The 72,089-nt window shown below is 42.1% G+C and overlaps 1 protein-coding gene across 1 annotated transcript; it reads right to left on the bottom strand.

Annotated features, from left to right (window-relative positions):
- Window positions 1-16,340: 16,340 nt before the first annotated feature.
- ADM2 (adrenomedullin 2) lies at window positions 16,341-56,880 on the bottom strand. Its single transcript, XM_040414433.1, has 4 exons — window positions 56,621-56,880; window positions 52,605-52,752; window positions 51,870-52,018; window positions 16,341-17,479 (listed from the first exon to the last, which is right to left on the bottom strand). The coding sequence occupies exons 1-4, from the start codon at window positions 56,878-56,880 to the stop codon at window positions 17,203-17,205; spliced, it is 834 nt and encodes a 277-aa protein (XP_040270367.1). The 3' UTR covers window positions 16,341-17,202.
- Window positions 56,881-72,089: the final 15,209 nt, after the last annotated feature.

The following is a 72,089-nucleotide window of genomic DNA, read 5'->3' as shown; positions in this document are numbered from 1 at the left end:
AAAAATCGCAAGCATCCGCAAGCAAGTGCGGGTGCGGAGCGATCTTTACACATGGTTGCTAGGAGATGATGTAAGTAAATTGATAACAGTCAATTTGCTGTATTATTTTCCCTTATAACATGGTTATAAAGGAAAATAATAACATTCTTAATACAGAATGCTTACTAAAATGTAGTTAACAAATAAATAAAAAATTAACTCACCTCATCCTGTTGTTCGCGCCGCCAGCATCATCTTCTTTCTTCTTTTTTCAGGACCTGCAAAAGGACCTTTGAAGACGTAATCGCGCTCACCACGTGGTGAGCGCGATGACGTCACCGAAGGTCCTTTTCCAGCCAGGTCCTGCAAGAAGAAGTGAGTTACAATTTATTTAATTTTTAACCCCACAATGGACCTTTTATTTAGCATTCTGAATTAAAGAATGCTATTATTTTCCATTATAACCATGTTATAATGGAAAATAATAAAATATACAGAACACCTAACCCAAACCCGAACTTCAGTGAAGAATTCCGGGTTCGGGTCTGGGTACCACAGTCAGTTTTTTATCACGCGCATGCAAAATGCATTGCACCCGCGCAATAAAAAGCGAACATCGGAACTCAATCGCAGTCAAAACTGACTGCAATTGCGTACCTACTTGCACGATTTTCCCTGATCGCAGACGCAACGTTGACCTGTAGGCATTATTGATGAGTGCAATACAGCTCCTTTGCACCAGTGAGACAGAATTCAGTCTGAGAGTGACCTGTTGGCATTTTTGTTCGGCGCAATCCTACTTTTTTGGTTAAAAAACCTTTACTTGCCACCGTCACAGGGAAATATAATAGTAAATCAGCCGGTAAATTGGGTCGGTGAGACCTACCTATTTTTTGGGTGAAAAAACCTTTACTTGCCACTGTCACAGGGAGCCCTGCGACAAGTATATTGTCCAAACGTGCTTTTAGCACGGCAGGTGCAGCAGGTGGACAAGCTCACGTTCATTAAAATGAACCAGGCATGGATCCACAGGACTTGTCTGTACCTTGGACAGAGTAGAGAGGTATACTGGCTGCACCCAGCCATTGTTATACTCCAGCACAGTATATGCATTCTCTTTGCTATTTTTTCAATGTTTTGGGGCTTCCGCAAACAAACAAAAAACTAAAAAAATATAAGAAAAATTTAAAACAAAACAGAGTGTTGACTTCTTCCTCTACCTCTTCCACCTACATCGCCACGTCCACAGCCTCCTCAACTTCCTACTCCACTTCTACCTCTTGGTTCAAGATTGTTATTTTTAATTTTTATGTATTTTATGTTATTTTAAGTCATTTCCTTATCCACATTTTTTTGCAAGGCAATTGTATTGCTCTTACGCCCACTTTGGAGCCTTTTGCAGCCCTCTAGCCCTTTGACTTTTTTACTCCCAAAGTTCGGAAACCCTATTGACTTCAATGGGGTTCATTGTTCGGGGTCAAGTTAGGAACCCAAACCGAACTTTGAAACGAAGTTCGGCGGAACCCCTCGAACCCAGACATCCAGCGGTCCGCTCATCCCTACTCACAGGAATATCACCTGTTAGGTACAGTAGTGATATTACAATTTCCTTTTGAAAATTGAGGAAAGAACCCTGATTTTCAGATTCTTTGTATACCACATAGGAATTGTATACTGCTAACTGCAGCAGATACAGAGAAACCTTTTTGTACCAGTGATTGGATTTTCGTAGTGCCAGGTATGGTTTCATCATTTGGTTATTGAAATCTACTGCCCCCCATGTACTTATCATATTCAACCATGCAGAGGTTCAGTATGTGCGTGTCTTCGACTAAGAGATGTACTGGGACTATGGAATTGTCATAAATTGTGCATAGTAAGAAAACATTTCTCTTATCTCTGTATTTTACAGCCAGCAATTCTGAGCTGGACAGAGACGCTGATTCTCCACTCTCTAGATTTTTATTGAGTAATGACTCTGGAAAGCCCCTCTTGTTTTTTCTAATTGACCGACAGGGCATTGTACCCCTCTCATACATAGTCTGAAGAGTGAAATATTTGTATAGTAGTTGTCCACATACAGATGATAGCCTTGTCTTAGTAGTGGATTTATTAGATCTAAGAAAATTTTCCTGTTCATGCCAGTATGCGATGGGAAAACAGGGGGATCCAACTGGTTGTCCTTTCCTTCATACACCCTAAATGTATAAATGTAGCCAGTACCACTTTAAATTAACTTATACATCATGACACCACATCTACTGTAGAATACTTACTTGGGTTTTACTGTTTGAGCTACGGTCAGCCAGTAAAGTGAATCGGGTATTCATTGACTGCACCGTTTTTCTTGGGGGTATACATTTTCCATCAAGTTATGAGATAAGGAGCCTCAGTATATAAAGTCTGTCTTGCTCAGTTGGATTGTCTCTGCTACAAAAAATCTCAACTAAGCTGACCTGGCCATTGCAGATGTAAAAATTGGTACATGATGTATGGGATGTGTAGACCAGTAGAATGTCAGCTCAGATTTTTTGGTCAATCCCATGCTGATTTCTGCCATATAAGTTGGCTTCAAAAATATTACCAGGCATATAAATTTGTTTGACACACAATTTTCTGTAAATGTTCCTCACTAATAATAAAACGTTTTTTTTTAAATCAAGTAGGGAAAATTTTTCAGTTTGCACAACAAAATGGTAATTGGTAGAACGTTTGGTTTGGTACTGCATTTGAGGAGGCTCATACTATATTTAAAAATGTGGGGGATTGAGTCAGCACAACCTGTATGTAGGTGCACATCACTATGACGAAATACATATACAAACGGAAAATACAAATGTGATAGCACTCTATATCCAGCATTCTGCCCTGCCTCCATGCCTGATGAGGCATTGGTGTACATTTTGGCCAAAGCGTAATAAGCCACTCACCACGTCAAGGTCGCCTCTAATGAGTGGTCCCTAACACTAGTTCCTACCTGTTCATGGGCCATGACAGCCACACAAAATCCAGGGAATGCAGGTCAGCATACACGCCAAGCACACTCTGCTTTTAACCCCGTCCGGTGCCATTACAGCTTTCATCGGATCCAGGGATGCAGGTACCAACATGCATGCTGAGCCCACCATATACTTCTCTTATATAGAACCTATACTACCATATAGGTTCTATATAAGCAGACTCAGTTTTATACTGACTTTAAAACCAGCCTCCAGGACAGATTGACTGGTCAGGTGTGCATGACTCCACATTTTTTCTTTGTAGTATATATTGGAGGCGTGGCGATCTCCTTGGAGTCATGCACACCTGACCAGTCAATCTGTCCTGGAGGCTGGTTTTAAAGTCAGTATAAAACTGAGCCTGCTTATATAGAACCTACCAGTAGCCATTTGGCTCCAGGAGAAGTATATGGTGGGCTCAGCATGCATGTTGGTACTTGCATCCCTGGATCCGATGAAAGCTGTAATGGCACCGGACGGGGTTAAAAGCAGAGTGTGCTTGGCGTGTATGCTGACCTGCATTCCCTGGATTTTGTGTGGCTGTCATGGCCCATGAACAGGTAGGAACTAGTGTTAGGGACCACTCATTAGAGGCGACCTTGACGTGGTGAGTGGCTTATTACGCTTTGGCCAAAATGTACACCAATGCCTCATCCAGCATGGAGGCAGGGCAGAATGCTGGATTTAGGCTACTTTCACACTAGCGTTTGGGGCTCCGCTTGTGAGTTCCGTTTGAAGGCTCTCACAAGCGGCCCCGAACGGATCCGTCCAGTCCTAATGCATTCTGAGTGGAGGCGGATCCGCTCAGAATGCATCAGTCTGGCACCGTTTTTCCTCCGCTCCGCTCAGCAGACGGACACCTGAACGCTGCTTGCAGCGTTCGGGTGTCCGCCTGGCCGTGCGGAGGCAAACGGATCCGTCCAGACTTACAATGTAAGTCAATGGGGACGGATCCGTTTGAAGTTGACACAGTATGGCTCAATTTTCAAACGGATCCGTCCCCCATTGACTTTCAATGTAAAGTCAAAACGGATCCGTTTGCATTATCATAAAAAAAAAAAAAAAAAAAAATTTTTTTATTTTTTTTGTTCATGGTAATGCAAACGGATCCGTTCTGAACGGATCTAAGCGTTTTCATTATAGGAGCGGATCCGTCTGTGCAGATACCAGACGGACCCGCTCTGAACGCAAGTAGTGCTATCACATTCATACTATATTTAATATGTCAGATGAGGGGCATTGTGTTTGATGCTGACTATGTAACTCAGCACTGGTAGCTCCATGCCCAGGTTCACCACTTTCAGGGGCGTAGCTATAGGGGAAGCAGGGGAAGCGGCTGCTTTGGGGCCCTGACCCAGAAGGGGCCCATTCAGGAGGAGGAGGACTAAAAGATTTTGTCAGGGTCCCCTCAACAGTATTACACAATGAAATTATATACAGTGACAGTATAGACAGTGTAGCAAACGGATGGAACAGCTGCCCTGGTCTGAGAGAGCGATCTTTACTAGCCACAGAAATAGGGGCGGCATGAAAGGAAGAGGTTGCAAAAAAATTACTGGGTGAGGGGGGCCCCATTCAAAAATTTGCTGTGGGGCCCAGTCATTTCTAGCTACGCCACTGACCACTTTGCTTGCCACTGCTATGACTTGCTCTTTGTGCCACATGGCTTGTAGATGGCCTTGGCATTTCACTGCCTGTACTCGCCAAGCATTCCTCATCACTGGTAACTAAACTGCCTTCTCTGGATTTTTTGTGGCATGTTGTTGTCACAATCAGAGCCACCAGAGCTTGCAGTTATTGTGTTGCTGTCTTCACTGGGTTTATACTTAGGACCTGAAGTCTTACACACAACTTTTATTCACTGGAGGAAGAAAGAAGGCATATGCCTCTTCAGCGATAAAACATCTGCGCACCATTTTATTTTATACGAATGACCAAATATATATATATTCACACATATTCAAATAAAGATGTGTTCAGATATACTGTGTCTGTGGTTATATATATAAGTTTCTGTACCTATGTACTTTTATTATGAAAAAGAACACCTATGTGTACATGAAATACCGAGGGTCATTCACATTTGGCTCTGATCTGAGGTCGGCTTGGGGGGTCATTCACATTGGGGGTCTGATTTGAGGTTTGCTTGGGGGTCATATTCACATGGGGCTCTGATCTGAGGTCTGCTTGTGGGTCATTTACATTGGGGGGTCTGATCTGAGGTCTTATTCTGGGTCTTATGAACATTGGAGGTCTGAGCTGAGGTCTAAATGAGGTCTTATTAACATTGGGGATCTGAGCTGAGGTCTGATTGTGGCTCTGAGCTGAGGTCTGATTAACATTGTGGGTCTGATTGGATCTCTAAGCTGAGGTCTGATTAACATTGGGGGTCTGATTTGAGCTCTAAGCTGAGGTCTGATTAACATTGGGGGTCTGATTCTGACTCTGAGCTGACGTCTGATTTACACTGGGGGTCTGATTGGAGCTCTAAGCTGAGGTCTGATTAACATTGGGGGTCTTATTGGGGCTCTAAGCTGAGGTGTGATTAACACTGGGGGTCTGATTGGAGCTCTAAGCTGAGGTCTGATTAACATTGGGGGTCTGATTCTGACTCTGAGCTGATGTCTGATTTACACTGTGGGTCTGATTGGAGCTCTAAGCTGAGGTCTGATTAACATTGGGGGTCTGATTGGGGCTCTATGCTGAGGTGTGATTAACACTGGGGGTCTGATTGGGGCTCTAATCTGAGGTGTGATTAACAATGGGGGTCTTATTGGGGGTCTAAACTGAGGTGTGATTAACACTGGGGGTCTGATTGGGGCTCTAAGCTGAGGTGTAATTAACATTGGGGGTCTGATTGAGGCTCTGATCTGAGATTTGCTGAAAAATATTTTTTCTTATTTTCTTCCTCTAAACCTAGATGCATCTTATGGGCAGATGTATCTTATAGGGCGAAAAATACGGTATACAAATGTCCATTTTTCTATTAGTAAAAGTAAGAATACCTTTGTTTGTTTTTGTTTTTTTTACCATAGAAATATGTGCAGATAAAATATGCTTTGAAAAGATTTCTGCAAATACTTTTTTAGGAAAAAAGTAAAGAAAATATATACAGTACAGACCAAAAGTTTGGACACACCTTCTCATTCAAAGAGTTTTCTTTATTTTCATGACTATGAAAATCGTAGATTCACACTGAAGGCATCAAAACTATGAATTAACACATGTGGAATTATATACATAACAAACAAGTGTGAAACAACTGAAAATATGTCATATTCTAGGTTCTTCAAAGTAGCCACCTTTTGCTTTGATTACTGCTTTGCACACTCTTGGCATTCTCTTGAGGAGCTTCAAGAGGTAGTCCCCTGAAATGGTTTTCACTTCACAGGTGTGCCCTGTCAGGTTTAATAAGTGGGATTTCTTGCCTTATAAATGGGGTTGGGACCATCAGTTGCATTGAGGAGAAGTCAGGTGGATACACAGCTGATAGTCCTACTGAATAGACTGTTAGAATTTGTATTATGGCAAGAAAAAAGCAGCTAAGTAAAGAAAAACGAGTGGCCATCATTACTTTAAGAAATGAAGGTCAGTCAGTCAGCCGAAAAATTGGGAAAACTTTGAAAGTAAGGGCTATTTGACCATGAAGGAGAGTGATGGGGTGCTGCGCCAGATGACCTGGCCTCCACAGTCACCGGACCTGAACCCAATCGAGATGGTTTGGGGTGAGCTGGACCGCAGAGTGAAGGCAAAAGGGCCAACAAGGGCTAAGCATCTCTGGGAACTCCTTCAAGACTGTTGGAAGACCATTTCCGGGGACTACCTCTTGAAGCTCATCAAGAGAATGCCAAGAGTGTGCAAAGCAGTAATCAAAGCAAAAGGTGGCTACTTTGAAGAACCTAGAATATGACATATTTACAGTTCTTTCACACTTGTTTGTTATGTATATAATTCCACATGTGTTAATTCATAGTTTTGATGCCTTCATAGTCATGAAAATAAAGAAAACTCTTTGAATGAGAAGGTGTGTCCAAACTTTTGGTCTGTACTGTATGTGTATACACACAGAAAAGATGTATAGATGGTTATATAGTGTACGCAAATGACCCCTATAGACTAACGATACTATAGAAACAATACTAAGAAAATGCAAAACACTTAAAGATGACCTTTCATCGGTCCAAGCATTGTAAGATAATTATCGGGCTACATAGAGAGGCGCCCAGGGATCCCACTGCACTTACTATTATCCCTGGGCGCAGCTCCGTTCGCCCGCTGTGTCCTCCGGTATCGTCACTGAATTGGTTCTACTAGGCGGAGTCTTCCCTGTTTCACCCTGAGCGTTCCTTCTCCCAGGCTGTAGCGCTGTCTAGTAGAACCAATTCAGTGAAGATACCAGAGGACACAGCGGGCGAACGGAGCGGCGCCCAGGGATAATAGTAAGTGCAGTGAGATCCTGGGGCGCCGCTCTATGTAGCCTGATAATTATCTTACAATGTTTGGACCGATGAAAGGTCATCTTTAAGGACTTATACTAACTACAGCTAAAACTAACAACTATAACTACTTTTATTTTTTTATATATGAGAAATAATGTGCGTGCATTATTATATTTTACTCACACAAAAGGACACCAACACTAACTAATAACTTTTTTTTATTTTTTTACATTTTCAATGTTTTTAGATTTTGTATATATATTTTTTTATTCTATTTTTTTGGAAAAGAAAAAACAGGGGATGGGTATTTATTTTATAGTCAGGGCACGAGGGGGTTAAATGACTGTTACAGCAGGAATCTATGTGTGAAAATGATGTCTCATGCTCCCTGAGCCACTCTTTCACAATTTGAGCTCAATGAATCCTGGCATTGTCATCTTGGAATATGCCCGTGCCATCAGGGAAGAAAACATCCATTGATGGAATAACCTGGTCATTCAGTATGTTCAGGTAGTCAGCTGACCTCATTCTTAGAGCACATACTGTTGCTGAACCTAGACCTGACCAATTGCAGCAACCCCAGATCATAGCACTGCCCCCACAGGCTTGTACAGTAGACACTAGGCATGATGGGTGCATCACTTCATCTGCCTCTCTTCTTACCCTGATGTGCCCATCACTCTGGAACAGGGTAAATCTGCACTCATCAGACCACATGACCTTCTTCCATTGCTCCAGAGTCCAATCTTTTTGCTCCCTAGCAAATTGAAGCCTTTATTTCTGGTTTGCCTCACTGATTAGTGGTTTTCTTACGGCTACACAGCTGTTCAGTCCCAATCCCTTGAGTTCCCTTCGCATTGTGCGTGTGGAAATGCTCTTACTTTCACTATTAAACATAGCCCTGAGTTCTACTGTTGTTTTTCTTCGATTTGATATCACCAAACATTTAAGTGATCACCGATCACGATCATTCAGGATTTTTTTCCGGCCACATTTCTTCCTCGAATACGATGGGTCCCCACTATCCTTCCAGTTTTTAATAATGCGTTGGACAGTTCTTAACCCAATTTTAGTAGTTTCTGCATTCTCCTTAGATGTTTTCTCTGCTTGATGCATGCCAATGATTTGACCCTTCTCAAACAGACTAACATCTTTTCCACGACCACGAGATGTGTCTTTTGACATGGTTGTTTAAGAAATGAGAAGCAGCTCATTGCACCAGTTGGGGTTAAATAACTTGTTGCCAGCTGAAAGATAATCGCCCATGCAGTAATTATCCAATAGGAGGCTCATACCTATTTGCTTAGTTAAATCAAGGTGGCGACTTTTGTTTGGGACAGGCAGTGTATATGTCAGGTAACATTTAATAGCCTATCGCCACAACGTATATAATCATACAGCGGAAGGCAAGGGGTAAAAAAAGAACATATGATCACATAATGCAGTGTAGTCTGCAGGCAGCAAGTTATAGAGCAGAAAGAGCTGAGCAGAATGATATAAAGTTTTGTGGGAAAAGATTCAGTATAACTTGTAGTTTTATACATTTAAAGCTCTGCTATTTCTGAGCTCAAGACTAGGCTTGAGCGAATCGAGCTTCGGATCATAGATCTGAAGTCGATTTGTTTTTTAAAACTTTGGGGGTCATTTATTATCCTAAAATATGCCTACATTAGACGTATTTCAGGCGAAGATTGCAGCACAACTTTTCCCCACTCACGCCAGGTCCAAAAAAGTGGGCGTGGGCAGGCCCATCTCATTCATGATTTTCTACGCCTGTTTTAGACGTAGAAAATGGTCTAAATTTAAGACAGCTAGGAAGCTGGCTTACATTTCCACTGGTGCTGGATGCATGGAAGTTATGTAGAGGCCTGCGAGTCTTCATAATCTCTGCGGATCCACTGCCAGATATAGGGATTATTAAGACCAGTGTCTAAAACGCTGGTCTTAATAAATGACCCCCTTTGTTGTCAATGCTGTATTTGTACAGCATTAAAATGTATTAGCTCCATGTGGCCAAACTTCGTCTCGCCCGAAGTTGCACGAGACTTCGGTGAAATACTATGGTATTCCTATCTGCGTATTTAAAAACAATTTAAAATAGGAATCTGAAGTGGGCTTTGGTACCAAAGAGCCAATGAATCAACTTTAGATATATGATCTGAAGCTCAGTTCGCTCAAGCCTACTCAAGACATTTGGCTGTGATGAGTGATTGATGGTATTCACTGTGTAAGTGTGTATACAGAGATATCTGTTAGTCATTGATAACACCTCCCATTGATAACACTTCCCCTGTGAACAATTGAATTCAGAAAGAGCAGAGACCTAAAGCATACCTGAGTTTTAAGAAAAAGTTTGCATAATGGCTGTGCTATATTGTGGAATCATAACAGGTTTTCTTTTGGGCTTCCTTAAAGGGGTTGGCCACCCTAAGTATCAAAAATCCAAAGTGCCCCAGACAATAGCCAAAACTATGAAGTATTAATCTCTAAAGCTAAAAGTACTGGCTATATATAGGAGGAGCTCCTCAGACCGGACGTGCCCCAGTCTCAGCAGTAAGCTGTACAGACATAGTAATAGAAGGAATGCCCCAGTCCCAGCAGTAAGCTGTACAGACATAGTAATAAAAGGAACGCCCCAATCCCAGCAGTAAGCTGTACAGACATAGCAGTAGAAAGAACACCCCAGTCCCAGCAGTAAGCTGTACAGACACAGTAATAGAAGGAACGCCCCAGTCCCAGCAGTAAGCTGTACAGACATAGCAATAGAAAGAATGCCCCAGTCCCAGCAGTAATCTGTACAGACATAGTAATAGATAGTAATAGAAAGAACGCCCCAGTCCCAGCAGTAAAGAGAGTTTACTACCTGTTCCACACATATGTTTCGGGGAGGGGGGGAATTAAGCCATGAACAGAATGAATAGAGAGGGAGATTTATAATTTCCCTTGTTTCTGAAAAGTGGCGTTAAAAACTTGCAAACTATGTGCTTGCGACTTTTTAACTGCGCCTTTAAAAATAAAAAAAGGGCTGGACAATGGAAGGGAGGGGGCGTGACCAGTCTCCCCAACAAATTTATGTTAATTTCGCCAGTTTTCTGACTCAAATGAAGCCAGAAATCTATGGCGGTTCTGAGCTGTCATAGATTTCTGTTTAGGTGCACGGACTGCCGGAGGAGGGGGGCTGTTGAGTGGGGGGACAGATCTGTTGCACAAGAACTCGGATGAATACATTTGTACAAATCGATCTTCTCACATAGAAAGGAGCCTCCTGTCTATCATCACACGACTTACTCCCAGTTGACAGCCAAGAAATCATCTATGAAAATATGACTGCCCTTCACCTGGGGAAAAAGGGGGAACGAGTGTAGTCAGACATCTGTATATACAGTGTACAGGGGGTCACGGATCTCTATATGTAGTGGTGGGGGTCATATATCACCATATACAGAGTGCAGGAAGGAGAGGGCACACATCAGTATATACAGTGTACAGTGTGGGGGGGTCACACATCAGTATATACAGTGTACAGTGGGGGGGGTCACATATCCCTATATACAGAGTGCAGGAAGGAGAGGGCACACATCAGTATATACAGTGTACAGTGTGGGGGGGTCACACATCAGTATATACAGTGTACAGTGGGGGGGGGTCACATATCCCTATATACAGAGTGCAGGAAGGAGAGGGCACACATTTATAGATGGTGAGACCAGTGACTGCTGCTATCCCTGACCTCAGCCATACTGACAGCTCACAAGGGGTTAAAGCTCCTGAACTGTTGGTCTGGCTGTAATAAACATGTCTGTGATAAGAACACAGTGCAGAGGGGCCATAAACTGGACAGACACTGGGATTGCTCACAGTTTGTGGTCCACAGCACCATTTTGGCTCTGCTACATCCTCAGATACAGCAGGATCCTCTCAGTACAGGAGAGACAGAGGGGGCAGAGTCTGCAGACAGTGAGCTCTGCATCTGCCATCACAGCTTCTCCTCAGTCTCCCTTCCTCCTGCAAAAGTTTCTTTATTTCAGCTTTTAACAAGTGTCCCTGCTAAGCCCCGCCAGCCCTGCACAGCCAGGAGTGTCGGTCACAGTAGGAAAGCACCTCTGATACAAGCAGGGTGCTTTAGGACCCAGACAACAGCACTCCTTCAGGCATGGATGAGGTAGCTCCTCCATGGCAGCAGGGATGAAGGAGACAGGCAGCAGTGAGAGCAGAGGGGGGGGCGTGGTGAGAGCAGGACAGGAGGGGGCGTGGTGAGAGCAGGATGGGGGGGCGTGGTGAGAGCAGGACAGGAGGGGGCGTGGTGAGAGCAGGACAGGAGGGGGCGTGGTGAGAACAGGACAGGGGGGGCGTGGTGAGAGCAGGACAGGAGGGGGCGTGGTGAGAGCAGGACGGGGGGGCGTGGTGAGAGCAGGACAGGAGGGGGCGTGGTGAGAGCAGGACAGGAGGGGGCGTGGTGAGAGCAGGACAGGGGGGGCGTGGTGAGAGCAGGACAGGAGGGGGCGTTGTGAGAGCAGGACAGGAGGGGACGTGGTGAGAGCAGGACAGGAGGGGCGTGGTGAGAGCAGGACAGGAGGGGGCGTGGTGAGAGCAGGACAGGAGGGGGTGTGGTGAGAGCAGGACAGGGGGGCGTGGCGAGAGCAGGACAGGAGGGGGCGTGGTGAGAGCAGGACAGGAGGGGGCGTGGTAAGAGCAGGACAGGAGGGGGCGTGGTGAGAGCAGGACAGGAGGGAGCGTGGTGAGAGCAGGACAGGAGGGGGCGTGGTGAGAGCAGGACAGGAGGGGGCGTAGTGAGAGCAGGAGAGGAGGGGGCTGGCCAGGAAAACCAGGCAGATCTTCTTAAGAATAAGTAAGTGTAATATCTCCCTACTTTCTTTCCCGTTTTAATAAGTGCTAACAGAGTGGCCAACCCCTTTAAAGTCCTCCTCATCCATATTATTCCCTATTTCAGCTGCACAGCTCTTCGTGCTCTATAACATCCTGCTTGCAGATTAAACTGTATTTTCATGATGACAGGTTCCCTTTAAATGTATAAATAACAAGTTTTGCTAAAGCTCTCACAAAACTATATGTGTATTAATCTTCTCAGCTTCTTCGGTTCCATAAAATGTTGTCTGCAAATTGCATTGCATTTCATAATGACCGGTCCTCTTTAATACTTTCCCGACTTGCACAGTACATGTATGGCACAAGTCTGGCCTTTATTCACAAAGCATGCACCCGGGGCTAATGTCTGCAATAGTCAATAATGCCGATCGCAGACATTAAACCCATCAGAATCCATGGTCAATTAAACCTTAGGTGGCTTTCCCAGAGAGCACTGTGCTCCCGGGGCTCAAACAGTTTCCCCCGTGCAGAGCTCAGGGACACCATTCTTTGGTTGTAATAGTCTGGAGCCTGTATAAGGCTACCAGGCCTATCATAGGTATATTCCAATGTAGGCCTGCAGGTGGCACAGCACCTTCTGCTCCATAACATGCTGCCTGCAGACTGTATTGCATTTCACGGTGACAGGTCCTCTTTGATTGCTTCCCAATGTAGTCCTACAGGTGGCAGCACTGCATTTGAATATACTGAATTACATACAGTATATACAATTGTATTAATTCACAGTAGTTTATGTATGAAGCAATCTAATGATTGAGTGTTTATGTCCTCTGGGGGGGGGCTAAAAAAAGTTTTTTTAAATATTAAACTAATAAAAAATATAGAAAATCAAATCCCTCACCCCTTGCCTGCCCCATGATAAAAGTAAAAATAAAGAATAAAAAAATACACTGCTGTGTCCCCAAATGCCAGAGCTATTAAAGTATAAATATATTTATCCCATACAGTGAATGCCATAATGGAAAAAAGACAAAATGGCCAATCGGGTGTTTTTTTTTTATCACTTTACTTCCCAAAAAAAAAGGAATAAAAAAGTGACCAAAAAGCCATACACACTTTAAAATGGTAACAATAAAAGCTACAGATCATCCTGCAAAAAAATGAGCCCTCATAAAGCATCGTAGATGGAAATATTTTAAAAAAGTTACGTCGGTAATAATATTTAGATGAAAAAAATATAATTTTTCTCTGTCTTAGAACACAAGAAAAACTATATAAATGTGGTATCGCTGTAATTGTACTGACCGGATCTGAGAATGAAGGGAACAGGCTCTGGGAAGGCAGTGAGGCAGGGAATAAACAAAAACACAAAAAATTGCTGTGTCAGGAAAGGGTTAAATCAATTTCAGACATTATACTGTCTGAATTACAGTATTAAGGCAGAGGCATAGCTTGAAGATGTTGGCCCATGGTAGGAAAAATGGTAGGAAAAATAAACCTTAGATCACACTATGTACTGTATGTTCTAAGAGTGAAGTATTATATATAAAATGTAAATTTAGATAGCGCTGTCTTGGTGTGTATCTTATGGCACCTATGAATTTTATTTCTTTTTAGGTGCAGGGGAACCTCCTGCCTCTCCTCTACCAGCTACCCCTACCTTGGCAACTTCACTGTCCTCAGTTTGTTATGCCAACAAGTTACAGATTCCCTGGCAAAGTCTACTTAGAAGGGAATAAAGGAGGTGCTGTTTAAAAAATTACCTCAAAATCTCCTTAAGGTCATACTGAATTTATTATTAGATATAACAAATACATTAATGGAAAAAAAATATTAAACAACATTAACAGCAGCAATAATAATAAATAAACAAGTAATAAATAGAAAATAATTAGGGTGCTTAACAATGTCACTCTTCTCTACGAAAAGACTATTGTATTATACAATATGGGTACAAGTGAAATATGGATATCCAGAGACTTTGCCTTGCCCAGCTAGCCTTTCATTTCTAGGTTATGGTCAACGAGAATCAGAATTGACCATTTTAACAAAAATCTGTGTATATTTTTCATGGTATATATATTGTGTGTGTGTGGACACTATTAATGAAGAGACAATGTGGAGCATATGCATATACTCTTCCCCCCGGTAGCCATGCCAATTCATAACCACCATGTTAAATAAAACGTTTTAAGAAAAGACTGATTTATGGCAAGAAAATGCCATTTCTATATCTCAGAGTTCGCGGCAGCTCCTAAACATGCCCTCCTATGCTGCACTGTGAAAAAGACGGCTCAAAGTGAGTCACATTGCCACGGCCATGGAAAAAGGGAGATTTGATAGTAGCCCTTTCTATAAATCTATCTCAACTAACATGGAGCCAGCAGTACTTGAATTTGGGGTCAGCAACCTTTAGCACTCAGCTGTTCTGAAACTACAACTCCAGGAATCCTCTTTTCACTTCTATGAGAGTTATACGAATAGCATAATACTTGTGCATGATGGGAGTGGTAGTTTTACAGCAGCTGGAGTGCCAACGGTTGCTGAACCTTGTGCTAGAGTTTGTTCCCCAAATGCTGTTTTTGGCACAGCTCTGTCCATTGTGCAGCGGATGGAGCTTATAACCCATGGACAGTGGAAAATGGACGGAGTTGTGTAGTTCTGGCACCATAGCTACTCTGAAACAGATGATCAGCAGAGTGTAGGGAGTCGGAGATATTGATGGTCAGGATAGGCCATCAATAGTAAAGGGGTGGACAACCCCTTAAGCCTGCTAAAACGTTTGACTCATCCATGATCTGGAGGATAACCACCATTTTATACTTTCACATATGCTTACACTATTAATTGCTGATCCTCAGAATGAATAGCAAAATTCAGTGCAAGTTTTTTTTATATAGAGGTCACACTGGTAAGTGCTGAAGACTACAAAATATGGTAGGAGTATTTAGGGTACTTTTACACAAGCATTTTTCTTTTCCGGTATTGAGTTCCGTCCTAGGGGCTCTATACCGGTAAAGAACTGATCAGTTTTATCCTAATGCATTCTGAATGGAGAGTAATCCGTTCAGGATGCATCAGGATGTCTTCAGTTCAGTCGTTTTGACTGATCAGGACGGAGATAATACCGCAGAATGCTACGGCTTTATCTCCGGCCAAAAAAACTGAACACTTGCCTGAATGCCGGCAATGCTGATCCGGGATTTTTTTCCATAGGAATGTATTAGTACCAGATCCGGCATTCAAATTGCCGCATTGACGGGTCCGGTATTCCGGTCTGCGGTATGCTGGATCCGTTTTGCCTGATGACACTGGAAAAACGGATCCGGTATTGCAATGCATTTTTCTGACTGATCAGGCATTTTTCAGACTGATCAGGATCCCGATCAGTCTGAAAAAATGACATGCGTTTTGCATACAGTTTGCTTGATCAGGCAGGCAGTTCAGGCAACAGAACTGCCTGCCGGAATCAAACAACGCAAGTGTGAAAGTACCATTCGGTGTATCCTACAGGATAGAAACTTTCTATATGTTCACATGAGTGGTTGCAGAAATGTATATGACTGAAAACCCATTCTGTGCATGAATGGGGCTGTTTCTGCAGTATTTACATAGTGCAAGCCCTATCAAGATGAATGGGACAGTTGCAGAAGTTTATTAAACAAATATGCTGCGTGTGAACATAGCTTAATACATCTTTACCAAGTAAAAAAAAAAAATAACACATGGCTCTTGCCCTTAGGCTGCATTCACACGTCCGTGGAACACGGACCGTGAGATACCGGACTGGCATCCTGCTTACTGCAGGAGCGCACGGTGTCATTGGTTGCTATGATATAGATCATACGAGTGCATAACTGTACAGCGGCGGCAGCAGGATACCAGTCCTGTATCTCATGGTCCGTGTTCCACGGACGTGTGAATACAGCCTTAAACAGTAAACAGTAGTGCCCACCATCACCTTTAGGGTCCATTCACGCATCCGTATGTGTTTTGCGGATCCACAGATCCGCGGATCCGCAAAACACGGACAGCGGCAAGGTGCGTTCCGCATTTTGCGGACCGCACATTGCCGGCACTAAGAGAATATGCAATAGCGGACAAGAATAGAAATGTATGGGTCCGCAATTCCGTTCCGCAAAATGCGGAACGGAATTGCGGATGTGTGAATGGAGCCTTAAATGAAGATAGCAGTGCTTCCTACTTTCTATTAGACTGCTAATGCTTCATATGACTCATAATTACTGGTGGATTGTGATCCACCATAGAAAGTGGCACTTTCATGGTGGATCTGCTAGAGAGCTAAGACAATGATGCTCTATGACACAGAGGTCTTCTGCTTTCTATGTCTGTCCTTGGTTAATTTGCATTGACTGAAGGCAGAAAGGTGATTATGGCTAAATGGTGCAGCCCTGAGAAGCATGCCAAAATATTTCAGCTCGTTTAGGTATAATTTATAGAATATTAAAGGTGAACACAGTTAAAATTATTGCCATGGTTTACAATGATTCAGAGTAATATGACCTGCAATGGGTAAGCATTTGTGCTCTGTGTGAGGCAGCAGGTTCCCATAATGTATATAATGTATGGTATAATGCAATAAGAATATATGAACAATGACTATGTCCTAAGTAAATTGCCGTAAGCTATATATGATTATGACCTCCTATTTTATATTACTGTTTGATTTCCACACTGAATATGCAGTTTCTGCAGTATGTATGTGACTATGCTGCCTCAGGCCCACATGACAGATATGCTTCAACTTGCTTAGGATAGTTTTCAAGTTTTTTCATGGTAGAAAGTCTTTACTGGTTGAAGGCTACAAATGCTGAGATCACAGTATAAATGACCCAGACACACTATGAGTCAGAAGCGGTCTATTTACTAAGCAGCAGAAGAGACACTGTTTGGTAAGCTGATAAGCATGGCTTTTGTGGATTTGTGGCCTACAAAAATCAACCAAAGCTATGAGGGTTGCTCAACTGGATTGGTGAGTCCTCTTTCCCCATTTGTCCCATCAGTTGAAATAGTCGATGGTTCAGATTCTGCACTTGGCATGTGCCCAGAGAACAGCCAACACGCATTAGACGGGGTGGATGCAACCGCCGAGCACGTCTTCGTTTCCTCCGCAGGGTTCGAAGATGTAGCATCAAGTCCATCGTTGGTGTGGATAATAAAGGCAGTCTTACGGTGGTCAGCTCCTTCAAATGTTCTTCCCCATCAGGAGATTCCCTGAAAGAGACATTAAATACTGTTGTTAAGCCTGCAGATGGATAAGGGAACACATCATAACCTGGTAAATAGGCCTTGGGTATACACATCTGTACACACCTCTCCTGTATAGTTTTCTGGCCTATCTCCCACCCAATGGATGGAGCTTGTAACTGCATCATGGATCCTATTCAGTTCAGCGTGAGCAGTACTGCAGTAACTGGACAATACCAGTTATAATAGGCCGTGCAAAGTTGAGCTGCACCTTATGATGTTGAAAGGGCTAGCTGATAATCTAATGTGTATGAGGATGGGGGTGGTCCAACTTTCCACTGATGGCATATGTCATGGGAAAAAAGGACTGGGCTGACAACAATCTGTCTTAGCTTCCCCCATGCACATACATGCTCAGGTTGTCTAAGCATGTATTTGTTTTAAATGGGAAGAGAGGAGAAAGACGAGAAAAAAACTCATGTGGGCCAATGAAACCATCAAGCACTATTTATATGATACAAGTTAAAGAAGGTGAATCACTTGCAGGAAATCACACCATTTTCCTACCCATAACCACATCAATATTTGCTATCAGGTTTACCAGAAACCTATTTCTACATCACTGGAATTAGCAGGAACATACTCAGAACTTCATTACATTGTTTTGGAACATAACTGAGTGAGAACATGTTTGTGACTTTGAGAGCACATCAGGACATTTATTCATGCATGACTGTGGGTCCAATGTCCAGTTCTCATTTTAGGCAGTCAGCAGCACATAGCTGATCAACCATGATGTAAGCGAAAATATAGTTGTGCTACAGAGGGTAAACATTTATATGCTCACACTAATAATTACCATGCAAGATATTGCTATGTAGAAAACTAGAACTCAATTTTTCAAAGGAACTAACAAGAACGCATAAGTACTCTACTACCAATCGGATGCCTTCTCAGTCTGAAGTATCAGGTAAGGGTTCAATCACTGTGAAGCCTCATCTCTCAGCATAAAGTAACTGCTGGAGGTGAGCAAATCGATTCAAAAATTCTGAAACTTGACCTGAATTATCCAAAAAGTTCTGTTGTTGATAACTAACCCAAATTTTGTATGATTTGAGAGAGAGAAGAGGGTTTTCAAGGCAATTGGGGCACTTTCAGCTGGGGTTGAATTTATTTGAACCCATATGGAATCAATTGCCCAATTTAACCGAATCAGACCCAAGTTGAATTTTAATAAATTCTCTCGTATTTGTCTCGTATTTGCCAGTCTGCAGATGACATATTGTCATCTATACAACTCTAATAGTGCTGATATTTCTAGTGCCGCCACAGGTGAGCCAAAGGGTGCTTTCTTTTCACATTTTCTTGACTCGGTGACGGGCAGATTGTTTGACTGGTAAATGTATCATCACTTTCATTCCCATTTCATCAACCCCATATTTATGCCTGTGGTTTCAAACCAAACATGACACTCATTTTTAGCCTGTGACATATATTGGTAGTAACCTTATAAATATTAGGGGATAATTATTAAAACCAGTGTACGCCCCCGTGCTGTATCTTGTCAGGTCTATGTGCCAGAACTGAAATCTATGGAAGCTAGGAGTTAGTTTAGATTTCTGGTATAAATTATAATAAATGTGCTAGGCTGACTAGGTCTAGCTCTGTGCCAACCACTTTTTTCAAAAGTGTTGAGCATGGCACAAACACCCTAAAAAGTTATAAATTTTAGAACAAGTGATGGCTTACACAGATATTTGCAACTTTTTGAGATCAGAAGACAGGGATTTACACATGTGCCCCAATGACTCGATGACGTGACAAGCAGATGAAACCTCCTCTTATACATACTTAAATCAATTTAAACCTGTTGTCATATAGTGCTGGTCCAAAGGAAAGCAAAAACAAAACTCTATCTTAGGTTGTCCTTCCTGATATCAAAATATTCTATTCTATAAATCAGATAAATAGAATCTTTTTCTCAGTGTGGTAATGTCCATAGACAGTTTACTGTCCTGCCAGCAATACAAATGTCTTTCTTAGGGCTCATGCACACGAACGTATTTTCTTTCCGTGTCGTTCCGTTTTTTTGGCGGACCATATATGGAACCATTCATTTCAATGAGTCCGCACAAAAAAACTGAAGTTACTCCATGTGCATTGCGTTTCCGTATTTCCGTTCCGCAAAAAAATAGAACATGTCCTATTATTGTCCGCATTACGGACAAGGATAGGACTGTCCTATTAGGGGCCAGCTGTTCCGTTCCGCAAAATACGGAATGCACACGGATGTCATCCATATTTTTTGCAGACCGCAAAATACACTACGGTCGTGTGCATGAGCCCTAATCTGTAGCGTAGGTCTTCTATTCTGCCTGGTGGGCCAAATCACAGACTCCCAAGTGTTAAATTCCCATAATCTGGCAGCCAAGAAATTCTGTCCCTTCTGCACTGACATTGACAGCAATAGAGTTTAATGCAAATCAGAACGCACCAAGCAACACTTGTTTTGGACAGTGATGTGAAGAAATATTTGCTGATTGCTTCGGCTTTGCATCCACCACACAGCACTTCACTTTCATAAACCACAAGAGGAAACAGAAAATCTTACATCTGCCCTCCTATACTATTAAGAACTTGGTTGCATTTGTTGTACTGATATCAATGGAATGATATAATGAAAAACAGTGTCTGCATCTATCCTCTTGTATTACAGCTTTAGTATTTCTGGATTGCCAGATAGAATATGTCTGGTTTGCAGGAACATTCGGGATATTATTGTCCTTTGTAAATATAAAGAAGTTGGGCAACAGCTATGCTGCATATCTGAGTGCCCATTCACTTTAGAAAGCTTCTGGCTGAACAGTCATTTTGAGGACAGCTATTCTTTCCATTTTGGACCTCTGGCAATGTCCTATATTCCTATGGAAGAAAGGATCAAGTATTTCTGCTGTTAGAGAAGAGCTGGGAGACCCCCATACACATTAGATGATCTGCTGATGATGCTGAAATCAGGGGATTAGGCCAATGTTTATCTATTTTGCATAATCAATTTAAAGAGGTTGTCCAGTTTTTAGACACTTTTCACTGTGGGCAGCAGCATGTTATACCAGTTGAAAAATCATAATCCCCTGTTCCCGGCGCTCTGTTCTAGCTCCCTCTATCAGACTTCCAGCCCCTGGCATGTAAACTTCCAGAACGACAGGATGACAGGTGTCACTGCAGCCAATGACTGGTCTCACTGTCATCAGTGGAGAAAGCTAAGGGACCTGTGATGATGTCATCACTAGTGATGAGCGGCAGGGGCAATATTCGAATTCGCGATATTTCGCAAATATTTGTGCGAATATTCGCCATATATTTGAAAATTCGCGAATTCATGATCTCCAGGCATTATTCTCTTGACTGCGAAAATTCGCATAAAATTCGCATAACATTTTCGCATAAAAATTCGCATGAACTGGTATTCTTAAAAAAATCAAATATTCGCGATTACGAATATATTTAGCGATATTCTAAATATTCGCGAATTCTCGAAGTGCCGATATTCGCGATTAAAATTTGCAATTCGAATATTCGTGATCAACACTAGTCATCACAGGTCCTGTACATCTAGTAAAATAACTTCACAAAGAATGGTGTAGTTCCCAAGTTAGATAGGAGCATCTGCCAGGATCTGTGATGATATCATCTTCAGCATCACAGGTCCTGTACATCTGGTAAAGGAAATGCACAGAGCATCATCACAGGTTCTTTAACCCCCAACAACATGGAGAAGAACTGCAGGATGAGCTCTCCGGAGAGATAAGAATGGAGTCGTAAGAGGAGGTCCTCCTCCTTTCTCTTCATTTGCACCCCATTCCCTATTTTTATTCATATTTCATATATATAGTACTGCCGACAGTTACAACCACTATTACCTCATGTACCTTACACAATAACCATAATATATAACTGACTACATATATCTGTTTACAATATATATACAGTATAATAGAAGCAGTGTGTTAAGATATATAGTATATACAGCAGTGTACTGATATGTGAGGTACGGGGTATAATAGATGAAGTGTGTATAGGTATATAGTATATACAGCAGTGTACTGATATGTGAGGTACGAGGTATAATAAATGCAGTGTGTACAGATATATAGTATATACAGCAGTGTACTGATATGTGAGGTACAAGGTATAATAAATGCAGTGTGTACAGATATATAGTCTATACAGCAGTGCACTGATATGTGAGGTACAAGGTATAATAAATGCAGTGTGTACAGATATATAGTATAAACAGCAGTGTACTGATATGTGAGGTATGATGTATAATAAATGCAGTGTGTACAGATATATAGTATATACAGCAGTGTACTGATATGTGAGGTATGATGTATAATAAATGCAGTGTGTACAGATATATAGTATAAACAGCAGTGTACTGATATGTGAGGTATGATGTATAATAAATGCAGTGTGTACAGATATATAGTATATACAGCAGTGTACTGATATGTGAGGTACGAGGTATAATACATACAGTGTGTACAGGTATATAGTAGATACAGCAGTGGGCTGATATGTGGGGTATGAGGTATAAATTACACCTCGCATCTCACATGAGTACACTGCAATATATACTAGCCAGGAATGGGTAGTGGGAGGGGCTATAAATGGGGCATGAGGGCCCTATTTAGATTCTTGCTATGGGGCCCAGTGATTTTTATGTATGCCCCTGAGCATAGGCAAAAACTTGACAGAGAATTGAAAGTGCTCATCCTCCCATTATGGATGATATGGTGTACTTACTACTACTGTGTAGTAAAAAAGACTAACTTACAGCCCAGAAATAGCTGTGGAAGACAGGTAGTGTGTGCACAGAGAGACATTATGTTTGTGTATAGACTGGATGTCTCATTTTCTAACTGAGATCTGTTATAGTCTTCAGGACATGAGAGAGTGCAAGTCGACACGTTCCCACTCTAACAGCCAAATCCTCCACCACAGGGATTTCATCCAATACATACTCTCATGCCATACACTCATATACTTGTCTTTTTAGAAATCCGCTTCTCCTTATCCTAGTAGTGCAAGCAATGATGCTTTACTCAATAAAAATTATTGATAAATCAATACTGATACTGAATTTTCTACTTTTAATTTTTTGCAATAGCAGGCCTCCGTTTTTTGTATATTACAGTATATTTTATGGTCAATAACATAGTACCAAGACAGGTTGTTTCCTTCTCCACATTGTTATAGCGGATAAACTACTTTGTCATACTTGTATTTTCCTATTTTATTCCTGATTTTGAGGGTTACAGTGTCACACCAAGTGGGCCCTGAGTTGTACCTGGACTGTTTACTCTGTTCTGTAGTTTTTGCATTTGTGTGTGTTGTTTCTTTTACCTCCTATTTTTAAAAATCAAAACCATTACTTAATAAAAAGGTTTTTGAAAATCAATAAATATTGACTAAAATATTGAATATTTACATTTAGAATTTTTTTTTTTATAAAGTAATGTATACAATGACAATTAGTGGTTGGAGACAACTGACAAGAAAAGTCAAAGCTCTTCAAATCATTAAAGGGTTGTCTCACAAGAACAACCCCTCTGTATATCCTTGCTTGAGATCCCCCAAGGATATACAGAGAGTAGCTTCGGCATTGGTTGACCCAGCACATCCATGCATTACGTGGTCATTAATTCATTTGAATCAACATCATTTAGTATTGCATTTCCTCTTGAATCTATCAATCTATTAAAAGGGTTATCCGAGAATCAATATTGATGACCCATCCACAAGTTAGATCATCGATATCAAATTGTCAGGGGTACAAGTCCCCGCACCCCTGCTGTTCAGCTGTTTCGGGAACCTAGGGTGCTCACTGGAGCTCTGGTGAATGCAGCGGCCTCCTCGGCACTAACAAAGTACGGCACTGTACGTCATATAGCGGCAGTACTTCGTATTGTAGTTCAGCCCCATTGACTTGAATGGGGCTGAGCTACAACTAGGCCATGTGACTGATAGGAAAAGGCCGCAACTCTCATGGAGCACCCCGCCTCTTCTAACAGCTGATTAGCAGGGGGTCCCAGGTGTTGTATATATTAATTACCGGAAAACCCCTTTAATAAAGTTAATCGTGATTCAAGTCATCATTAACAGTGTATCTGTAAATGGTGCCTAACATCACATTATGCAGCACACACACTAATATGCGGCTTCATAAGATCTAAGCACACAGTTTTCTCATTTACATGAGTCCTACACTTTCTTTTCCCATTTACATGATATGAACATAATTTTCAGAACATGCTTTGTTTCTTCTAGAACCACAATACACTGTAACCAAAGCAAGCCCTATGTTCTAAAGTGTCACATGCCCTATACATAATAATACAATATACCCCGGAGTTAAACAACCACATTTAAGAAATTTTAGCTTTTCTGTAAAAGTACCCAGAAACTCAGCTTGAATAGGTTTTCTATTGAGACACTTTACTTATCTACACCTGTTCGCTTAACTCTCGCCTTTTCTTATTATGTGCCACAGAACACTGCACTTTCTCATACCTCAAGAGGAAACTGAAAATGTTGCATCCGGTCCTTGTGACTGTCAGGAAAGTTCATATGACTGTCAGGAAAGTGTATGTTGTAAGATGAAATCAAGCGAGACAGTAAATACATGCAGTGAGGTCAGAACATGGAAATATACATTTCCCAGCCAGATTATTTCAGCCTAATACGGTCTGGAATAGGACAAAATCAGTATCTTACTTTTGTTTAAATCTATATACATTATCACCTTCTTTGATTGTCTTCCTTGTTCCTTGCCCCATGTTAGCAATCTCTTGAATTCAATGAAAAGTTGGCTTTGTGCACATTGGCAGTTGTAGGAATTATCCACACAGTGGCGCTATGATGGCTATGAATGTTATGTTGATTAATTATTACACCATGCAGAACTGAGTCCAATGCGAGTCTGCTCACGGAGCTTTATTAGTTTTTCTTACAGAGCATTAAAACTACTAAATGACATATTAAATATTATGGGATTGTTACATTATTATTGTGTCTTAATGACTCTGCTGCAGGGCAAGAAGACTGTCGTCATGGGCTAGTTACAGGGACAGGGTTGCTCTAGAGGCAAAGTGAGAACTACGCAAATTTTTTGGCAAAAAAGTCACACACGCTGTGTTTGCGCCTTTTTTAACACAACTGCAACAAAATTTAGTGGCATGTGTACGCTGCCTTCGTGGCTTTCTGAAAAGGGGTTGGGGAAGGGTGAGCCCACCACATTTATCTTCCTTTACACCAGTTTTCTGACGTAAATGAAGACTGAAATCTATGACAGCTATGGGCTGCCTTAGATTTCTGTTTAGGCACAAGGACTACCGGAGGATGCGCCTAATTTAGGTGCATCCTCCAGCAGCACAGGGGATATAAAGACCAATGTCCCAATACATTTCCCCCTATGTCTCATACTGCAATGCTCCTTAACTGCAGTCTACTTTGAAATGGAATCAGATGCTGCCAGTGAATACATTAGAAGTACTGTATTGAACTCTCTGGTTCACAGCAAATGTATATTTCAGTAATTTGATGCTGTGGAGCACCGAACACTTCATTTCCAGGGGTGACTGACTATTTGACCATCAGGGTAATGTCCGAAAGCCCAGTGCCAGAAGGACTCCCTGAGGCATTTGCCTTAAGATGTAAGTGCAGGGTTTGTAAAAAGAAAAAATGTTTCCCCTATAACAGCAGGTGGCAAAGCAATATTTTTAATGTGGTTTGACTAAGTTCCTGCCTGAATGCTACAAATCTGTCCCATAAATTAATCTACATATAAGAAAGAAGGAAACGGAAGCATATTATTCAATATGTTGAAATATGACCACTGGCAATGTTGTGGTTTTCTTTACCTAAAAATGTCATTGCCTTTGCCAGTAAAGTTAATAAACTGTTATTTTCACCCCCCTGTTTTCCCATATACAGGGGCATAGCTGAAGGTTCATGGGACCTGGTGCAAGAGTTTAGCTTGGGGACCCCCCCCCCCCCCCTTACCTCAGTCCTTTGTGGCCAGAGGCAGAGAAGCACATAGCCTTCTTGCTGCCTGAGGCAAAAATTCGAACGGCACCCTGCCATGCCAAGTTCTTGACCTAACCCCTTCCCTCCAGCCAGAGGTGTAGCTTGACCAGCATACACTTTCTATAATACCGGTGTTTTCTTATGTGGAACAGGGGTCTTTGGGCTCCCTCAGGCATCTGGGCCCAGTAGCGACATCTATCTTTGCACCCCTGCCCATATAATATATACTCTACATACTCAATTTTGAGATGTTATCATCAAAAAAGGAAAAATATGAATAATTAATGCATAGATGAGCTGGGTCTGCAAAGGGGTCTGTAACAGCAGTTCTGTGCTCAGGCTAATAAGAAGGTGGAGATCGGAGAACTGCCCTGTATAATGTTCATATGCTCTTACAACAGGCAACCCCTTTAAAATATGAGCAAGTCATACACATTGATAAGTCCAAATATCATCTTAAAAATTCTGTATAATCTGCAGGCAGCAGGTTATAGAGCATGAAGAGTTGAGTAGATTGATGTATAGCTTTATGGGAAAAGGTTCCGTAAACATATGACTTATACATTTATAGTTTTGCATTTTCTGACTTTACTTGTACACGGGGAAGGTGTTGTCAGTGATTGATAGCATTCTCTGTGTAAGTGTATATACATAGATAGCTGTCAGTCACTGATAGCTGTACACAGGGGAGGTGTTATCCGTGATTGATGACATTCTCTGTGTTAGTGTGTATACATAGCTGTCAGTCACTGATAGATTTTCACGGGAGAGATGTTATCAGTAATTGATAGCACTGTGTAAGTGTGTATACAGAGATAGATGTCAGTCACTGATAACTGTACAGAGGGGGAGGTATTATCAGTGATTGATTGCATTCTCTGTGTAAGTGTGTATACATAGACAACGGTCAGTCACTGATAGCTGTACACGTGGGAGGTGTTAGTGATTGATAGCATTCTCTGTGTAGGTGTGTATATAGAGATAACTGTCAGTCAGTAATAACTGTACAGAGGGGGAGATGTTATCAGTGATTGATAGCATTCTCTGTGTAAGTGTGTAGATAGAGATAGCTGTCAGTCACTGATAGTTGTACACAGGGTAAGCGTTATCAGTGATTGATAGCATTCTCTGTGTAGGTGTGTATACAGAGATAGCTGTCAGTCACTAATAGTTGTACACAGGTTAGGTGTTATCAGTGATTGATAGCACTCTCTATGTAAGTGTGTATACAGAGATAGCTGTCAGTCACTGATAGCTGTACACGGGGGAGGTGTTATCAGTGATATGCCCGCCTCCTTGACTAAAAAGGCCAAAATGAGCAGGAATTGAGATTAATGAAATAAAAGGTTTTATTGAATCTATTTCCTAAAAACGGTATACCAATCTACTCTGTCCATCCAGCTCCAAAACCTGCTGCCTGCAAATTATACTGCATTTTCATTGTGACAGGTTCCCTTTAAGTTCAGAAAGAGCAGAAGTTTAAATGTATAAATTGCAATTTTTGCTGAATCTTTACCCAGAAAACTATATATCAATCTACTCAGCTTCTCTTGCCTTATAACATGCTGCCTGCATATTAGACTGCATTTCATGATGACAGGTTCTCTTTAAAGGAAATGTGTCACCAAAAATGTTATCTGCCAGTTATAACCTGATAGCAACACATTTTTTTTTTCTTTTTGTTTTTCTTTTCTGATTGCAGATTTATTTTTCCTGAACATGATTATGGGGGCGGCCATCTTGCTTGAGCTGTTCGTAACATATTTTGAAATCATTAAGAACATTTTTTACATGGGCCATAGACACAATTGTCTCATTGATTTCTATGAGATATTGACCTGTGCAGAGGTCATTGTACAAAGAAGGGATAGATAAGCTTTTACAGTTACCTACTGCTAATGGTGGATCCGGTCTTATCTATAAACAGAGGTGAAATCATTACAGGCAGGATTAAAATTACAGATAAGAAGGTAACAGCAGTAAAGTGATATGTACAGCTCAAGAAGTGGCGCTTATTATTTTACCTTGTGGCCGGTGCTAAAACTATAGGATTTTATGGTTTTTGTTTAAATATAAATATTGACATGGAAAATTAAATATAACATCTCCAAAACTTCATTAAAAATATGTTAAACATAAAAAGGCAATTTAAACAATAGGTCATTTATGATGACACAATCCCCTTAAGGATCGCATATACGTAGTTTAAGAATAATATAAATAACCAGTCCATATATCTATATACACTGCTCAAAAAAAAAAAGGGAACACACAAATAAGGCCTCTTTCACACTTGCGTTGTCCGGATCCGGCATGTACTCCACTTGCCGGAATTACACTCCGGATCCGGAAAAACGCAAGTGTACTGAAAGCATTTGAAGACGGAACCGTCTTCCAAATGCGTTCAGTGTTACTATGGCACCCAGGACGCTATTAAAGTCCTGGTTGCCATAGTAGTAGTGGGGAGCGGGGGAGCAGTATACTTACAGTCCGTGCGGCTCCCGGGGCGCTCCAGAGTGACGTCAGAGCGCCCCATGCGCATGGATGACGTGATCCATGTGATCACGTGATCCATGCGCTTGGGGCGCCCTGACGTCACTCTGGAGCGCCCGGGAGCCGCACGGACGGTAAGTACACTGCTCCCCGCTCCCCACTACACTTTACCATGGCTGCCAGGACTTTAGCGTCCCGGCAGCCATGGTAACCACTCTGAAAAAGCTAAATGTCGGATGCGGCAATGCGCCGAAACGACGTTTAGCTTAAGGCCGGATCCGGATTGATGCCTTTCAATGGGCATTAATTCCGGATCCGGCCTTGCGGCAAGTGTTCCGGATTTTTGGCCGGAGCAAAAAGCGCAGCATGCTGCGGTATTTTCTCCGGCCAAAAAACGTTCCGTTCCGGAACTGAAGACATCCTGATGCATCCTGAACGGATTTCTCTCCATTCAGAATGCATTAGGATAACCCTGATCAGGATTCTTCCGGCATAGAGCCCCGACGACGGAACTCTATGCCGGAAGACAACAACGCAGGTGTGAAAGAGCCCTAACACATCCTAGATCTGAATAAATTAAAAATTCTTCTGAAATACTTTGTTCTTTACATAGTTAAATGTGCTGACAACAAAATCACACAAAAAAAAAATATGGAAATCAAATTTTTTAACCCATGGAGGTCTGGATTTGGAGTCACCCTCAAAATTAAAGTGGAAAAACACACTACAGGCTGATCCAACTTTGATGTAATGTCCTTAAAACAAGTCAAAATGAGGCTCAGTAGTGTGTGTGGCCTCCACGTGCCTGTATGACCTCCCTTCCTTCCCTGTGCATGCTCCTGATGAGGTGGTGGACGGTCTCCTGAGGGATCTCCTCCCAGACCTGGACTAAAGCATCTGCCAACTCCTGGACAGTCTGTGGTGCAACGTGACGCTGGTGGATAGAGCGAGACGTGATGTCCCAGATGTGCTCAATTGGATTCAGGTCTGGGGAACGGGCGGGCCAGTCCATAGCATCAATGCCTTCGTCTTGCAGGAACTGCTGACACACTCCAGCCACATGAGGTCTAGCATTGTCTTGCATTAGGAGGAACCCAGGGCCAACCGCACCAGCATATGGTCTCACAAGGGGTCTGAGGATCTCATCTCGGTACCTAATGGCAGTCAGGTTACCTCTGGCGAGCACATGGAGGGCGGTGCGGCCCTCCAAAGAAATGCCACCCCACACCATTACTGACCCAATGCCAAACCGGTCATGCTGGAGGATGTTGCAGGCAGCAGAACGTTCTCCACTGCGTCTCCAGACTCTGTCACGTCTGTCACATGTGCTCAGTGTGAACCTGCTTTCATCTGTAAAGAGCACAGGGCGCCAGTGGCAAATTTGCCAATCTTGGTGTTTTCTGGCAAATGCCAAACGTCCTGCACGGTGTTGGGCTGTAAGCACAACTCCCACCTGTGGACGTCGGGCCCTCATATCACCCTCATGGAGTCTGTTTCTGACCGTTTGAGCAGACACATGCACATTTGTGGCCTGCTGGAGGTCATTTTGCAGGGCTCTGGCAGTGCTCCTCCTGTTCCTCCTTGCACAAAGGCAGAGGTAGCAGTCCTGCTGCTGGGTTGTTGCCCTCCTACGGCCTCCTCCACATCTCCTGATGTACTGGCCTGTCTCCTGGTAGCGCCTCCATGCTCTGGACACTACGCTGACAGACACAGCAAACCTTCTTGCCACAGCTCGCATTGATGTGCCATCCTGGATAAGCTGCACTACCTGAGCCACTTGTGTGGGTTGTAGACTCCGTCTCATGCTACCACTAGAGTGAAAGCACCGCCAGCATTCAAAAGTGACCAAAACATCAGCCAGGAAGCATAGGAACTGAGAAGTGGTCAGGTCCCCACCTGCAGAACCACTCCTTTATTGGGGGTGTCTTGCTAATTGCCTATAATTTCCACCTGTTGTCTATCCCATTTGCACAACAGCATGTGAAATTGATTGTCACTCAGTGTTGCTTCCTAAGTGGACAGTTTGATTTCACAGAAGTGTGATTGACTTGGAGTTACATTGTGTTGTTAAAGTGTTCCCTTTATTTTTTTGAGCAGTGTATATATAGACTGTATATGGCTATCAGTTCTCCAAGTTCACTGTCTATTGAACCTATTTGTTGAAGAGTATATGAATGCCGTACAGGTGAGTCCGACGAACAAGGGACCCTCTGTGAGCCAGATCGGAGACTTGCCCTTACAGGGTTCCTGGCAAACTAAGCCCATTCATGTGTCCATTCATTTAAGCTGATCACTGGAGTTAGAGTAGCTCTCCACATCAGCTTTTATTTAAAAAGTAGCCACTTTAAATTTCCTTGTGTTTAACCTGTAGTCTTTCTCCACTTATCTAATCAAAACCTTCGAAAAATGTGCCCTAAACTTGGCCTAATTTTATAGTAAACCTATAGATTAGGTATAGATAGAGGGTGAAGGAAAGAACACAGTCAGGTAGATCTTGTGATTCCCAAACTAATTGCAATAGAGAAACCCCTACTTCCATTTCTACTGTAATGAAGATTGGCGAAGGAGCAGTTAATGCATCCTCAAATTTTTTATAAAAGCAGTTTACCATCACTCTAAAAGTAAGGGGTCTTGCTGCTGATATAACCCCAAACTGGGATTAAGGGGACCATGGCATGAAAATACTGGTTTAGGTGGTTTTGTGTGGTTAACTCGAGACTGAGGTAAAGTAACTGGAACTGCTATAGCTGTTTAGGGAAAACTGTCCATACAAGAAAAGCACTTCCATGGTGTATAAACAAAAAATAGCTGAACCTTTTCCTTGGGACTGTTACTTTTCTCTTTGTCTTGGACTTTTTACAAAAGTAATAAATGTCAATTGTATAAGTAAGTCTTGCAGTCCAGTTTCTAAATTTGTAATACTATACATTTTGATTTGGGGACCATTTATGTGGCTATCCTTTTTTCTCTGCTACTATACGGGTGCAAACAACGTTATTTAGAAACTGACAAAATACAAATGTGCAAGTCTAACAATCTGACTGTGAGGAAAAGAAAAGAAAATACAAGGTCACTGTGACCAGGACCATTGTCACTGCAGTCCTCTGATTTATGTAAGACACTACTGTGCTGCAAAATAACTAAAAGAAAATGTATTACTGACCCCTATGATAATGCAGAAAACTCAAATTACATTAAGAGGAGAAATCAAAGAAGGGGAAAGGTGAAAGGGGGAGGGAAAGAGGAGAATGAAGAGATGTGGAGGAGGGGAGAGGGAAAGATGACTGCCTGCAGTTTCACACGTACTCCTTGTGCTGGGGTAGTGATTCATGTCTATGTGTACAGGAGAGTGCGTTAGTACATATACTCAGATACTCAGCTTTTTCTGTGTCTGAATATTTAAATACATGTGTGTATTTGGAAATTGTTTATTTCACTCAATTTATTCATTTCTTCCCCATGTAAGGGGACTTTTAAACCAAATAAATATTTATGAAAGATAAATTGCATGTAAGTTGTGGGGTAATTAAAAATGATGCATCGAAGCCCAGGGACTTCAAATTACACCTCTACTAACAGTATTCAGTAGATTGGCTATATTCAAAAGGGACACTTCTATATAAAAAATATTATTCCATATTAACAGCCTATAGGTGAATATTCTATGTAATTTTTAAAATAAAAACGGGTGAATGTTTACTGGATATATCAATTTAAGTCACTCAATGTATTCTACTTCCTTTCCTGGCTCTTTAACTCCCTTTTGTTTTGTGCTTTACTTTTTCAGTGAAAATCAGTAACAGTAACAGACTCAGAAGAGCTTAAAGGAGTTGGCCACTTCTTTTATATTGATGGCCTATCCTCAGAATATGCTATCAATAACTGATCAGCAGAGTTATGACACCCTACACCCCAGCTGATCAGTGCAGCAGTAACCAGCTTCCTTCAATACGTATATGGTTTTTTTAACGGACTGTATTCTTTTTTTTTCTAACGTATAGTTCAAACGGAGGCATAAAACGTGATGTGAACTCACCCTAAGCACTTTATCACATACAAACAATCCCTTCTCAATTTCAAGTTTGTACTTGCTCCGTCAAAACAGGTCTACTTTACATCTCTTATAGCTTTCCTGTCTCACAACCCTAAAGAACTATTCAACACTTTTAACTCTCTTCTCTGTCAAGCAGTACCCCCTTCCTCAACTATCATACTCAGCTGAGGACTTTGTCACATACTTCAAACAAAGTATTGACAACATCAGAGAAAGTTTCAGTCTGCAGTCCTCAGAGTTGATCTCCACTACTTTTTATTCCTCTTCCCTCAAAAACCTGCTTCTCCACCATTACAGAAGAAAAACTTTCCACACTATTCTCCAGATCACATCTCACCACCTGTGCACTTGACCTAATCCCATCCCACTTCATCCCTGTCTCATCCCCTCTCTGTTAGTGTCCCTCAAGGCTCTGACCTAGGACATCTGCTCTTCTCAATCTACACCTTCAGCCTGGGATAGCTCATAGACTTCCATGACTTTTAGTATCACTTCTACGCTGATGACACACAAATTTACCTGTCTGGTTCAGATGTCACCTTCTTACTATCCAGAATGTATATCTGCTACATATTTCTTCTTCTCCTCTCCTTTCTAAAACTTAATATGGAGAAAACAGAATTTATCATCTTTCCCCCATCTCACTCAGCCTCCCCAACAGACCAATCTATCACAGTCAATGGCTGCACACTCTCCCCGGTCCCACAAGTCCACTGCCTTGGGTTAACCTTTGATTCTACTCTGTCCTTAAAACTGCAAATCCAATTCTTTTCCACTTCCTGCCGCCTCCAAATAAAAAATATCTCTCAGATCCACACATTCCGCAACCGGGAGTCTGCAAAAATATTTGCACATGTCCTCATCCTCTCCCACCTGGACTACTGCAACATTCTCCTCTGTGGCTTCACATCTGGCACGCTCACTCTCCTCCAATCTATACTCAACTATGCTGCCAGACTAATCCACTACTCCCTCTGTTACTCATCTGCCCCCCCCCCCCCTCTGCCAATCCCCTCACTTGCTCCCAACTGCCCAGAGAATCCAGTACAAAACACAAGCTATGACATACAAGGCCATATACAACCTGTTCCCTGCATACATCTGTGACTTGATCTCCCGTTACCTTCTCATATGCATCTAACAAGACTACAGATACAGCAAACAATCATAACATATAGGACATGTATTACCTCCCAGTGATTTTGATGATTTTGTTGTTTAATACCCTTAGAAAGTATTATCATAGCATAAGCTTTGTACATACTGTGGGGTTTCGCTCTGGTAGATAGGGTAAACGGGCGCAGTACAGAGGCAAAATACAAGTTCTTAACTCAAAACGTCAGTGTTTATTCACACTTAAGGCAATTGCAAAAAACAGCACGTAACTTTGCAGTCTTGGTGTTAATTCACACACAATGGAAAGTTCATATAACATAAGTCACCTTGCTGGCAGTTCTGCCTCCAGTAGTCCACAGCAGGCTTTAGGGGGCCTGTTTCCCCAGCGTGCGACTCTTAGCTCTCCAGCATGGCACAAAGCCTCAGATCCCCAAAAACAGAGACATCTCTGCTGAGCCCAGCTGCCTATTTAAGGACAGCCAGGTGCTGCCAAAACCCGGAACGGCAATTAAACTTCGGTCCGGTATTTGACCTCACCTGGCTGGAAACCAACCCATCCGCACATGCTGGGAGGAAAATACCTGCCTTGCCAGACACAACCCCTCACTGTGTCACATACCCCCCTTTGTTCAACCCTGAGGGGGTGGACACACGTCAGACAATTTACCCAGGACAGGGCATCCATGTTTCCCTGCAACCGGCCTGCTCTGTGTTCTACGAAGAACTTAAAACTCTGCAGAGACAAAAACCATCCGGTGTCCCGGGCATTCCTGTCTTTGGCCTGGCTCATCCACTTGAGAGGGGAGTGGTCAGTCACCAGGCAGAACTTTCTCCCTAACAAATGATAGCAGAGAGACTCGAGTGCCCACTTGATAGCCAGGCACTCTTTCTCCACTATACTGTACCTGATTTCGGCTGGGGTGAGCTTGCGGCTTAGGAAGACAATGGGATGCTCCTCCCCGTTGACTTCCTCAGACAGGAAAGCACCGAGGCTTACTTCGGAGGCATCCGTTTGTACCACGAACTACCTCTTGAAGTCAGGTGTCACCAAAACCTGTGACCCACACAGGGCCGACTTCAAAGCGGCAAAAGCCTCTTCCGCCTGATCATCCCAGCGAACCATCACTGATTTTTGTCCCTTCAAGAGCCCTGTCAAGGGCGCGGCTAGAGTAGCAAAGTGGAGAACAAACCTCATGTAATAGCCCACCATTCCCAGGAATGGCTTTATTTGCCTAGTGGTGACAGGTCAGGCCAATTCTGTATCACCTCTATTTTATTCACCTGGGGTTTGATGACTCCGCACCCAATGACATACCTCAGGTACTTAGTCTCTTCTAACCCTATCGCACATTTTTTTGGGTTAGCGGTTAGGCCAGTTTTCCGAAGAGAGTCCACTACAGCCTGCACTTTGGGTAGGTGACTTTCCCAGTCGGTACTATGGATGACAATATCGTCCAGGTAAGCCGAAGCGTACCGACAATGTGGACGAAGCACAATGTCCATTAGTCGCTGAAAAGTTGCAGGGGCGCCATGCAGACCAAAGGGTAAGACCTTATATTGATACAGCCCCTCAGGCGTGATGAAGGCAGTTTTCTCTTTGGCAGCCTCCATTAAGGGAACCTGCCAGTTCCTTTTCATGAGGTCCCAAAAAAAAAATTTGGAAACCTCGTTAAGTTTTCGAAAGTCGTTACAAAACCGCAACGTCCCGTCCGGCTTGGGTATTGTTGTAGAAATATTAAAAGTAGAAATCCGCTCTCATCAGACTTTGATTAAGGACAGGCAAATCTCTCAACCGCAGTCAGACAAAGTTCATGTTCAGTTCTGCTGAGCAACTGCCCTGCTCCGCCCAGTCTGTACACTTTTATTGTTTACTCACAAAAGGTGTAACAATAGAAAAGGGGCTGGCCCATCACCCGACCACTTACTTCATGTAACAAGGATGCAGGAAGTGATGACATACAGGAAGTGATGACATAGGAAGACAAGACACCATCATTTAGAATAACAGCCAGATAACAAACACATGTATCCTATAACCACTGGAGTTAACTTTATCCAGCCTTGCTCAGTGATCAATGCCAGATAAAGTTACTATGATCCTCATGCATGTTTATTTACAGGACAACGTCATTATCTCCAGCGGCTGATCAGGCGCACTAAAGACAACAAACGCACATTCCTTTCATATATTGTTCTCTTAACAAATGCATCCACGCCAAGCCAATAAATCCACATCATGCGCGGGGGCCCTAGCCGGCGTCCATAAATCAGCCAACAAAACACTGCTCTGCTGAACACATCAGTCTCCCCTGGCCCACATCCCAGTGCATAGCACATGGACCATTCGCCGAAGGAAACTTCTGCGCCCTACATCTCGAATTTTCTTGAGTACCTCGTAGGGGCCCGGCCACCTAGCTAGGTACTTACTGTCCACGGTCGGCACCAGAACCAAAACCCGATCACCCAGGTTAAATATCCGGACCCGAGCCTGCCGATTATAGATCCGACTCTGGGCTCGCAGCGCTGCCTCCATATGCTCCCTAACAAGAGGCAACACTGTCTCTATCCGATCTTGCATCTTAGTAACGTACTCAATGACACTTTTATGTGGAGAGGGTTGTTGTTCCCACGCCTCTTTGGCCACGTCGAAGAGACCATGAGGGTGTCTGCCATATAGCAGTTCGAAGGACGAGAACCCAGTAGGGGCCTGGGGTACTTCTCGCACGGCAAACATGAGATAGGGCAGAAGGAGGTCCCAGTCCTTCCCATCTTTAGACACTACCTTTTTCAACATATTTTTTAATGTTTGGTTAAACCGTTCTACCAGATCGTCTGTTTGCGGATGGTAAACGGACGTCTGTACTTGTTTTATGTGCAGCAATTTACAGAGTTCTCTCATCACCTTGGACACAAAAGGGGTCCTTTGGTCGGTCAGAACCTCTTTAGGTAGTCCTACTCAGGAAAACATCTCCATTAACTCCTTAGCTATGAGTTTGGCCGAGGTATGTCATAGTGGCACCGCCTCCGGGTACCGAGTGGCGTAGTCTAGAATGACTAAGATTTGTTGATACCCTCTGGCGGACTTCGGTACTGGGCCTATGAGGTCCATAGCTATTTGGTAAAATAGGACTTCGATAATCGGGAAAGGTACTAGGGGACTATGGAAATGTGTCTGGGGGCTTAAACTTTGGTCCGGTATTTGACCTTACCTGGATGGAAGCCAACCCAGCCGCACATGCTGGGAGAAGAATACTTGCCTTGCCAGACACAACCCCTCAGTGTGTCACAATAACTTTAGGAGTAAAGGCGGGTTTACACTGCACAATGTAACAGCTGATTGTTGGGAAGAAAACGTTCCTTCTGGATGGTCGGCTGCTCATTCAGGGAACGAGACTGCTGCATTTACATGCAGCAATCTCCTTCATAGTATGAGGATGAAGGATCGCTATCGCTCATCCCCATACAGAATCATTGTTTCTGGGCAGCAGATCGCTGTTCAGACAGCACGAACGACAGGATCACCCAATGAATGAGTGTTTCGATCGGCGGCACACTTCAATGGGCAGATTGTTGGGAATCAGCGTTCCCAATAATCTGCTAAATTATCAGGCAGTGTAAATCCGCCTTAAGTGAACTGGGAGACAGAAACTGATTTGCAGTGCTCATCTGCTATGGGAATCAATATCACATGGTCCATCAAAACTTCATTCATGTAGATTCATTCCATAAAATAATAAACTGCTCAAGTTCCGTATTTGCGAAATAATTTACTTATTGAGGAAATTGCTTTGCAAATTCCTTTATCTCTTAAAAAGTTAATTTCTCACATTGACAACCAGAATGCCTGGACTTTAGTAAGCTAGAACTACCTGACTATTTATTACTGAGACAACCCCAGGGTGCAACAAGATATGAAAATCAGTGTTTGCACTTCATTATCTATTTGAGTAAACAAGGTGAGAAGAATGCTTCAGACAGTATCTGGAAGGGCATAAATATATCCTTATAATTAACAGGAAAGAAATTGCTAAAAACCCAATGATGCAGTCTATAATTATTATTCACAGTACAAAAAGGAACAATAGCTCTAAATTTGTATACAGCAACATAACAGTTTATCTACATCTACAGCTGTGACACTGGGTTAGCACTTTTTTTTTTTTCTTGTTCAGATTTTTAGTTGAAAGGAAAAGTAACAGGAAAGACAAGATGAAAAAAAGTCTGTCTGAATGTCTTCTTTAACTTTCTTCTGTGAGTAGTAAGCAAAGAACTATAGCTCAGCTCCATTTAAGAAAAGCTGCACTTACCTGAACAGCTCTTAAAGGGCTGTCTCAGAATGACAACTTATCACGTATCCATAGGACAGGTGATAAGTGTCTGATTGGTATAGTCTTACTGCTGCAACCCCCACTTATTATGAGAATGGGGTTTCTGTGTACCTGTCTGAATAGGATGGCAGTTAAGGATGCACACTGCCGATCTATTTAAACTATCTTTGTTCGTCTCACTAGAAGTGAATGGGGTTATAATACACATTTACTTATGTTCCATTTAAATGGGGAATGTGGGACCCCTGTTGTCATAGCAGTAATAGTGGACAACACAGTGGCTTAGCGGTGGGGTCTCGGTTTTGAATCTGACCAAGGAAAACATTTGTATAGTGTTTGTATATTCTCCCCATGTTTGTGTGGGTTTCCTTCTAGTTTCCTCCCACACTCCAAAGATATGCTGATAGGGAACTTAGATTGTGAGCTCCAATAGGGACAGCAAGTGATAATAATGTCTGTAAAGAACTGCGCAACATGTCAGCGCTATATAAGTGAGTAAAAAAAATTGCAGTAGCAGTCCCAGTGATAGGAGCCCCACTGATCAGGCACATATAATCTTGTGGATAAGTGGTAAAATGTTAATCTGGGACAAAATTATCATCTGCTAAAGATACCCTTGAAACGTTTTCTACTTATTTTTCTCCACTGGTATAAGATTTAAAAATAAAGTTTTTAAGTAACGGCTTCTACATCCACACTTTGTTTGCTTGCTTTGTAGAAGTACATATAACACTTCAAATATCTCACATAATTCATTTTAAATTCCAGATCCTTCAGGGGTCACTTTCTTTCCACAGCAGTAAAAAGAAAGCTTTTACTATTGCCTAATTTGTCGACTTCAGAAAGGAGCACAGCAGTTAACTGAAAATAATGTATTTTAATCTATAATGGAAAAAAATAAATACTTTTTGTATAACTTGAATGCTCATTTGTCCTTTTATAGAATGATTTAAAGCGTAAATGTAATTTCACTTTTTTAATGAGTAAGGACAGTGATATTTATGTTAAGTGATATTGTAGTATACTTTATTAAGGAAATATGTAAGCTTTTATTAAAAAAAAAACCTATAAAGTGTCCCCTTAGAAACACTGTAAATGAGCACTGCTAAAATCCATCTATGATGAGGTTGGATAAGTATAAGATGCAGAGGCAGGCATTTAAGCCTGCATCTTCCCTCCCTGCCCCAGCCACTGCCTCCACAAGTCTATATGATAGATAAAAATAAATAACAAGTATGGATATTACTAAGATTCCTAACTTGCTTGCAGTGCTGATCACTGCCAGTCCCATTCCCTTCTATCTGCCTGTAAGTCCCTGGTTTCTAAGTGCCAGAAGATAGAGGGGGCAGAAATACAATTGATCAGCACTGGCAGCAAATCAAACAGGCAAGGGAACATAGTAAAATCTATCATTTTTAATAAGATATATTATATACACATATGGAGACAGCGGCTGTGGCAGGAACAGAAGAGGCAGGCTAAGAAGCCTGTCATTGCATCTTACTATTATCCATCTTCAATGTACAGCAGACACTGAAGATGCATTCTACTTACCAATGCTCATTTAGAATGTTCCTAAGGGGACAGTTTACAGGCTGTTTTTTTTAAAGAGTTTACATAATTCTCTGGTAACATATATTAGAAAATCACTTCAAGGGGTTTCCTGGGACTTAGCTATTGATGACATGTCCTCAAGATAGGTCATGAATATCAGACACTCAGCACCCTCACTGATCAGTTTTTAAGGAAGATTCTGATCCCAGAAATTATACAGTGGGCAAAAGGCTTCACTGTGTAGTTTCTGGCGCTGGTGTACTGCAGCTCAACTCACAATGGATGGAACCTTGTGCTTCTGACTTCATCCACTACATATTTTCCAGTGTCAATGCCAGCTGCCAACAGTAGATGTAGGTGGTGGTGTCAGATATTGGACCTATCCTGGACCGGAACCTATCCTGAGGATGGGTAATTAATATCATAGTACTGGAAAACCCACAGTCGTGGCCAAAGGTTTTGAGACTAACACAAATTTTGGTTTTCACAAAGTTTGTTGCTCCAGTGTTTTTAGATCTTAATGTCAGATGGTTCTGTGGTATATTGAAGTACAATTTTATGCATTTTAATACATTTTTATTGATAAATATATCAACTTTATGCAAAGACTCAGTATTTCCAGCATTGACCCTTCTTTTTCAAGACTTCTAAAAGTCACCCTGGCAAGCTGCATATCAGCTTCTAGGCCAAATCCTGACTGATGCTTGAGTTTATAATAATTTCTGTGTTATTGTTTGTACACTTGCTTTTTGAGGATTGATCACATGTTCTCAATTGGATTGAGATCAGGGAAGTTTCCTGGCCATGGACCCAAAATTACAATGTTTTGTTCATCAAGTCACTTAGTTATCACTTTTGTCTTGTGACATGGTGCTCCATCATGTTGAAAAATGCATTGTTATGACCACATGTTAATAACATTTGGGTGTATCACTCTGGGGACCTCAGTAGCATGTCCCATTCTATCATGAGTAAGCATCATTGGGGGCCTAGGGGCCTTTTTAGGATGATTATGTACTATGGAATCATCCTCCTTGACCCCTGGCTCTTCACTTTCAGACTCGGGCTCCATCACAACTATTTCTTCATCTGGTGGCTCAATTTCCTCCGAATTCTCCCCTGACTGAGGACAGGTCGAGCTGAAATCTGTACTGTAGTTTTCCGAATAGTCCACATCAAGCGACTGGTCCAGACTGTCCTGAACGAAGGGCCTGAGGTTATTTTCCCATCCATAGTCTAGACCACATTCATCACTTTAATCACTGTAACTTTCTTCAGGCGGAACACTTGGACTGATCCCTTGGTGGTGATGGCGACTCTTCCTCGGAGGCTGGAGGGTTGACTTAGAGCCCTCTGGTTGTGACCATCGCCATTGGACAGTCTGACTCACAGGTAACAAGTGCTTCAGTTGAAGCCTCTAAGAATCTGACAAAGCCATGTTTGGGGTTAGCCTTAGCTTGAGGTCGGCAACACATAGATTTCACTTCAGGGGCTGGGACCCCTACCCATGCCTCCGCCTCATCACACAGTAGGACCCAGGGCATCCAGAATATTACATCTGCATTGATGTTATTTGAGCTGGGACGGTGCTTCAAGCTGAAATCATACACCACAAGAGAGGCAAGCCACCAGTGCCCCCGTAGTCCTGTACTGGCCTTCATGGATAATGGGGGTCCAGTACAGGACTCTACAGGCCCTCTTTTCTTATAGCATATCCTTCAGACAGGGAGTAAAGTCTCCCCACCCCCTGCAGCCCTCAATGCAATCCCGCTATATAGTGTACTATAGTGTATTATATTGGCATCAGACCCACTGGATCTTCAAGAACCAAGTGGGTCTGGGACAAAAAAAAGTAAAAGAAAAGTAAAAATAAAAACAAATTAATTTCTTCTTATAGCCGCACATTTATCACAGATTAAAAATTAAAAAAAATAAAGTACACTACACATGTTTGATATCACCGCGTCCATAATGACCTGATCTATGAAAGGGTCATGTTACTTTCACTGCACAGTGAACGCCATAAAAAATAATAAAAAAGATGATGAAGTTAAAATTTTGCCCACCTTACTTCCCAAAAAAGGTAATAAAAGTACACCAAAATGGTAAACTGTCACCTCATCCTGCAAAAAATGAGCCCCTACATGAAACTATCACCCAAAAAAAAAAAATGGCTCTTACTATGGAGACACATTTTTTTTCCTTCTAAAATGCTTTTATTCTGTTAAAGTAAAATAAATAACTAAAAGTATACATATTAGGTATTGCCGCATCCGTAAGAACCTTCTGTATAAAAATACCACATGACCTAACCCCTCAGATGAACACCGTAAAAAAAAAACTTTGCCAAAATAGCCATTTTTTTGTCACCTTACATCACAAAAAGTGCAATACCAAGCGATCATAAAGTCATAATCACCCTAAAATAGTACCATTCAAACCGCCATCTCATCCTGCAAAAAATGAGACCCTACCTAAGACAATCGGTCAAAAAATAAAAAAGCTATCACTCTCAGACAATGGAAACACTAAAATATGATTTTTTTTTTGCTTCAAAACTGCTATTATTGTGCTAAAGTGAAACAAATTAAATAAAGTAGACATATTAGGTATTGCCGTGTCCGTAAGAACCTGCTCTATAAAAATACCACATGACCTAACCCCTCAGGTGAACACTGTAAAAAAAAAAAAAAAAATTAACTGTGCCAAAATAGCCATTTTTTGTCACCTTACAACACAAAAAGTAAGTAATCAAAAAGGCGTATGCCCCCCAAAATAGTACCATCAAACAAACCGTCATCTCATCCCGCAACAAATATATGCAGTGCGGACTCTGTATCGAGCTGCGCATAGAGGGGCTGTGCATTGGAGCAACTGAGATCGGAGGAGAGTGGAGGGACAATGGAGGATAATTTTATTTAGTGGCAGATGTAGCAGAGCTGTTTTGAAAGCTGTTGAGCCACAGTGCTTGTGGGGGAGGGGAAGACAGCTGTAGCAGAGCTGTATATGAAGCTGGTCAGCCACAGTGCTGGTAGTGGAGAGGAAGACTTATGTAGCAGAGCTGTAAAGAAAGCTGGTAAGCTACAATGCTAGAGGGGACTGGGGAAGACAGATGTAGCAGAGCTGTATATGCATCTATACAGATACATGGTCAAAGGTGTATACACAACTGTTGTAGCTCTAATGGAAACAAATCTGCATCAGTGCTGGTGGGTGGGGGATGGTAATATTTTAGGGGAGGCAAAAGCACAGATCATTTGGCTACTAGCTAACATGCTTTTGGGCTGTAGTGAATTATTGTTTTGCTGCTCAGAATAGGGTTTGTGTGTAAAACTGTATTAGACTACAGGACAGAACATGTTAGCTCACTTACTACAGCGCTTTGAGTGACGATTCCCCAGCAGGGGGGAGGGGCCTCACAGACACTGCAGGCTGCCAGACTGATGACTCAAACTCTCCACATGAACCAGCACGCAAGGACTGAGTTCTCAGTGTGATGTCATAAGGAGGCGTGGCGGCCTTCACTCAAACTGCCTAAGCCCGCCCAGCCTCCAAGCAGGAAACCAGGAAGTGAACAGCAGAGCTGGCTGCAGGTAAGGGTGAAATAGCAAGATTGGAATACCACTTTAAGGGGTGTGAAATCTGCTCTCCCTACTCAAGCTCCCTGGCTGCCAAAGTAGCTTCCTCTTGCACTTCCTTCAAGGGGTTATCCGATTTCTGAAACATCCCCCCCGGGCCCCTCACAGGTAATATACTTACCCCGCTCCCCGCGCCACTCCTGGTCCCCGCACCGCCTCTGCTGTTTCTCCCTGCACACGGATGAAAACATCCGGTGTCGGGGGGGGGGGGGGGAGCAGCCAATTGCAGGCGGGGACGAGCCTCCCATCTCCAGGGCTAATTGCTCCTTTGGATACTATCCTGTGAACCAGTTTGTCTAGCCTGTAATGATAGTCAGACATCTTCTTGCCAGGATCTTGATAAGTAGTATGAAGATTGTAGAGCAGGTCCACGGCATCCTCTGGGGACCCAAAAGCATCCTTAAGCACAGTCATAAAGTCTTGGGAAGTTGATTGGGCCTTACTTCGCCATGCAGCCTGGATCTATTCCATAGCCAGATCCTTCAAACTCTCCACTATTCTCTGCTTCTTCACATCAATAGATTGACAGTCTTCTAGATACTGCAGGGCAACATCTCTCCATGTGTCATATTTTTCTTCTCCTACTGGGGTAGGGGTGACACCTGAGAAGGTTCTCAGATGGCGGTATCTTCCCTCAGGCTACATATTTGCAGGCTGACTAACCTCTCCATGGCTGCCATAAGTCCATCAGCAGTAGTAGGGATCTCTTCTGACTTGGCATGAGGTGCAGTAGGAGGTAAACATCTATTGGGCCTCCTCTCCTGAACGCATGGATCCTGTAAAATTGCTGCAGGCCTCATAGGCCATATGATCTTCCACTTCTGGGAAGTGTTCTCTCTATAAAGCCTGATGAGCACACACATACTCTCCGTTACCAGACAAATACAGTATAACCTCCCTTTATTTGTTATAATTTGGATGATTACAGGGAGTGCAGAATTATTAGGCAAGTTGTATTTTTGAGGATTAATTTTATTATTGAACAACAACCATGTTCTCAATGAACCCAAAAAACTCATTAATATCAAAGCTGAATATTTTTGGAAGTAGTTTTTAGTTTGTTTTTAGTTTTAGCTATTTTAGGGGGATATCTGTGTGTGCAGGTGACTATTACTGTGCATAATTATTAGGCAACTTAACAAAAAACAAATATATACCCATTTCAATTATTTATTCTTACCAGTGAAACCAATATAACATCTCAACATTCACAAATATACATTTCTGACATTCAAAAACAAAACAAAAACAAATCAGTGACCAATATAGCCATCTTTCTTTGCAAGGACACTGAAAAGCCTGCCATCCATGGATTCTGTCAGTGTTTTGATCTGTTCACCATCAACATTGCGTGCAGCAGCAACCACAGCCTCCCAGACACTGTTCAGAGAGGTGTACTGTTTTCCCTCCTTGTAAATCTCACATTTGATGATGGACCACAGGTTCTCAATGGGGTTCAGATCAGGTGAACAAGGAGGCCATGTCATTAGGTTTTCTTCTTTTATACCCTTTCTTGCCAGCCACGCTGTGGAGTACTTGGACGCGTGTGATGGAGCATTGTCCTGCATGAAAATCATGTTTTTCTTGAAGGATGCAGACTTCTTCCTGTACCACTGCTTGAAGAAGGTGTCTTCCAGAAACTGGCAGTAGGACTGGGAGTTGAGCTTGACTCCATCCTCAACCCGAAAAGGCCCCACAAGCTCATCTTTGATGATACCAGCCCAAACCAGTACTCCACCTCCACCTTGCTGGCGTCTGAGTCAGACTGGAGCTCTCTGCCCTTTACCAATCCAGCCACGGGCCCATCCATCTGGCCCATCAAGGCTCACTCTCATTTCATCAGTCCATAAAACCTTAGAAAAGTCAGTCTTGAGATATTTCTTGGCCCAGTCTTGAAGTTTCAGCTTGTGTGTCTTGTTCAGTGGTGGTCGTCTTTCAGCCTTTCTTACCTTGGCCATGTCTCTGAGTATTGCACACCTTGTGCTTTTGGGCACTCCAGTGATGTTGCAGCTCTGAAATATGGTCAAACTGGTGGCAAGTGGCATCTTGGCAGCTGCACGCCTGACTTTTCTCAGTTCATGGGCAGTTATTTTGCGCCTTGGTTTTTCCACACGCTTCTTGCAACCCTGTTGACTATTTTGAATGAAACGCTTGATTGTTCGATGATCACGCTTCAGAAGCTTTGCAATTTTAAGAGTGCTGCATCCCTCTGCAAGATATCTCACTATTTTTGACTTTTCTGAGCCTGTCAAGTCCTTCTTTTGACCCATTTTGCCAAAGGAAAGGAAGTTGCCTAATAATTATGCACACCTAATATAGGGTGTTGATGTCATTAGACCACACCCCTTCTCATTACAGAGATGCACATCACCTAATATGCTTAATTGGTAGTAGGCTTTCGAGCCTATACAGCTTGGAGTAAGACAACATGCATAAAGAGGATGATGTGGTCAAAATACTCATTTGCCTAATAATTCTGCACACAGTGTATGGCTTACAGCTTATGAAACCCCAAAGTCACAATTTTGAGGTCCCCTTTGCTCAGGGGGTATGGATTAATTAGCTGACTAGAGTGTCACACTCTGAGCCTAGAATATTGAACCTTTTCAGAAAATTCTAATATTAAGCTGCATTAATGCAATTCCTTTTAAGTTGCATTACTGAAATAAATGGACTTTTGCGCGATATTCAAATTTTTTCGAGTTTCACCTGTATATGCTGTGCATCACCGGATGTACCACTAGATCTCCTTTGTGTCTTGTACTCCCAGTGGCGAACATATCTTAAGCTCAGCTGTGCCAGTCAGTTTATATCTTTGGTTCTTTTTATCTCCTACCTATCGTTTGTGAAAATCGCTGACAGAATATGGAGACCAACCATCAGTGGTTTGGTCTGCATCACAGACCAAAGTATCACATATTTCTGTGGTTTTTCCGCTTACTCACAGTCAGTGGAAAATCACTGATCTGTAAATAAACACATTGAAATCAATGAGTATGTGTGCTGTCCGTGGAGAACACATACAGCCCACGTCCATGATTTACTGACATGTGAAAGAGGCCTAACCCTGAAATTTTTAGCATATTCACAAAAGTTTAAATCCTAGCTAGCCTGCATGTTATCTGTATTATGAAGCATAACTGTAGGATTAAATGTCTATAAACTAAAGTTTGTTACAGTGTAATTATAATAAACATGTGGAGGTCTATAATTATGGCGAGAATATCATATGTCATTATGATGTAACCTACAAAATTGTATGTTTGCCCCTTAGTGACATGATTTGTTGCAAATACAAATACATTTATGAGATGCATGAAGTTTTAAAGGGCTTCTCTGGTAATAATGACATTTTACTAGGTGCCAGCAGCCTGCCCCACTATGCTAAGGATTTATACTTACCAGCTGCCCACTCCTCTGTTCCTCCATGCTGCCTCTGGTGTCTCCATGTTCTTTAGTGTTAACATCCAGCGCAGCATACGCATGGTCACTTGCTTCACTGTAGCCAATGACGGGCTTCAGTGGTGACATGACTGTTGTGGCCATGTCACTGCTGAAGCCAGTCATTGGATACAGCAGAGCATGTGATGTGATTATGCAAACCTTTGATAAGTATACAGTACAGACCAAAAGTTTGGACACACCTTCTCATTCAAAGAGTTTTCTTTATTTTCATGACTATGAAGGCATCAAAACTATGAATTAACACATGTGGAATTATATACATAACAAACAAGTGTGAAACAACTGAAAATATGTCATATTCTAGGTTCTTCAAAGTAGCCACCTTTTGCTTTGATTACTGCTTTGCACACTCTTGGCATTCTCTTGATGAGCTTCAAGAGGTAGTCCCCTGAAATGGTCTTCTAACAGTCTTGAAGGAGTTCCCAGAGATGCTTAGCACTTGTTGGCCCTTTTGCCTTCACTCTGCGGTCCAGCTCACCCAAAACCATCTCGATTGGGTTCAGGTCCGGTGACTGTGGAGGCCAGGTCATCTGGCGCAGCACCCCATCACTCTCCTTCATGGTCAAATAGCCCTTACTTTCAAAGTTTTCCCAATTTTTCGGCTGACTGACTGACCTTCATTTCTTAAAGTAATGATGGCCACTCGTTTTTCTTTACTTAGCTGCTTTTTTCTTGCCATAATACAAATTCTAACAGTCTATTCAGTAGGACTATCAGTTGTGTATCCACCTGACTTCTCCTCAACGCAACTGATGGTCCCAACCCCATTTATAAGGCAAGAAATCCCACTTATTAAACCTGACAGGGCATACCTGTGAAGTGAAAACCATTTCAGGGGACTACCTCTTGAAGCTCATCAAGAGAATGCCAAGAGTGTGCAAAGCAGTAATCAAAGCAAAAGGTGGCTACTTTGAAGAACCTAGAATATGACATATTTTCTGTTGTATCACACTTGTTTGTTATGTATATTATTCCACATGTGTTAATTCATAGTTTTGATGCCTTCAGTGTGAATCTACAATTTTCATAGTCATGAAAATAAAGAAAACTCTTTGAATGAGAAGGTGTGTCCAAACTTTTGGTCTGTACTGTATATCTCTTATCTCTTATATATATATATAAAAACGAGTTTCTGTCTGGATATCTGTCTGTCTGTTCTTTATGCGCGACTAAACTACTGGACCGATCTTCACCAAATTCACCACACAGGTACATCAGGTGTCCGTCTCAGCTATCTAGGATGTACCATTCCTGAGAAATTCCAAAAAAATGACCTGCATTAGCCAATAGAAGCCTGCAAGTCTTTCACTCATATCCCAACTGCCATACACACGGTCACATGTCCCTTATCAGCCAATAGAAGATCGCCACAGTACCCCGTTCCCTTACAGTGACCTCCACAGTACCCCACTCCCTTTAATAGTGGCCCCCTGCCCTCTTAACAGTGACTTTCACAGTGCCCGTCCCTTTAACAGTGTGCTCCACAGCGGCCTGCCCCCTTAACAGTAACATCCACAGTGAATGCCCCTTTAACAGTGACCTCCACAGTGCTCGCCCCTTTAACAGTGACCTCCACAACAGCTGCCCCTTTAATAGTGGCCCCTGCCCCATTAACAGTGACCTTCATAGCTCCCTGCTTCTTTAAGGCCAGGGCTACATGACGACATGTGTCGAGCGACATTTTGTCGTACCAATGTCGCGCAACAATTTTTATAATGATAGGCTATGGTGTTGCACTGCGACATGTGACATGCTGTGACTGCGATACAACAGTCATAAAAAATCCATCCAAGATGGATGCATGAAGCAGTGTAGTTGTGCCCTATGTGTCGTGCGACTTATTGTCGTCATGTAGCCCTAGCCTAAAGCTGACCTACAGCATTGAAGAAAAATGGCCAGGTTGTTATGTAAACCTGGAGTAAAACTGTGTGTATGTAGAGACTAAGGGCCTACGAGCTTCTATTGTCTGATAAGGGACATGTGACCGTGTACATGGCAGTTGGGGGCTTGTATTGCAGGTATGTCCTAGAGATCTTAGACCCGCTCTAAAACCTTTAGATATATATATAATCCGTTTTGCAGAATACTGCAAGCAATCCAGATTTTGGAGTTATTTGGGTTTATCGATAATATTCTACAACCCATCACATATGGAACCTGAAAATGTTTATTTTTTGAATTGATATTATCAAAGAAGTAGTAAAACAAACACTACTGTGTGTGAAGGTGTTAACCAACCCACAAAATAAAATCAGGGTTGTCTGTTTCTTTTGGGATGCAGTTGTATGTGAATATACTTTATAACTTGATAACTTTATGATACATTTCGTATTTGGTTCCCTGTATACCAGGGGGAGGTACAGGGTACATACCACTGATGTAAATGAGTTTTAACTTATAACATTCCATGTCATACCTGTTGATCCCATTCAACAAGTTTGTGAATGAAATTTACGCCCTCCCTCCCTTACCTTATGTTATCATATTACAGAATGTGTGGGAACACTTGAAGTAATGGCATGCTCTGTCAGTGTGTCATGTATTTTGTGGTTAGGGCTTTCAATTTGTTAAGAAAAGATTTAACATTGCATGAATGTTGCATCAGACTCTGAAGATGGCCAGCACTCAAAAAGCAGTGCGGGGAGGAAGGGGGGGGGGGGGGGGGGGGGGGGTAATGTACGTGTCAAGCATTACCTGCCAAATATATCTTGTAAAGGCAGTTAAAATGACAGACTATGAGAGATGAAGCATTATCTTCAAAAAACGGGTAGAGGAAGGTCAATGTTAAGCATTTTACAAAAAAAGATAATGATGAAATTCACAAAATCCTTTGTAATACATCATTAAACAGCCCCTAACAGCAATATATGTTTATATATATTTATAGAGAGAGAGAGAGAAAGAAAGGGAGAATTCTACATTTTACTGTTTCTTATAGTTTTATTATGTTCGACAAGCAGTTTTCGGTTTAAACTACTTTGTGATTATACAGTATAATAATTCTATGTTATCCTCTTTTATACTGTGATGCCTCCAAAAGACTTCCTTTCCTTTATGGGGTGTTTGTAGCTGTTACTCAAGCAGACCCACATTCAAAAGCTCAGCATACAAAGATATGAAATATATAAAGAACAAATGCAGTACACAACAATGCAATCTATATAAGGTATACACATGCAGTTTATGTAGTCAGGAACATATCAATTTTGGTAGCTATTCCCAGCTTTCTATGATATATATATAAAAAAAGACAAAAGTGGCAGCACCGTCTGATACAGAGACAGGGGGGTGCAGCTGGCCCAATTGGGAATAAGCAAACCCAGTATATAAAAATAGAAAAACGGGCAGCACTCCACCATAAGGTAAAATGCAAAAAAAAGTTTATTCACCCATACAGGCAATGCGACATTTCGGCTCAATGCTGGAGCCTTCCTCAATATATATATATATATATATATATATATATATATATATATATAATTTATTTATTTTTGCATTCTTTTTAACATTAGCCTCCTGTTCTTTATGCCTCTTAAATATTATTTTTACAATCTACTTAATTTTAAATTTTATGTATTTCATGGTGTTAATAGGCCCCATAGAAAACTGGAGCAGTTGACTATGGAAACCAGTTCAAATCACTGCTTTTCTGTTACAAATCAGATGTGAATCTGCTGTGTCACCTGAAAAGATTTGGCTTCGGGTTACTCCCAATGGTTTTATCTAAGTGGCTTCCTGGTCTTTACCCTATAAACCCTATACAGGGATCTGGATTCCACTGTGGAGAACTACCAAATAGCTAACTTTTGGAGTAGTCCCTGTTCAAGTGACTACTGACCCCAGCAGTCAATAGACACCTATGTGGAACACCTAAGGATCAGGCAAAACTGTAGTCAGGCGCAGACCGAGGTCAGAGCAGGCAGAGTACGTGCAACCCAATAAACAGTTCAAGGTCAGGTTATGCAGCAAAGCATCAAATCCGGGAAACAGAAAGAAGTCGGTACATGAGCAGACAAATGTTTAAACAGCACAATATTACAGGAACCTAGTAAAGTATTGCTCAGGCACCTTCCTAAAGGGGAAGGTGTTTTAAGTACTACTAGGTGGCCAGCCTTTAGGGAGCCAGAGGGGTAACCATGCCAGTGCCCTAGAGGCACAGTAGAAGCAAGCAAACAAGCCTTCAAGGAGAAGAGGAATTCCAGCAAGAAGCAGGTAAAAACCTGTGAGGGACAAATGATTTACCCCAGCACAGAAAGACACTAGAACCTGGCAACAGGGTTGATGGTGAGCAGATTAGAGGTGGGTGCGGACCACCGCAATAACACTAACTTGCTTTAGAAATCATAATAAAAATTGAATCTGATTTTTCTTATAGCAACAACACACTAACTCTAACCCTAACTCTCACTAACAAATATACACACACAAAAACATATGCAAGATCACACTGACCAAAAGTGCATGTGTTCTCAGTGAGGAGAGAGGAGTAAGCCGCTGCCAGACTCTTCTGGGGATGGCTTAAATCCAGCATGCCTAATCCTTCCTTTCTGCTACATCTGTCAACAGGGGAAATTTAGGACACCTCATATACATTAGATGGAAGGCCAGTTGGGTATGGCTGACATTCATCTAATGTCCACCTTAAAGGACTGTCCAGGATTTTACTATTGATCGCCTATCCTCAGGACAGGCCATCAATATCTAACTAGCTGGGATCCAACACCCTGCACTCCTGCAAATCAGCTGTTCTGCTGTAGCTCCAGCAGGAAATTGGTGTCGAAGCTACACAACTGTCCATTGTGTAGTGGACATAGCTGGCAACTACAGTGCTACTCTCACTGAATGGAAGCAGTCCTGCAGGATGGGCAGCTCAGTGGTTAGCACTCATGCCTTGCAGCGCTGGGGTCCTAGGTTCAAATCCGACCAAGGACAACATCTGCATGGAGTTTGTATGTTCTCCCCGTGTTTGCGTGGGTTTTCTCCGGTTTCCTACCACACTCCAAAGACATACTGATGGGAACCTACATTGTGAGCCCCATTGTGAACAGTTGGATGGAGCTAATATCTGTAAAGCGCTGTGGAATATAGTAGCACTATATAAGTGTAAAAAAAGAAATAATAAATAAAATAGGCCATCAATAGTAAATTCCTGGACAACTCCTTTAAGCAATTTCTATTCCATATAGTCATAACTTGAATAGATAGTTGCATCATTGTTTAAAGAGCATCTGTCAGCAGATTTGTACCTATGAAACTGACTGACCTGTTGCATGTGCACTTGGCATCTGTGCCCGCCCACACCATGCCCTTTTTTCGTGAGCAGGGAAAAGTTGCAGCAAAAAGTGACATATTTCTGTTAGTAAATGACCCCCTATGTATTTAAACAGAATTGATTGCTGTTCTGCATGTCATTGTCTGTAGCAAACTCTGCAGCTGTTCTGTAGTTTGCTAAACTATTATTTTCACATCATTGAAGATGAATGCACTTTACAATGTGAACAAGTAACAAAATGTACTATAATTGACAGCAAAAAAATGAATACAACACATTAAAAGGACATGCCTATTGGTATTGGTAGCATATCAAAAAGAATTTTAGGTGTGTGAAATAAGAAAAGTGGGTGTGTTGTATTGCGTCACACGTCTTTGTGTGTAATATTATGTCATAAATTAGTATTTACCTGGGAGCTGGTAACTGTGGCAGCTGGGGGGAGGGCAGAGCCAAAGAACTTTGCAGCTGTTGCACACACAAGAGGCTGATACAACTCAAAGACACTACCATCCAGGACCTCATGGCAAGAACCTTTACACTCTGCCAGGGACAAGTGACCTGTGTAAAAGAGAAGGCAATAAGTGAAATGCACACAATGTCCATATGCTACTTCTATGAGGTCTAAAAGAAAGCAAAATGTAAAAAGATACATAAACAAATAGTAGAACTTACTCAAAATGCTAAACCAGACATGTAATCCCATTCATAAGCACAAAGATTCTCTGAATTCTTTACCGTCTCATAATAATACATCTATGCATGACTATTCCCCACTCCAATTACTTGTCCTATTCCAAAATACACTCTAAAATTTCTGATCATATGAATATAATGTAAAACATTAACATACAATAGCTATACATTTTGAATGAGACACCCTGTAAGTTATTAAAGTTATTAAAGGAGACCACTTTGAAGTGTTCAGTGCATTCATATAACTATAAAGACCTTGACTCTAATGTCTAACCAAGCATAGTCTTCAGTTTAGCTTTATAGTACCACTAATACAGTTCCTATAGAAGTTTCATCCATAGTCAAAGTTTTGTCCCTTGCCAGCTCTGGCATGATTTACAAATCCTGTCTTCCAGATAAAGGCTTTTTTAAATGTGCAAGCTCAGCTCAAGTTTAAGACTCAGATCCCAACCTGTTTCAGTGAAGCTTGTCCTTCTGCCGGCTCTCCTGCACTGTGTCTAATAGTGGACAGGTACAAGCTCCTGAATATTGGGGGCGGGTCTATACGTACTGGGATGGGAGGGTTGTACAGCTTAACCATTTGTAGAGAGCATTTACAGCTAACATAGACTGAGGATTACTATAAATGTCTTATTTAAGTCCGAATGTATGAGTGAGCTATTTAAAAATGTGCACAGTAAGAAGTCATTATAGTTAGTATTTTATGTTATACTATAACATTGATAGACCTTGTACAAAAGTGACAAATTTGCACCAGTCACAGACCACAGTCTATTGTACCACAGGTCTGACGGCTCCATTCGCAGATGTCGCTTTGTTCCAGCACTTGCAATGGCAATGCTTCTCTTGAGGCATCTGGCTGAGCAGTCACCCTGATTTCACCTCTTGAGTAGGTTACATGCATCTTCCTATATTTTACAATGTGAGCAGCTATTCTAGCGGCATGAGTGACCCAAGATTGCATGAACCTACCACATGAGGCGCTATCCACTTTCTTTTTGCCCTACAGTATCCACAAATCAGATTTCAGAACAAGCTGTGATTTTTTTTCTAGTTCTACATGTTCCTTATGTTGAGAAATCGTCAAATACGGTACTTTACCTCATTAAAATCCACAAATAACACATGCAGAATTTGCTGTAGATGTGTGGCAAATTCTGTGGAATAATATATTCATCAGTGGTAATATACACTGTCCAAAAAAAAGTTGCCACCTGGATTTAACTAAGCAAATAGTTATGAGCCTCCTATTGGATAATTACTGCATGGGCGATTATCTTTCAGCTGGCAACAAGTTATGTAACCCCAACTGGTGCAATGAGTTGCTTCTCATTTCTTAAACAACCATGTCGAAAGACACATCTCGTGGTTATGGAAAAGATGTTAGTCAGTTTAAGAAGGGTCAAATCATTGGCATGCATCAAGCAGAGAAAACATCTAAGGAGATTGCAGAAACTACTAAAATTGGGTTAAGAACTGTCCAACGCATTAATAAAAACTGGAAGGATAGTGGGGACCCATCGTATTCGAGGAAGAAATGTGGCTGGAAAAAAATCCTGAATGATCATGATCGGCGATCACTTAAACGTGGAAGAAGGTCATGTGGTCTGATGAGTCCAGATTTACCCGGTTCCAGAGTGATGGGCGCATCAGGGTAAGAAGAGAGGCAGATGAAGTGATGCACCCATCATGCCTAGTGCCTACTGTACAAGCCTGTGGGGGCAGTGCTATGATCTGGGGTTGCTGCAGTTGGTCAGGTCTAGGTTCAGCAACAGTATGTGCTCCAAGAATGAGGTCAGCTGACTATATGAACATACTGAATGTTCTTCCCTGATGGCACGGGCATTTTCCAAGATGACAATGCCAGGATTCATCGGGCTCAAATTGTGAGTGATCAAGAGTGGTTCAGGGAGTATGAGACATCATTTTCACACATGGATTGGCCACCACAGAGTCCAGACCTTAACCCCATTGAGAATCTTTGGGATGTGCTGGAGAAGGCTTTGCGCAGCAGTCAGACTCTACCATCATCAATGCAAGATCTTGGTGAAAAATGAATGCAACACTGGATGGAAAGAAATCTTGTGACATTGCAGAAGCTTATCGAAACAATGCCACAGCAAATGCGTGCCGTTATCAAAGCTAAAAGCGATCCAACGAAATATTAGAGCGTGTGACTTTTTTTTTTTGGTGGCGACTTTTTTTTGGACAGGCAATGTATGATATTTGTCTACAGCCCTGCTTCCATAAAAGAACCCTTTGTCATTGAGATTCAATTATACAGTATCAGCTAGTATAAGCCTAATGCATACCATTGAAGATATTTGGCATACTGCAGGACACACGTCATAAGTGTCGTAAAATTTCTTTAATCAGTCTATACAAACAGAGTGCTGTTGTCCCACAACTCAGTGCTGGGAGTATTAGTATTGTTGCCAAAAATCTACCACATGTAATTTCCAGACACCAGTAATTTTTGTATACGCAAAGAACCATAGAATCAGGAACCATGTAAACTGTCCTTGAATGCTTATAGAGATTTACGTACAAGCGTGGGAGAAAAGAAAATTTGCCTCTGAATCATGCTTGTCTGAAAACCTCTGATCTGTCATTTATGTTTTTTCCCATGAAAAATGAGTCTTATCTATCTATCTATCTATCTATCTAATTCAAATTAGCTTTCTTGGCAGAACTAAATAAAAGTTTAGCAAGTGGCAAATAAGTGGGTAGGGATTGGGATTAGGGACACATCCAGGGTGGGGGTATAGTAGTCCAATGTTATATCAGGCTTCTCTCTGACTGACATATTGTGCTGCTATGGCCGTTGTGTTCTACTCTCCCCCCAGCAGTATAGAGAGTCTCTCTTCCTCCTCCATGGAGGTGAAGTCTGGGAAGAGATCAGACAGTCTTCTGAAGTGGGTGTCCCTCACTGCGGAGTATTTGGGGCACGGCAGCAGGAAGTGGACCTCATCCTCCACGTCCACCTGGTTGTACTGCTGGCACAATCTGCTCTCCCTGAGCTTGTACCTCTCTCAGTGCCACCTGGATTTGATGAGCAGGCTGTGGGCGATCAGTCTGTACCACCTCAGGATCTGTCAGTCTCTTGGATTGGGGAGTTTTTCGACATATCGGCCAGTTTGTACTCCCTCTGTAGGCTCTGATATATTGTCAGCTTCTGTGATGTTCCTATGTCGCTCCTCCAGACGCTGATATATTCTTATTTGCTCTTGCATATTGTTTTCTGGATTTCCTTCTTTGTTAGGCTGTACTGCTTGGTGGCTTGGGCAGGCTGCGTTTGGGTGACTTCATTTTTATGGTGCTTCTTGGTGCAGCAAGGCTTTGTGATGGTAGATGTTGGGACTGCTGCTATGTAGATGGGCTCTGAATGACAGCGCCCTCTTCTGGACAGCAAGGTATAGTGGGAATCTGCCTGGCTCTGCTTGACAGGCGCTGTTAGAAGTGCTCTGATGGACCTCGAGGAGATGTTTGCAGAATTCTAGATGAATATTTCTGTCGGCCCAGAGCCCCACTTTGACCAGTATGGATATGTATCCGGACCCCAGACTTTGCTACCATACAGGAGGATTGGGGCGATGATACTATCAAAGCTTTTAAGCCAGGAGGTCACTGGTGCTTTGAGATCATACAGACACTTTCTTATAGCATGGAATGTTTTGCACTCCTTGTCTCAGTGTTTCTAAGGCTTTAGTTAAGCTCCCTGACATTCTAAGTTCTAGTCCCAGGTAGGTGTACATGTCAGTTTCTGAAAGGGGACAGTTGTTTAGCAGGAAGGGAGGATGCCTCGCTGGTTTCAGGTTTCTCTTCTGGAACACCATGATGCTGGTTTTGTTTAGATTGATGGGCAGTGCCCACGTGTTGCTGAATTTCTCCAGAATTTCCAGGTTGTCTTGGAGATATTTCTCAGTTGGTCATAGTAGCAGAAGGCCATCTGCATAAAGCATAAATTTCACCTGGGTGTGTCATAGAGGTTGAGATCGGGGGCTGAGGAGGACTCCAGAGCCACCACCTACTCATTGATATAGATGTCAAAGATTGTTGGTCTGAGGCTGCAGCCCTGTATGACTCCTGAGCTCTGCTGGAAATAAGCTGTTCTCCTATTTACATTCACACTGCATATGTTCTCAATGTAGGAACATCTTATGTTTTTCCTCCTATTCCGCTTTCCAGAAGTTTCAGGAATAGGCTGAGTCAAAGGCCTTCAAAGTCCACAAAGCAGGTATAGATCTTTCCATGCTTTGTATTGTGGAAGTGGCTGTATTGTGGAAGAGGCTGTATAGGGTGTAGATGTGGTCCGTGGTGCGGCGGTTTGGCATGAAACCTACTTAGCTTTTGCTGTTGACGTTGTGCTGGGAGAGGAAGCTCAGGATCCTCTTATTCAGGATGCTGCTGAAGAGTTTGTCCAGGTTGCTGTTGACTCATATCCCTTGATAGTTGGCCGGGTCATACCTGTCTCCATTCTTGTGTATGGGTGTTATAAGTCCCTGGTTCCAACTCTGGGGGAAGTAACCAGCACTCAGAACAACATTGAAGAGTTTTACTATTGTGGCCTGGATACATGATGGGCTGTTTTTTATCATTTCTGGAAGGATCCCATCTGGTCCGATGGCTTTTTTACTCTTCACCAATGACATCCTCTCTGTTATCTCCTGCAGTGTAATTGGTATGTCAAGAGGATTTTGGAAATCTTCGATTTTTTTTTCCTCCATATCCTTCAGTTTTCATGATCTCTTTTTGTTTTGGGTTTGGTTCTCCTTCGGGATGTCTTTATAAAGGTCCTTGAAGTACTGGAGCCAGATGTTGCCGTTCTGGATGTGGAGGTTGATGTTCTTACGGTTTTTGCGCATGTGGTTCCATAGTTCCAAGAAGTAGTTGTCCTTGAGAGGGTCTTGGAGTCTATATCTATATATCTTATATTTATCTACAGTATCTCATATCTATCTATCTCATATCTTTTTCACATCTACCTATCTCATATCTATCTCTGTCCATCCATCTGTGGTTTCTCACCAAGGTGTCTAGATGGCTATAGACTAGGGTCCGGACTAGCGAATCTGCAATAAAGGAGATAACACATCAGAGAATTATCCAGGACTAATGGATCTGTAAAAAAGAAAATAACACGTCAACATATTGTCACTCTAAAGTCCAAATGATTAAATATTATAAAAGAAATCACATTCTCGATTGAGTCCTTTAGGAGACAAGGTCTCCAAACGTTGTATCCACAGTGAATCACGTTGTTTAAGTAACAATGTTCGGTTACCTCCCCTCCGTGGGGTGGAAACTTGTTCTAAAACTTGAAATCGTAAAGATGAGACGTGATGATTGTATTTTTTTAAATGAGCAGGAATCGGTAAAAGAAGCTGTTCAGTCCTGATCGTGGATTTGTGCTTATAGAATCTGTCCCTAATGTGTTGTGTGGTTTCGCAAATGTAGATCAGGCCGCACAGACATTTAATGAGGTACACTACATGTGTGGAATCATATGTGAAGTATCCATCAATAGAGTATTTCTGACCGGAGTGTGGATGTGTGAAAGTGTTCCCTTTAATGATACTCGAGCACTGGGCGCAGTGGAGACAGGGGAAAGTGCCTGTTTTAGGGGTATGCAAAAACCTTTGTCGAGGGATTTTGGTAAGGGGTCCAATATCCGCTCGGATTAAACGGTGTCTTATGTTTTTTGATCGTTTGTAACAGGTTAGGGGTGGGGTCTGGAACTCCTGTATATTGGGGTATGCTTGGGACAGTATATGCTATTGCTGTCTAATGGTCTGTTGAATTTTTGGTGCAAGAGGGTGATAGGTCAAGATGCAAGGTACTCGACTGGCAGGGGCCTTTTGTGTGTCTGTAATATGTGGTTTTTTGGGTTTCTGTTGAAGTTAGTATTCGGGGTAACCTCTCTGTGAGAATTTCAAGAGCATCTCCTCCTTCCTTGTGTTTAGTGTAGATGGATTAGTGACAATTCTTTCTACCCTTGTTATTTGTGATTTAGGTAATGACCTCTTAGTAGCCTTTGGATAGTTGCTTGTGTAATGTAGAAGGCTGTTTCTATTAGTAGGTTTGCTGTATAAATCAAGCTTTATCTGGCCTTGTTTGTCTTTAAGAATGAGGGTATCAAGAAAACTGATTGAGTGGGCATCAATCTGGATCGTGAAACCCAGTTCAGGGTATATGTTATCTAATCAAATTCTGTAAAAAATGACCTGTGAAATCCGAAAGGTGCTCTTTGGAATATGGGCCCCTTTGCCCACCTAGGCTGCAAAAAAGTGTCACACATGTGGTATCTCCGTATTCAGGAGAAGTTGCGGAATGTGTTTTGGGGTGTCATTTTACATATACCCATGCTGGGTGAGAGAAATATCTTGGCAAAAGACAACTTTTACGATTGTTTTATACAAAGTTGTCTTTTGCCAAGATATTTCTCTCACCCAGCATGGGTATATGTAAAAAGACACCCCAAAACACATTCCCCAACTTCTCCTGAATACGGAGATACCACATGTGTGACACTTTTTTGCAGCCTAGGTGGGCAAAGGGGCCCACATTCCAAAGAGCACCTTTCGGATTTCACCAGCCATTTTTTACAGAATTTGATTTCAAACTCCTTACCACACATTTGGGCCCCTAGAATGCCTGGGCAGTATAGCTACCCCACAAGTGACCCCATTTTGGAAAGAAGACATCCCAAGGTATTCGCTGATGGGCATAGTGAGTTCATGGAAGTTTTTATTTTTTGTCACAAGTTAGTGGAATATGAGACTTTGTAAGAAAAAAAAAAAAAAAAATCATCATTTTCCGCTAACTTGTGACAAAAAATAAAAAGTTCTATGAACTCACTATGCCCATCAGCGAATACCTTAGGGTGTCTACTTTCCGAAATGGGGTCATTTGTGGGGTGTTTGTACTGTCTGGGCATTGTAGAACCTCAGGAAACATGACAGGTGCTCAGAAAGTCAGAGCTGCTTCAAAAAGCGGAAATTCACATTTTTGTACCATAGTTTGTAAACGCTATAACTTTTACCCAAACCATTTTTTTTTTACCCAAACATTTTTTTTTTATCAAAGACATGTAGAACAATAAATTTAGAACAAAATTTATATATGGATGTCGTTTTTTTTGCAAAATTTTACAACTGAAAGTGAAAAATGTCATTTTTTTGCAAAGAAATCGTTAAATTTTGATTAATAACAAAAAAAGTAAAAATGTCAGCAGCAATGAAATACCACCAAATGAAAGCTTTATTAGTGAGAAGAAAAGGAGGTAAAATTCATTTGGGTGGTAAGTTGCATGACCGAGCAATAAACGGTGAAAGTAGTGTAGGTCAGAAGTGTAAAAAGTGGCCTGGTCTTTCAGGGTGTTTAAGCCATGGGGGCTGAGGTGGTTAAAATGGGGTGACAGGGAGAAGTTGTGATCCATTTGAGAGATGGCCTTGTATCACTGATTGTGCTGCATACCTGTCCCTTGCCCTCTTGGCGGGATTCTTCCACAGGATATGTGGGATATTCTCTGCGGAGGAGTGGAGCCGCCACCCCCTAGTAAACCTTTTGTGCTTGTGGTGTTGCTTTTTAGTGACCTCCTGTATGATAAATGGAGGAGTTGACGACACATGAATGACACCACTTTAGATCCCTTTTCTAATAGTGACCCAATGCAATTCATTTGGGACATCATCGTCCTGTTACCTTATGACAGCCCTTCATTAATAAGACTGATATAGTTACTTATATAACTGTTCATATGTATAGTCTGATTCTGATCAATAGGTCATGGTTGACACATGGCCCCTTTAAGATTGTTGCTGCCCTTCAGTATGTGTACTCAATACAATGCCTTGGATACGATCGCTTGATGATCACTTTAGAATTCACTTTTTCTTTGACTCAGACACTTGTCATATGACTAGCTCCCTTTAGGATGTACTTTTGTATTAGTTTGATTTTGCTATCAGTTTGCTGGGAGCCTCTGGTTATCTGAGGAGCATTGCTGCTTGGACCGCTTGGACAGTCATGGTTCACTGCAATGAGCGGCTCATCTGTAGTACTGGCAGTGTGGGCTCTGTCGTTCTGCGCATGCGTGGACCAGCGGATTAGCGTCTTCCTGATGCTAAGTAAAAAGAAAACAGTCTCGAATTTTAGTGATGTACTTATCAGTGCTGCAGATCCACCAAGCAACGTGAGTATAAATCGCTTCAGAGTTAAAATATCCAAGGAATGTTGATCGCGCTGCCTTCTGAGTGTAAAGTCCCAATCCCGGACCCTTCTTTTCAATGCTCAGGTTATTCCACCTTGTAGCCAAACAATCGGTTACCAGAGGCTAGGTGCACTCACGTACACCTGCACCCTAGAGGGAAGTGTTAGTACAAATAGTGAAGTTCCACCAGGTGATATCGCAAACAGCAGATTTTATTCTACTTACAAAGGTCTTAAAATCTCAGTCATAAAAACAAGTCTCTTTTCATCACAAATCCACCCGACCCGGGTTTCGCCAGTCTAGCTTCGTCAGGGGCGATGATATCCTACCTCACAGGTGCAGTATTTATTGAGCCACGATCCCTCCCAAGGGCCGCCCATTCATATACATATATCTTTTTTTCTCCTTTTAGATGTTCACATAATACAATTAATAAATGCAATTCCCAAAGCCCACTCAGGCTAACGGTATTCTGATATAAAATAACGCAATAACAACAATGAACAGAGCATGCAATACAAAAACATAACCCTCCCTCTATTTTCATTCATAAATAAGGGGTTGCCGGCACTTGAACCACATGACTCCCCTCGAGCCAATAGCAGCCCACTATTTTCACTTCATTCACAGTTGAGCATCCAAGGACAGCGGCAATACACCAGCCACACCTCCAGCATCACCAATGGACGTGAAACTGCAAGGAAGGACTACTGTTAACCTAAATGGATCCACAACGGTAAGGACACACGCCCTTGCTCTCTCCTCAATCCACCAGACACAGTTTTAGATAGAACTCCACATTGAACCCTACTGGTTTCATGGTCCCTAATTTATATATCCATCCGACCTCCTTGTGGTTGATGTTAGCAACAGGGTCCCCTCCCCTCCAATTCCTCTCCACCTTTTCCAGACCACTGAACCTCAAGCCTGCCGGATTTTTACCATGCGCAAGTTTAAAGTGCAATGGGACACTATGGTCCTCTTTGCCTTTCCTAATATTTCCTATATGCTCCTGCAGTCGGGTCTTCAGTTTGCAAAGGGTTCTGCCCACATACTGGAGCCCACAAGGGCACTCCAGCATGTAGACAACCCCCATCGTCTCACAGGACATTTACCCTTTAATCTTATGTGTCTGCCCTCCTCTTGACAAGACTTCCTGCTGGTTCTTTTTATTTTCATCATCCTTGGTGCGGTTCCTGCAGACATTGCAGAAACCGCACCAAGTGAACTGGTCCTTACTTGGTTTTTTGCTTTTCACTATGCAGCTGTGAACTAATGCATCCCGCAGGTTTGATGCTCTTTTATATAGTATCCTAGGTAGCTGGGGGATAACCTGCCCCAACACTGGGTCATTTTTTAAAATGAACCAGTTTTTCTGCAGGGAATTCTTCAGTGGTCCTATCTGTGTATTATATTGGGTGAGGAAGGAAAATTTGAAGTCCAGCATTTTGTTCTCCTTCTCTGTTTTCTTCTTTCTTTTCGAATTCCCCATACCATTCCTCCACTTCTTTTCTGATTTTATTTAGAGCCTCGGGGTTGTATCCCTTCTCCTCAAACTTTTTCTGAATTAACCCACTCTGTTCCCTATAGTCCTCAACCTTAGTGCAATTGCGGTGAACATGTATAAATTGTCCTTTGGGAATGTTTTGTTTCCAAGGGGCATAGTGGCAGCTCTGCATGTTAATGTAACCGTTCACATCTTTGGATTGAAGTAAGTCTTTGTCTTCAGCCGACCTTCCTCTAAAAAGATAGTGAAATCTAGAAAGTTGATACTGCTGGGGCTCATTTCACATGTAAATCTTAGATTGTGAATATTTTGATAAAGCTCTTCCACAATATTAATTGCTAATTTTTCCCAGGCAGCCATGTACAAATTAGCAAAACTTGGGACGCATTTCGCCCCCATCGCCGTTCCGGTCAGCTGGAGATAAAAAGTACAGTCAAACCAAAAGTAGTTTTTACTGAGGCAAAAATCCAGACAGTTCAAAATGAACTCCCTCTGCGATGGTAGCATAACTTCATCCTCCTCTAAGTGAGCCCGAATCGCCTCTATTCCCAGATCTTTAGGGATAACCGTGTAGAGCGAGGTTACATCAGCGGTCGCTAGCCATAAATCAGTATACACTCCCTCCATTCCCTTAATGATGTTCAGGACCGTCCCCGTGTCTTTGAGGTAGGAGGCTGTTCTCCCTACATGTCCCTGCAAAAAGTAGTCAACATATTCCGTGATACCACTCATCAAAGATTGGAGCCCCGAAACAATCGGCCTTCCAGGAGGGTCCACTAGCCGCTTGTGGATCTTTGGCAAGTGGTATATTACCGGTGTCCTTAGATGCCCGACCTTCAAAAAGCCAATTTCTTTCTTATCAATAATGCCTCCTGTGAAGGCTCTATCCAGCAATACACCCACCTCTTTTTTAAATTCAGGAAGGGGATCCTTTTTCAAAACCTGGTAAGTTTCCCTATCAGAAAGGAGTCAATGCATTTCCTCATCATATTTGGACCTATCTAGTACCACTATCCCCCCCCCCTCTTATCTGCCGGTTTAATGACAATCTGACTATTAGTTTCCAGACTTCTCAGTGCACTCTTCTCTTCTCTAGTAAGGTTGTGACCCCTCATTCTAATATCCATATTTTCCACGCTGCTTAATAAACCACTTTTGAAAGCCTCCACACAATCATTCTCTTTATTTACAGGAAAGAATCTGCTCCTAGCCCCGACCCGTGTGTATTACATCATTTTGTTGATCCAAAGGTTTATGTTCAATTTTCGCATTATTCAACATATATTTTGCCAGATTTAACTTGCGAATGAATCTATGTACATCCAAAAACATCTCAAACTTATTAAAAAAATTTATAGGCGCAAATTTCAAACCCTTCACCAACACATTCTTTTCCTCATCTGTTAATTGATATGTACTCAGATTGTATATTCCAGTTAATTCTCCCTGCTCTTTTTGTGATGGGATCGCAATTTTCCTCCTTTTCCCCTTTTTTCTCTGGCCAATTTCTTTTTTGTGGTGTTCTTATCATTCGTGGGTCTAGTCCCTGATCAGTGCACTGAGAAGTCTGGAAACTAATAGTCAGATTGTCATTAAACCGGCAGATAAGGGGGGGGGGGGGGGATAGTGGTACTAGATAGGTCCAAATATGATGAGGAAATGCATCAACTCCTTTCTGATAGGGAAACTTACCAGGTTTTGAAAAAGGATCCCCTTCCTGAATTTAAAAAAAGAGGTGGATGCATTACTGGATAGAGCCTTCACAGGAGGCATTATTAATAAGAAAGAACTGGGCTTTTTGAAGGTCGGGCATCCAAGGACACCAGTAATATACCACTTGCCAAAGATCCACAAGCGGCTAGTGGACCCTGCTGGAAGGCCGATTGTTTCGGGGCTCCAATCTTTGATGAGTGGTATCACGGAATATGTTGACTACTTTTTGCAGGGACATGTAGGGAGAACAGCCTCCTACCTCAAAGACACGGGGACGGTCCTGAACATCATTAAGGGAATGGGCGGAGTGTATACTGATTTATGGCTAGCGACCGCTGATGTAACCTCGCTCTACACGGTTATCCCTAAAGATCTGGGAATAGAGGCGATTCGGGCTCACTTAGAGGAGGATGAAGTTATGTTACCATCGCAGAGGGAGTTCATTTTGAACTGTCTGGATTTTTGCCTCAGTAAAAACTACTTTTGGTTTGACTGTACTTTTTATCTCCAGCTGACCGGAACGACGATGGGGGCGAAATGCGCCCCAAGTTTCGCTAATTTGTACATGGCTGCCTGGGAAAAATTAGCAATTGACCCCCTCTTAAAAACAGCCCAGGAAGGCGTCACGTTGATATTGTGGAAGAGCTTTATCGACGATTGCCTGATTATGTGGGAAGGGGAACGCTGGGGCTTAGAAAATTTACTAAACAGCTTGAACCAAAATATTCACAATCTAAGATTTACATGTGAAATGAGCCCCAGCAGTATCAACTTTCTAGATCTCACTATCTTTTTAGAGGAAGGTCGGCTGAAGACAAAGACTTACTTCAATCCAAATATGTGAACGGTTACATTAACATGCGGAGCTGCCACTATGCCCCTTGGAAACAAAACATTCCCAAAGGACAATTCATACGCGTTCACCGCAATTGCACTAAGGTTGAGGACTATAGGGAACAGAGTGGGTTAATTCAGAAAAAGTTTGAGGAGAAGGGATACAACCCCGAGGCTCTAAATAAAATCAGAAAAGAAGTGGAGGAATGGGATGGGGGGGGGTAGAGAATTCGAAAAGAAAGAAGAAAACAGAGAAGGAGAACAAAATGCTGGACTTCAAATTTTCCTTCCTCACCCAATATAATACACAGATAGGGCCACTGAAGAATTCCCTGCAGAAAAACTGGTTCATTTTAAAAAATGACCCAGTGTTGGGGCAGGTTATCCCCGAGCGACCTAGGATACTATATAAAAGAGCATCAAACCTGCAGGAGCATATAGGAAATATTAGGAAAGGCAAAGAGGACCATAGTGTCCCATTGCACTTTAAACTTGCGCATGGTAAAAATCCGGCAGGCTTGAGGTTCAGTGTTCTGGAAAAGGTGGAGAGGAATTGGAGGGGAGGGGACCCTGTTGCTAACATCAACCACAAGGAGGTCGGATGGATATATAAATTGGGGACCATGAAACCAGTAGGGCTCAATGTGGAGTTCGATCTATTGGATTGAGGAGAGAGCAAGGGAGTGTGTCCTTACCGTTGTGGATCCATGTAGGTTAACAGTAGTCCTTCCTTGCAGTGTCAAGTCCATTGGTGATGCTGGAGGTGTGGGTGGTGTATTGCCGCTGTCCTTGGATGCTCGACTGTGAATGAAGTGAAAATAGTGGGCTGCTATTGGCTCGAGGGGAGTCATGTGGTTCAAGTGTCGGCATGCTCTGTTCATTGTTGTTATTGAGTTATTTTATATCAGAATACCGTTAGCCTGAGTGGGCTTTGGGAATTGCATTTATTAATTGTATTATGTGAACATCTAAAAGGAGAAAAAAAAATATATGTATATGAATGGGCGGCCCTTGGGAGGGATCGTGGCTCAATAAATACTGCACCTGTGAGGCAGGATATCATCGCCCCTGACGAAGCTAGACTGGCGAAACCCGGGTCGGGTGGATTTGTGATGAAAAGAGACTTGTTTTTATGACTGAGATTTTAAGACCTTTGTAAGTAGAATAAAATCTGCTGTTTGCGATATCACCTGGTGGAACTTCACTATTTGTACTAATACTTCCCTCTAGGGTGCAGGTCTACATGAGTGCACCTAGCCTCTGGTAACCGATTGTTTGGCTACAAGGTGGAATAACCTGAGCATTGAAAAGAAGGGTCCGGGATTGGAACTTTACACTCAGAAGGCAGCGCGATCAACATTCCTTGGATGTCTTCCTGATGCTGCCAGAGGCATTTCTACATTATGGGACCCATATTAGGGTAAGCCATGTTAGAGATATATACTTCTTTGATGTATTGCTCTTGATGGATATATTGACAATTGCACATGTACACACAGCTGTAAGAGCACTACTGATTATGAGAGATCATGCAATTGACACTGTTATACAACTTTATTATATATCCAAAAGAAGACTGACCACATATACGGTGTGTGGACACTATGGGGGTCATTTATGACCAGCTATACACTACTTTTGTGGTGTATATCTGGCGCAGATTCTGTTGCACGCCATGGTGCAGCAGAATCTTCGACTTCTTCCCCGCTCACACCAGGTCTAAAAAAAGGGGGCATGGCGTGGGCAGAGACGGGCCAGAAGACCCATCTCATTTACCATTTTATATGCCTGTTTTACATTTAGAATCGGCGGTGGATGCGCTAAAGTTATGTAGAGGCCAGCGCCTCTACATACCTTCAGCGATCCACCACCAGCGTAGGGGCTTATTAAGACCGGCGTCGAAAATGCCTGTCTTAATGAGTGTGCCCCAATATGTTATATAATATTTTAATCTTGTCACTGATATATTTTGTATAATCCTGTTATTGTTATTATGATATGAATTTATTGATTTATTGTTCAATCATGCCATTAACTATCTCACTGATAGTTAATCTCACGCCTTGAGAAAGGCCCTATTGAGCTGAGCTGAAATGTTGCATTCTGGTAATAAAGTGGGTCAATATACCTTTTACATACAGTGGAGTGCTGCCTCATTTTTTCAAGATCTATCTATCTATCTATCTATCTATCTATCTATCTATCTATCTATCTATCTATCTATCTATCTATCTATCTCTATCTACCTACCTACCTTTATCTATCTATCTATCTATCTATCTATCTATCTACCTACCTTTATCTTTCTATCTATCTATCTATCTATCTATCTAGCAATCTATTTATCTATCTATCTCCTATGTATCTCACATCTATCTATTTACCTATTAATCTCTTATCTATAGCTGTAATTCATGTATATCTATCTACCTGTCATCATATTACGACGAGGATAGATTCATGATAGAATATGATGATAGATAGAATACCAGAATATAAGCATCACAGTGCATCTTCATAAGTAAATACGCATTCAGTAAATTATCCAGAAATGTAGATGTGCCATTGGATGCTATATACAGCAATAGCTGCAGACTGACTTTTTTAGATTATAGAATTTTTTGAACATTTGAAATTAGGAGAGTAGTTTCCACAGAACATATTGGAGTTCACAGCATGTAAAATTTTCTCAAAGTACAAGAAATATGTTGGATGTGACACCACTTATGGTAGGCATTTGCTGTACATTTTTTTTTCATCACTTTTACAAAACCTAAAATACATTTACCTATAGATTTCTAGCTATACATTTCACCCTCCCCCTCTCTCGCCTTACACAACCAAAGAACCAAATGAACATATAATTAGACCGACATTTGATCACTGACACCTTTGTATACTTGAAAATGTCACAGGATATTCTGTATATGTTACACAATTACCACAACTTCTTTAAAATATTTTTAGAATTCTGATCACAACATAAAAATGTTTCAATTTGAATTATATATATTGATCAAGAAAATGCTGCAGGGGAAGCCATGGCCAGCCAGAACTATAGTAATACACGGCGGCCAAATGAATTGGCCATCCATATAGTAAATGGATGGCTCCAGTCTGCACAGGCCAGTGCTGCTGCTTTTCAGTGGCTTTATGCTGTGGGTTCTGAACGTGGACCCCCTCTTATTATGTCCATATGCACTAAAGTGCTCATGAGACAACCCCTTTATATCTAAAAACATCACATCCCCCTTCCAAATTATTCTTTACTGATATTTCATCTATCATGTACATTGAAAAACAAATAGCTGACTATAGTAAAAGATGGGCGCTAATATAAACAGGCTCGGACTGGCCCACAGGGGTACAGGGGAATCCCCCTGTGGGCCCCTGAGCAAGGTGGGGCCCAAGTCTCCCACCCCCTGCACAAGTGGCACATAACACAGTAAACTTACTGCACTACATACATATATTTAATGTACAGCACCTCAACCAGCCTAATTTCATATAAAAAAAAGTGTTAGATTATTTATTATATTTTTATGTATCCATATGGTGGGCCCCCAAAATAAATTTTACTGGTGGGCCCTAGGCACCCCAGTCCGACACTGAATATAAACACCTCTAAAATCTCAGATGTGAAGTTAGATTTGTATGAATGCTATAACACAAAGCATGCTGATATGATTGGCTGCGTCTTGGAAAATTTGTTGGAATTACTTGAGCGCCATCTGTTGGTGATTTGTTGACATGAACTGTGTAATTGGTTTAGTCATACATTTTACACTCATTAATAAGAACTTGAATTTGCATTACAGTAATACATGAATGTCATCAGCATGAATGCAAATTTGCCAACTGTAACAATTTCAGAACTAGACTCCCATCCCACCAGCTCTGCTCTCCTGGTTTAGGATATCTGGATGAATGAAACCAGGTCCTAGATGTCTGACTCTACACATTAGGTGTATGTTGGCTAAACCTGACAATCTCGGTGGGTCCAGCGAACCATATCCTGAAGGACAATGAAATCCAACTGACCAATAGGTTTGTTCTCGGGGACATAAGCCACTGCCAGAGGAGTCTGGCCTCAGCTTTACCCCTCTTCCTACTGAGAATACATACTTGCTCAACCAAGCTTAGCAGAGATGTGTATGAGTATATTGGGAGTGAGAGCTGGCAGATGAATGCTTGTTCAACCAAGAACTTATCTTATGTGTATATCTGACCTAAGTCCACTTTCACACAGTCAGTGTTTAGTCTGTGTTTGATCAGTGATTTCCATCAACGATTGCGAGCCAAAACCAGGTGTGGGTCAAAAAGGTGCAAGTTCTTTCCTTTATACCTTATGTCTGTGTAGACTTCACTCCTGGTTTTGGCTCACTATCACTGATGGAAATCGCCTTTTTTAGTCCTCCTAGGGGGCTTTAATATATGATCTTCAGATCGTTATGCCTTACATTGCAATGAATGGCAAATTTCCTATGTCTTTAATGTGCCCTGCCACCTGCAAGCATCCATACGTACTACAACTCTAACTGCATGGGTTTCTTCAGCGAGACCCAGGCTATTGCAAACAATAAACGGCTCCCCAATTGCAGAGCAGGGAGCCGTCCGGCCCCAGGAGCGCACTGCTCCCAGGGAGAATGGTTTCAGATGCTGTGGTCACGATTGACCATGGCATCTGAGGGGTTAAATGTCTGCCATTGGCATTATTGAAAATCGCAGATATTAGCCCGAGTGTCTGCTGTGTGAAACAGTAGAAACCCAGCTGCTATGGCGCCCTCTCTACTCAAGAGCGGCACCATCTTTAAAGTACAGCGGATGTCGGAACGGTGTTAAAACCAGATAGTGACATATTATCTCTGTGTTTCTAACCTGTTTTTATTTTCTGACTGTAGATTTTTTTATTATATTTCCTGAACATGATTATGGGGCATCCCTCTTGCCTGAGTTGTTGTCAGCAGTATTTAGAGATATACTTTACAGCAGCCACCAAGGGGCATAGACACAATAATCAGGAGGGGTTCTCACTGACTTGGGAGAGTTTTCTGGGCATGCTTTTTGTGAGTTTTCTCACATTTTCTGTGACCTATGAAGAGATCATTGTACAAGGAAGGAGTAGATAAGCTTTGACATCACCTATTATGAATGGTGGGTCCTATCTTTATCTGTCTACCTGTCTGTCCATCCATGTAAATATAAATCACAGCAATGAAGTTTGCTTGTAGTGGTATCGTTTTTTTTCGAAGATATTTTGTGTAAGTGACAATCAACATGTAAACGTTTTCGGCTCTCAGGCCTTCGTCATACACTAGTCGTATAAAGAAAAACAATAGTTATCAGATATCAGAAAAATCAGCTGGACAAATTTATCAGGTGGACAAATAACATAATTTCCATGTTTACAAAAGAAATGCATCAGGGAAAAAATTGTACTATATCTGAAGTAGAAAATGAGACAGAGCTAGCTACTTTCACACTAGCGTTCGGAGCGGATCCGTCTGATGTTTCATCCGCTCCGATAATGCAGACGTTTGCATCCGTTCAGAACGGATCCGTCTGCATTATAACTTAGAAAATTTTCTAAGTCAGAAAGTAGCCTGAGCGGATCCGTTAAGACTTTACATTGAAAGTCAATGGGGAACGGATCCGCTTGAAGATTGAGCCATATGGTGTCATCTTCAAGCGGATCCGTCCCCATTGACTTCCATTATAAGTCTGGACGGATCCGCTCGCCTCCGCATGGCCAGGCGGACACCCGAACGCTGCAAGCAGCGTTCAGGTGTCCGCTCACTGAGCGGAGCGGAGGCTGAGCGCTGGCAGGCGGATGCATTCTCAGTGGATCCGCCTCCACTGAGAATGCATTAGGGCCAGACGGATGCGTTCGGGGCCGCTCGTGAGCCCCTTCAAACGGAGCTCACGAGCGGACGCCCGAACGCTCGTGTGAAAGTAGCCCTAGTCCTCTTGCTTCAGAGGCTATTGACAGGCAACAGTGGCACGGTATGCGGTTTCACTAGGGAACAGAAAATAGGACTAAGATAGGAAGGAATACTGGGCAAAGGCATGGACATAAAACATACAACATAAAGTATAATATGCCCTCTTTCGGGGCATGCCCTGTATCCTGCATCTGTGGAGTAGTGGTTAAGGTCTATATATCATGAACAAAATGTGACCCTTGTCTGTTGGGGTAACAGCTGGCATGAAAACTGAGTCAGTAATTTAGCCTTATCTGACTCAGTTTTAGCATTATGGGCTTTGCCGCATGCGAAAACTCCCATACTATTAAAATGTTTAAAAAAGTTAGATCATATGGTGAATGGCATAACAGCAAAATGTTTTAAAAAAGGCCAATTTGCGTTTTTTTCATCACTTTATCTCCAAATAAAATTGAATAAAAAGTGATCAAGTCAAAAACGACAGATCATCCCGCCCAAAAATCTGCATAGACATAACTATAAAAAAGTCAGAATATCGCAATAAAGCAAAAAAAATTTTTTTTGATGAAGTGAGTCCTGTGTATTTAAGTTTTATTTAGACTCTATTTTTAAAATGCTTTTGTGGGGATTCGAACTCACAACCATCTACATTAAAGGCAAGAACCTTAACCACTGGGCTATAGAGGTGTAGTAGAGACTTGCATTTTTGTCTGATCTTGCAGCGCACAGCACTATGGGAAGTGTTGTGGCTGCAGCTCATCTACACCCACAACGTGGAAGTGTAAACAGTGGAGTGCAGTGGGAGAATGGAGATTGAAATGAAGACTTAGGAAAAATTGACAGGTACACGATTACACCCTGATAAGGTTTACACAATTAAATGCCATTTTAGGATCCTGGATGACCCCTTTAACAAACATTTACTAAGGGTTAGCTAGTGTCATGGTGCCAGGGAAGAGAAATGAGGAGATAGATGCCATTGCTGACACAATAGCTTGCTGTCCTTGTTGCTAATTGAAGGTACAGTCGTGGCCAAAAGTTTTGAGAATTACATAAATATTGGAAATTGGAAAAGATGCTGCTTAAGTTTTTATAATAGCAATTTGCATATACTCCAGAATGTTATGAAGAGTGATCAGATGAATTGCATAGTCCTTCTTTGCCATGAAAATTAACTTAATCCCCAAAAAAACCTTTCCACTGCATTTCATTGCTGTCATTAAAGGACCTGCTGAGATCATTTCAGTAATCGTCTTGTTAACTCAGGTGAGAATGTTGACGAGCACAAGGAATGGCAGCAGGCAGGTGTGAGCGCATCTGCACGCACAGTGAGGCGAAGACTTTTGGAAGATGGCCTGGTGTCAAGAAGGGCAGCAAAGAAGCCACTTCTCTCCAAAAAAAACATCAGGGACAGATTGATCTTCTGCAGAAAGTTTGGTGAATGGACTGCTGAGGACTGGGGCAAAGTCATATTCTCCGATGAAGCCTCTTTCCGATTGTTTGGGGCATCTGGAAAGAAGCTTGTCCGGAGAAGAAAAGGTGAGCGCTACCATCAGTCCTGTGTCATGCCAACAGTAAAGCATCCTGAGACCATTCATTGTGGGGTTGCTTCTCATCCAAGGGAGTGGGCTCACTCACAATTTTGCCCAAAAACACAGCCATGAATAAAGAATGGTACCAAAACACCCTCCAACAGAAACTTCTTCCAACAATCCAACAACAGTTTGG

Source organism: Bufo bufo, chromosome 1 (assembly GCF_905171765.1).
Source record: "Bufo bufo chromosome 1, aBufBuf1.1, whole genome shotgun sequence".
Taxonomy (NCBI): domain Eukaryota; kingdom Metazoa; phylum Chordata; class Amphibia; order Anura; family Bufonidae; genus Bufo; species Bufo bufo.
This window is presented reverse-complemented; position numbering and strand designations above follow the sequence as displayed.

Coding starts and splice junctions, on each gene's coding strand:
- ADM2 (XM_040414433.1), bottom strand. CDS start 56,880: ATGGAGGAAAAAAAAATCGAAGATTTCCAAAATCCTCTTGACATACCA. Junction 52,753..56,620: donor ATACACAAGAATGGAGACAG/GTATGACCCGGC, acceptor AGTCTATGTTAG/CTGTAAATGCTCTCTACAAA. Junction 17,480..51,869: donor CCACAGTTACCAGCTCCCAG/GTAAATACTAAT, acceptor TGTCTCTTTCAG/GGAATCTCCTGATGGGGAAG.